The sequence below is a fragment of the Malania oleifera genome, chromosome 1, assembly GCF_029873635.1.
Source record: "Malania oleifera isolate guangnan ecotype guangnan chromosome 1, ASM2987363v1, whole genome shotgun sequence".
NCBI classification, from domain to species: domain Eukaryota; kingdom Viridiplantae; phylum Streptophyta; class Magnoliopsida; order Santalales; family Ximeniaceae; genus Malania; species Malania oleifera.
Genome location: NC_080417.1, coordinates 49,154,014 through 49,226,102, shown reverse-complemented (window position 1 = coordinate 49,226,102; position 72,089 = coordinate 49,154,014). Strand labels below are relative to the sequence as shown.

General features: G+C 35.4%; 1 protein-coding gene and 1 non-coding gene across 2 annotated transcripts in view; both read left to right on the top strand.

Moving 5' to 3' along the window:
- Positions 1-50,799: 50,799 nt before the first annotated feature.
- On the top strand, positions 50,800-50,905 carry LOC131147321 (small nucleolar RNA R71). Its single transcript, XR_009134711.1, has one exon. It is a non-coding gene; the product is annotated as a small nucleolar RNA R71 (small nucleolar RNA).
- A 19,326-nt stretch (positions 50,906-70,231) lies between these two features.
- Positions 70,232-72,089, top strand: part of LOC131155744 (proteasome subunit alpha type-7) — a 20,066-nt gene continuing 18,208 nt past the window's right edge. Inside the window, exon 1 of the mRNA XM_058109124.1 lies at positions 70,232-70,604. Within this exon, the coding sequence (XP_057965107.1) occupies positions 70,432-70,604 (173 nt within the window). The 5' untranslated portion in view covers positions 70,232-70,431. The remainder of the gene's footprint in view (positions 70,605-72,089) is intronic.

Genomic DNA, 72,089 nt, shown 5'->3' with positions numbered 1-72,089 from the left:
TAACCTCTTCAATCACTAAACACACACATAAGTAACTTGTGCTTTGTTAGCAACAAAATAGGGATCAGACTCAAAAAGTCAGCATAGTGTTTAGGATTCAGCATGCAGTTCATAAGACTATGCAGCTAATACCTAATTGTTTCTACAGCATACAATTCAAAAAGTACGCATCAACCATGCAGATGGCGTTTAATTCAATCAGCATGCAACTTTTGACTTTTTGAGTCTTATCTCTTTTTTCATGTTGACGAAACACAGTAAACTTATGTGTGTATTTAGTTTCCGGCTCTATAACAATGGTCTGTAATATTTCCATGTCATGCATGATGGGATGTATATGCTCAAGAGGCCTTAGAATGACCATAGGAATCATCACCCTTATAGCCTAAAATGCCTTATGCTTATTTACACTAGGCTGATGAAGTATAGATACCAAAACAGGACTTAAATGCACATTGTAAGCGGTCTCGGTCGACCGAACCCTAAGTAGTACAAATTGAAGTCAACATATTGACTTCGCTCAGTTGATCATTCTAAAATGAACGTATCTTCCATAGTCAACTGAACTAACACATGTCTAACCCCCAACAACTTAGTAGATCGAACCATTAGTTCAAAATTGCCTTGGTCGACCGAACCTCGAAGGGTTTGTAATCGCCTTGATACGGTCGACTATATCTCCTATTCAAAATGGCCACAGTCGACCGAACTCAGTACTGTGGTCAACCAAACCTTGAATATGGTCGTCCGAACCTCTCAGGTTGGTGAAATTTTTACCGCAGTAAATCAGGGTTAATTTGCATTAAACATAATTAAACAATTTTTAAAATACCTGTATGTCCCCAATGGTTATATTTTTGCCCAACTCTACATATACCCCCTCATTTGTCATAATTAGCATGAGATTAGCATTTTAATTAAGCAAAAATCTCTCTAAATTTTTTATACTCTCATTTTCTTACTCTTCATTTTTCAAGCATATTATACACTCTCTTTGATTTTTTCTTAGAAAAATCTTTTTAGTAGAGAGCATCATTATTTCATATACTCTTCACTCTGTAAATTAATTGCAACTGTGAAGTGTGTTTGATCTTCATATTTGTGGGCTAAACTCATATATCATTTTATTAAGCTTATACTCTCACACATCCATTTTATTTAGAAAATCATTCATGAGAGTTAGCTTTGTGATTTTCCCATATTATTTTTATTTTGATAAATCTTGTTTGGGAAAAGCTAATCTTTGCATCCATATTGCAAGATTCAAAATCTTGCATATTATTCTTTTGATAAAACCTTTGCAAGCTTAAACCCTAATATTCATTGTACTTGATTTTTGATAAAATATTTTTGTTGGATATTTGCTTAGGTTTTTAAAGTCCCTTTGAAAATACTATCTTGAATTAAGGGTATCACTCTCACATATATACATACACACATTATTAAGAGTTGACACATAGATTTACAAGGTCTCACTTGAGCATAAATCTTTATCATATGTGAGTGCATATTTTGGGCTATAATTATTGTACACATCTGCTTGTATTAGAAGCATTTCTTTGTACACAATATTTGATTATTTGTTATTTCGCGATCATAAGAAGGAGACTTGCCCTATGAAGAGTCCCAGACTGGTTCAGATCTGGTTAAGAGAGGTAGGTGCACCATCCTAGTAAGGTGTTGTATTAGGTGTCGCTTCACTCGTTAAGCAAGCCATAGTGGAATCCTCTTACTTGTGAGCTTGAGGCAAGGACGTAGGCAGTATTGGCTGAACCCCGATAACATATCTAGTGCAGCCTTTATTTACGCATTTTCAATTTCAGTACATATATGCTTTATGTTTAATTTATTATATGCAGTACATGTGCTTGATTATTTGAATATCTGATTGGGTTTATGATTATATTAAATGACCCTAGGCTTGTGTAAATTTGTGGAATTTGAATTGACCTAGGAGAAAAATTTTAAATGCCTAATTCACCCCCCCCCCTTTTGGAAATACTCCAATTCCAACAATTGGTATCAGAGCCTCGTGGCATTGACTTAAATGTTTTTGCTAAAGATCGTGATGGCTCACATTGGTGTATCCCTATTCGGAGAGGGAGAGTCGCCTATTAGTCTTCTATTGTTTTGTGGTGTTAACTACACCCACTATAAAATTGGAATAAGCATTTTTGTAAAATTTGTGAATTGGAGGGCCTGACAGGTGATTAATAAGAGAATTTGTATGCAAATAGTTGAAAATGATATTAATTTACTTAATGCAAATTCATATGTCATGGATTTATTATACTGTACTTTAGAAACTAATATTATTCATGAGATTACGGCATGTAAAAGTGCAAAGACATATGGGAAGAGCATGAAAATAGATATGGAGAGCCCCAGGAGAAAGTAACCCCCTCTTCAGATGTTCTGAGCTCAAACGATCAAAAAAGAAATAGGTGCAGTCATGTTGCATTAACAGACAGAGAGGTATATGATCTATCTCAGTATCTATAGATTATTCATCTACTGAATTATGTGATGTATTATATACTAAATCATATTTTGAACAAATGATAGTTCTGTTAATAATTCATGCGATGATTCTAGTGAAAATTTTGGTGATACAACTTGTGATGAATCATCTGCTAAATCTTGTGATATACTGGTTAATGATTATGCATGCATCGATTCTTGTGACAATTCTTGTATTAAATTTTATGATGAATATTGTGCTAAATTGAATAATGAAAGCATGCCTTCATTTGAGAAGTTAGAGAATGGTTTATTGAAATTGAAAAAGTTTTGCTAGATTTTGTGCAACCCCAAGAGGGGGGTGAATTGGGTAAAAAATAATAGCCTAGGTCAACCAGTTTAACAACAGTATTACACAACCTAGGGTTAGTCTATGCAATCAATAAATAAATATACACGTGCAGTAAAATAAAGTGCGAAAAAATAAACAATACACGTGATATGTTATCGAGGTTCGTCCAAATTACCTACATCCCTGCCTTGGCTACACTAACACAAGGATTCCACTACGGCTCACTTAACGGGTGGAGCGATACCGTTTACAATCAGGTCAATTCACGGGGGCTGACCTCAACCTACACTTTACCAGGATGGTGCACCTAACTTTTCTAACCTGGTCTAAGCCAAACTGGGACTATTCCACAAAGCTAGTCTCCCTCTTTAGGTCCACGCCTGGAATACAACAAATTTCAATGAAATTTTGTACATGGAAATACGCTTTCTCACAAGCAGATATGTACACCAGTATAGCTCAAGCAATAATGCAAGCACGAATGATATGTAAATATGCTCAGTGCTCTAATGTGTGCTATAAAACTCAATAAAGTATGGATAAGCAATCATGATCTAGAGTGTATATCAAAACAAGATTTGAAACACAATATTTGAATATCACAATATTATATCAAGGTTTCAGCAAGATGATTCAAACAAACTTACCAAGAAGTTCTCAATGTACTAAGCACAATGGATGTTTGAATGCAAGCTTTGAAAATAATTTTTACACACAAAAATATAGGCTAAGGTAACTTGCAATGACAATGCAAGAACCACAAGCCACTAAGTCTTCCCACACAAGATTTATCAAATAAAATTGATAGGAGAACTTAAAGCTTTACTCTCAACAAAAATCAAACAATCAATATAGCAAATGAGAGTATGAGCTAGTGAGATTAAGCACAAGCACTTTAGAAATACTCACAACACTTGAAAGATCAAGAAGAATGAAGTGTACAAGTGTTTGGGAGCAGTATAGGCTAAAAAGGAACTTTTGAATTTGAGAGAATTTTGGCCTTAATCAATTTGCTAATCCTTTCTAATTATTACAAATTAACATGTATATATAGGCAAGGGCTGATTTATGACCATTAGGGACCCAATGGGAATTATTAGAAAAGTTTAATAAGAGATTAGAAAAATTCACCCAATTTACCCCATTTTATCTCGGTTAAAATTAATTCAACCCGAGAGTTTCGGGTGCTTGGTCCAAGATTCAGGTGCCCAAATAGACTCAATGCAAAATAGGTATTTTTGAGGTTCAATCCCCATAAATATGCTTTGGTTAGCCAAACAGAGGTGATTCCCCAAAAAAACCGCAGTTCGGGTGCCCGGAGTACAATTCGGTTAACCGAACTCACAAGTTCGATCGCCCGAGGCCAAAATGAATGCAAAGGTTCGGGTGCCCAGGTTGGTGAAAAGTACTCTAACACGGTTTTGGGTGACCGAGGAAGATACGTTCAAAAATGGTTTGGTCTACTGAACACAAGTCAACATGTTGACTTGTCCACGGTTCAGTCGCCCGAGGCGTTTTGAACGCCACATGTTCGGTCGCCCGACCTCTCACAATATTTTCATTTAAAGTCCAATTTGGCTTCATTTAACTCCCCTGATATAATAAGTGATGTTGGGGACTATGTGCACTACGTGTACGTACCTAAAGTCCAACTAGGGTCGATTTGAACATACCTACCTATCATGCATGATGCAAATTATTACAAGCCATAGGTGTACAGTCCATAATTAAATTTACATCCCAAATGAAGAAAATGAATAAAAAAATACAAATTACAACGCAGATTTCTTCATTCTGTGGCACGAACACTACACGCCATCACGATATATCGTTTGGTTCGAGTACACGCGTAAGGTGAACCTGCATGCAAGCCTTAGTACAACCATCAGTACCAAGAGTATTTGTCATTATCAAAGCTGGGTGTGACCTATCAGGTTAACAAGTTTCTAGCTAGGATGTCTAAGTAGAAAGTGTTTTTGAAAAATCAAAACAAAAGGGTAGGTAGACAATTAAAGGAACTAACAACTTATCATGCTATCCTTAAGAAGAAAAAGATAAAGAAAGTTTTGAAAATTAGCTGCTTAGAGAAAGAAGTAGATGATTATTCTAGAGTTACACTCAAAGCAAAAAATGAAAAAAATAATAATAATCACAACAAACCCTTAAGAATTAAAAGAAAGAAAATCTTCAAAAAGGGTCCATCTTTTAAATCCCCTAGTAACAAATATTTTCATGTCTCATCGTGAGAAAATAGAACAAATAAGAAAACCCCCTCATATGCATATAAAGCTTGCTTATTTAGTGAAATGAAAAGGTAAATCTGGTTTGCTTGTTTATGTGGAAGTGCCAAAGGTTTAGAAGAGGAAATGATGTGGGTAATTATGGTGGGTAATCCCATAGGACAAGAAGAAGGAAGGGTTCCAATTGAAATCAATTAATTATTCTTCCTTAGAGCATAGGATTAGCCATAAGGGATAGTAAAAACAAGGAATTGGCCAAAATCAGGTCAAAATTGCATTATTGATTGTGTTCGGTCGACTTTATTTGCATGCCTCATTGAAGTAAGTCAACCATACCTTTGAATTTTGACGTTGACCTAGTTCAATCGACTATTCAATTTTATGCTTAAGACATTTAATCAATCGAATTCAATTCAGCCTACTCATAGCCGACCTAATCCAAAACCGAACATTATTTAGTCGATCGTACCCTTCAAGAACAAAAGTCATTAGGTCGACCGAGCTGTGGAAACTAAAAGATCTCCTTAAGATTCAGCCGACCGAACACTTCCTCAGTTGACTGATTAGACTCAGCTCATGTAGCATTTATTGCAGTTCAGTCGACCGAACCTCCATTCAGTCAACCGAACCTCGCTGCTATACATAGATACTTCCTCTGTTTTTCTCTGTTTCCTAGTTCCCTCATAGACTACCTACCAAGAGCCATTAGCCCAAATCCATCTTCACCAGGGCAAGGCCCGACGAGCGTATTGATGCCGAGGAAGTCGGTTACGTGGATGACAACTAGTTTCTCTCAGCGGATGCCAGAACGAGATATGTGAGGGACCTTCGTCCCAAGGAGGTGTTGACATTTTGAGTCTGATCCTTATTTTGATGTTGAAAAAGCACTAGTATCTTATGTGCTTTTAGTGTGTGAACAGGTTTTCATTTGAACACGAACATAAGATACCGAAAAATGGATGCCAACAAGAACATAAAGCTCACACTCTCCTGGCATTTTCCATGAAGTTTTAAGAGTAGAGAAGATAAAGAAGACATTTTTTTTTTAATTTGTATATGCATTTAATTTTTATCTTTGGTCTGTAATAATGCATGCATTTTCATGATATGTTTTAAATGCTCATATGATCATAGAATGACCATAGGGATCGAATGACCTTAGGGCACCCTTCGATCGACGGACGCCAGTTTTTTTAGTGTCCTCAAACTAAAAAGGACCTAGAAATGACCTTAGGACACCCACACATGCATATATATATATATATACCTATTCTCAAAACCATATATATATATATATATATATATATATATATATATATATATATGGTTTTGAGAATAGGGCGATCACATACTTATAAAAAACAGAAATGTATGAAAAATACATGTTCGGTTGACCGTACTTGAAAGTACAAAAACCTCTCGATCAACCAAACCGTGATCGGGTCAACAGATTGACCACAGCTTGATCGACCGAACTTACCTAGTTCATTTATACCCGATCAACTGAACTCCTTAGGAGTCAACATATTGACCATCTGGTCGACCGTGCCAAAATTGCATGCCAACTACTTGGTTGACCGAGTTCCCAGGTGTGGAACTCAACTTTCTGGTCGACCGAACTATTTAGTTCAAATGGTTCCTCATCGACCGAACCACGCAGAAAATCACCCCTGGAACCACAATGTCCTATCGACCAAACTTCTAGTTCAATTTATTCCTGGTCGACCGAGCTGAGCACAACTCGGTCAACCGAACTTCCTTCAGTCGACCGGTGGTCTCGGGTTGGAATTTTTTAAAAGCTTTAAAACGTCATTAAAATTTAATTAATCTTTTCCAAAATACCGAACGTGTACCCAACGGTTAGATTTTCCAAAATTTCTACAAATACCCCCTCATAACTCTAGATTAGTAAACTTTGATTAGCCTAATTTTTCTCTCAAATATTTTTACTAATCAAAGTTTCCCCACATACCCTTTTACTTGAAAAATCATTTTGGGGTCAAATCTTTTCATACTCTCCAAACTCTTTTTCACTCTTTTGTTGAAAACATTTTTTTTAAGAGAGTATTTTTTTATTCGGCTGATTATTTTTAAAGTGTGGTTATTGCAAAAATGTTTTGAGCATAAATCCTATCTTCTCCAAACAATATTATTGCAAATCTTCATTGGAGAAAATATTTGTTTTACATTTTATCTTTGAAGCTTTTATTGCATGTTTCATATAATATCAAAGATCTTACATATTATTTTTTGCAAAAATACTTTTAGAACAAACCCTTGATTCTCCAGTGCATTTGAAATATATTTTTAGGAGAATATTTTATCAGGGTTTAAATCTTTGGAGCATTTTATCATATACATCTTTCCTCAAAGATTAGAATATTTATTCAGAAAAACACCCTTACTTTACTAAGCATAAATCATATCATAAGAGAGTGCATATATTTATAAGCTTAGAGTGTACATCCATGCTTGTGTTTAGAAACTTTTTCGTATGTACAAAAACGTGTTCATTGTAATGGTTGGGTTCATCTCGTTAATTGAACTGGGGAGTCTCAGCCCCACAAATGAGATCGGTTTGGTTCAGCCTAAAATTGAACTAAGGAGTCTCAGTCTCGTAAGTGAGACTAGTTCGGCTCAGCCTAGTAATTGAGCTGGGGTTTTCCTCGCCCTGTGAGGAGAGGATGTAAAAGGCTTCTGCTCCACCCGGTTAAGTGAGCAAGTATAGTGGAATCCTTGGGGGTATGCCCAAGGCGAGGACGTAGGCAGTATTGGCCAAACCTCATTAACAAATATGTGTGTCATTCTCTCTCTATCTTATTTAAATTCCTACACTTAAATTTCAGTATGTGTATGCTTGTACATGTTTTGTTATAACCATCTTGCATGCAAATAGAACTAATTTAAATGAGATATGCAACACACGTGTATGTATGCACACACTGGTAGCCTAATCATTGTACGTACACGTTTTCAATATTAATTGGGATATGAACAGTGGTCAATCTGCCTAATTGTTTAAATAAGCAAAAAATGTTTTAAAACCCAATTCATCCCCCTCTTGGGATCACACCAATTCCAACAATTAGTATCAGAGCCTCGTTGCAAAAGACTTAACCGCTTATGCTAAAGATTGCAACGGTTCAACTTTTCAGTGTATCCCTGTTTTGAGGGTCAAGTCTTTGCAAATCCTCCCCTGGTTTTATTGTGTAGATTTTACGGTTTGAAATTTTGAAAATAATTTTTGTAAAATCAATTAATTGAAGGATTTGGAAAGTATTTGTCAAAGTTATCATATTCCATCCAAAATGTTTTTAAAATGCAAAGTTTCCCAAAACTGAAAATAATTTTGAATTTGCATGACATTATTTTAATACATATCATTTGAGTGTCGTGCATATCTTTATCTTATGCCTTAGCTACTGACATTCTTGCAAAGTTTATGTTGTTTCTTAGTGCTAAGGATTTTGGGAACCATTAGTGGTATTGAAAAATTGAGAGAGAAAATGACACCACTCCAAGCTTAAACGATTAAGGAGTAAAACTTAAAAGGTATATCTATTCTCCTTCTAATATATTGAATGATTCATAGAATGATTCACATGATATATCTTGTGTTTGAATTGTTTGTTGCTGTGAATCATATGATATTTTTATTAATTTCATGTCATGATTTGTATGATATATCTTGTATTAAATATTTGTATAAATCATGATAAATCTTTTATGATAATAGCATGATATCTTATGAGGTGCACTTAAGAAGAATATTTTGTTAATACTCATAAGATTTTAGGATATATAAGGAATCAAAATTCTTTAAATGATTAGAAAGAGTTCCGTGCTTAAAAGATTATATTTTAGTATACTCTATTATTCTATTGAGAACCCTAAGGAAATCTAGCCAATACTGAGTTTTAGAGATCACATCCAATCTTAACTTAATATATACATATAATTATGATTGGTTAATATGTGATAATACTGGCTAGTGCATGCTTATATCAAATTATCAGTTCTTAAATTAACTCTCATAAGCATGTTTAAACAAATCCCCTTCAAATGGACAATGGTGTTCAAATTTGTAAAACGATGCTATATATATAAACTTTAGTATAAATATTTTAAATATAGCATATCATTTTTTCCATAATATTGTGTTGGGTTTTAGGAAATTAAAACTTACATTATATCATATTTTCCTAAGCTTAGCAATAAAATGCCTAAGTTCATCTATTGAAAATCTAATACTTTTGACTAAGAACTTAATGCTCTTGCTGCATAATTGAGGGGGAGCATCATGTTTTCAAAATTCATCCAATATGCATTTTATTGTATTGTGCTTATATTTTTTGGATGATTTGTTGTTAAGCTGAATGCAAATATCTATGTGTGCTAAATGAATATATTTTCTAATGGATGGATATTTTTTTAATCTACTTTGAGCTGAATGTCACTATCCATCACTTGCCTAATGATTATATCTTCATATGGATAGTTTATATTTTATTTGATATATTGATTGAACTACATGATTGCCTGCTTAGTCTAGAATGTCTCCTGCATGGCTGATGCAATTGATGAGAATTGCATGTTGGTAGTGGATATAGGTTCTCGCATGCTTGAGCTGAATTATTAATTATTTGCTTGAACCTATTAGGTACTAGGTACATGGTAAAAATGGGAAAATGTTCAATTTATAGACGAAATGCTGCCGAAATTTCGATAGAATTTTTCCCATAAATAAAACCATGTATTAGGATAGATAATTTAATGCATGCTAAAATATTTTTGAAAGGATGAGTGAATCATAAAAGAATTTTATTTTTCATCCATAGTTATAAGTGCATGCTGAACTTTCCATTGGTGCATGTTGAATGTTTCAAATGTTATATGCTAAACTGAAGAACATGCACAGTCTTAGTGTTTATTTCCTAGGATGCTAGAAAACTAAATAGGTTAGTACATGTAAAATCCAAACCACTATATATTTTAAAGACATGTACACATGTAGTTTGTGTCTTAGGATGAACTTAGTTCATGGACACCATTTGGTCAAATTCTTTGGATTATATACTTTCACTCCGAACCCTAACGGTAGAGCATCATCACTTTTAAATTAAATGCCCCATATTTTGATGATGGTCCATTGATTAAGGAATTTGCATGACTTAGGGGGAGTTTTTCATTTTGAGCACACTCATTGTGTTTTGAGTTGTGCTATCCTTTTTGAACCCCTATTGCAATACCTCCGAGCATAGCCTTGATTGGCTATCGTGTATTAAAACGAGATGCAATATGTCATGCTAGTATGTGCTAAATGCCTATATTTGTAGCATGCTGAAAATCTTTTGAAAGGATGAATTTTTTAGGAATGCTCTTAAATGACTATCATCCTAAACTTAATGCAAGTATGTATGCATGCAAATATACAGGGGGAGTTTAAGCCCCACTTTTAAGAAAAATGAACTTAATGCCTATAATCTCCTGCATGCTAAGTAATGTTTAGAAGGATGAACACGTGTTGAGTGTGCTTAAATGAAATCCATCCTTGAACATTAATTCACTTTTGTATGCTTGAGACTATACCGGGGAGGTTAAGCCCCATCCTTGAAAAAGGATAAGAATCACCTGACCCATGGACTCACATTATTTCTACTGTTTCTACTTTTTGAGTTTGAAGCCTTTCTAAATACCTTGAACATCATATCCTGTCTTTACTAGATATCTTTGAAATGGATTGTTCCGGGTACACAAGAACACCATGCATGACTTAGTACTTGATATTTAACGCATGTGTGTTTAGGGACATTTTACCGATGAAATTTATTCGTCTAACACATATCCAGTAAAATCTGAAATTAATACTTATACTATTTGGACTTTCACAAATTATACCAGTATAAGTAGTTAAAAGAATCTAAACATGTATTCAAATTGATAGGGGGAGCACCTAGAAATTATTTCTCTATCTTGTTATGCTCACCAAATTTTTATTTTTATTTTTTTGCTTAGATTTGTGTTAGATTATTGTGGCATGTGCTTTACTGTAATGCTTTTGTTGAATATCATTAATAAAAATATTTTTGACTTGCTACAGTGTCTTTGGTCTTTCCATATGATCTAGGTCCAATTTGTCTAAATCATTGTGAGATCTATATGGTTGGTTTTTCTGGTCATACTATGGATTGCACTTAAATGAAAAACCAAAAAAATATTGCTTGCTTGATCTTTAAATTAGTTTCTTTTTCTAGCAAGCATCGCCCCAGGTATTTATCAAAAATTTTAAGGGGATATATTTATATACATACATACATATATATATATATATATTTATATTTATATTTATATTTATTTATATATACATTTTCAAAAGCAAGAATTGAACTTATATGGAATACATCTTGTCTCTTGCTTGTGTGCTTAAATGTTTTCATGACTTGTGCCTTTCTATGTTAAAATCTTGTGTCATGAAATTTTTTTTAAAGGGTGTTACATAACACCTTCATTGACTTACATGAAATGCATGTGAACTAGTTAGATCATATTTATGCTCAAACCTACTTTTTATAGGCCGCATGTTCTTAAATTTCAATCTTTGCAGGAACTTACATTGTGCTTAAACTAAAATGGTTTGTGTGTATTTCTAGTTTAGCCATGTTTTACGTGTCATTTTAATCTTTTAAATGACCAGTTAAACTGTTCTTTATGCTTAATGGTTATATCTTTAAAACAGTTTAAATTTGTATGCCCTACTGCTATATCACATATGGGGAGAATTTTTCAAAAAGGGGGAGTTCTCTTTGCTGAGTCTTTTTAAATTCATAAAATTATTTTCTGCTTAACTTAGCCCTTTTTTCTGATGCCAAAAGGGGGAAAATATTTTTTAGCAAAATGTTTATGACCATAGGGGCAAATATCTTGAAGGGGCAAAAACATAGGGGCAATTGAGCAAGTGCTTTAACGCAAAAATTTAAATGCATGATCATTTGTAATGTCTTCTTTCGTGAATATGTTTGAGTTTTAATGTTTAAATTTTACATTATGCATATTCTTAGGGGCAGGCTTTTCAGGTTGTACCCATTTTGCTCTTGGGTGTTTGTCATCATCAAAAAGTGGGAGATTGTTGACTTTTTGAGTTTGATCCCTATTTTGATGCTGACAAAGCACCAATATCTTATGTGTGCTTTTAGTGTGTGAACAGGTTTTCATTTCAGCACGAACATAAGATACCAAAAAATGAATGCCAGCAAGAACATAAAGCTCACACTCTCTTGGTCTTTTCCATGAAGATTTAAGAGTAGAGAAGATAAAGAAGACATTTGTTTTTAATTTGTATATGCATTTAATTTTTATCTTTGGTCTGTAATAATGCATGCATCTGCATGATATGTTTTAAATGCACAAATGACCATAGAATGACCATAGGGACCGAATGACCATAAGGCACCCTTTGGTCGACCGAAGCCAGATTTTTTAAATGTCCTAAAACTAAAAAGGACCTAGAAATGACCCTAGGACACCCACACATGCATATATATATATATATATATATATATATATATATATATATATATATATGGTTTTGAGAATAGGGTGATCACATACTTAAAAAAAAACTAAAATGTATGAAAATACATGTTCATTCGATCGTACTTGAAAGTACAAAAACCTCCCGATCGACTGAACCGAGACCGGGTTAACAAATCGACCACAGCCCGGTCGACCAAACTTACCTAGTTCATTTACACCCGGTCGATCGAACTCCCTAGGAGTCAATATATTGACCATTTGGTCGACCGTGCCAAAATTGCATGCCAACTACCTGGTCGACCGAGTTCCCACATGTGGAACTCAACTGTCTAGTCGACCGAACTATCTACTTCAAATGGTTCTCAGTCGACCAAATCACGCTAAAAAGAAAATCGCCCCTAGAACCTCAATGTCTGATCAACTAAACTTCTAGTTCAATATATTCCCAGTCGACCGAACTAAGCACAACTTGGTCAACCGAACTTCCTTCGGCCGACCGGTGCTCTCGGGTTAGAATTTTTTAAAAGCTTTAAAACGTCATTAAAATTTAATTAATCTTTTCCAAAATACCGAGCGTGTCCCCAACGGTCAGATTTCCAAAACTTCTATAAATACCCCCTCATAACTCCATATTAGTAAACTTCGATTAGCCTAATTTCTCTCAAATATTTTTACTAATCAAAGTTCTCCCACATACTCTTTTACTTGAAAATTCATTTTGGGGTCAAATCTTTTCATACTCTCCAAACTCTCTTTCACTCTTTTGTTGAAACCATTCTTTTTAAGAGAGTATTTTTTTATTAGGCTGCTTATTTTTAAAGTGTGGTTATTGCAAAAACGTTTTGAGCATAAATCCTATCTTCTCCAAATAATATTATTGAAAATCTTCATTGGAGAAAATATTTGTTTTACATTCGATCTTTGAAGTTTTTATTGCATGTTTTGTATCATATCAAAGATCTTACATATTAGTTTTTGCAAAAATACTTTTAGAACAAACCCTTGATTCTCCAATGCATTTGAAATATATTTTTAGAAGAATATTGTTTCAGGGTTCAAATCTTTGGAGCATTTTATCATATACATCTTTCTTCAAAGATTAGAATATTTATTTAGAAAAACACCCTTACTCTACTAAGCATAAATCATATCATACGAGAGTGCATATATTTATGAGCTTAGTGTGTACATCCATGCTTGTATTTAGATGCTTTTTCATATGTACAAAAACGTTTTTATTGTAACAGTTGGGTCCATCCCGTTAATTGAACTGGGGAGTCTCAGCCCCGTAAATGAGAACGGTTTGGTTCAGCCCGAAATTGAACTGGGGAGTCTCAACCCTATAAGTGAGACTAGTTCGGCTCAGGCTAGTAATTGAGTTGGGGTTTTCCTCACCTCATAAGGAGAGGATGTAAAAGGCTTCTGCTCCACCCAATTAAGTGAACAGGTGTAGTGGAATCCTTAGGGGGTATGCCCAAGGTGAGGACATAGGCAGTATTGGCCGAACCTCGTTAACAAATTTGTGTGTCATTCTCTTTCTATCTTATTTAAATTCCTACACTTAAATTTCGGTATGTATGCTTGTACATGTTTTATTATAACTATCTTGCATGCACACAGAACTAATTTAATGAGATATACAGCACACGTGTATGTCTGCACACACTGATAGCTTAATCATTGTGTGTACATGTTTTCAATATTGATTGGGATATAAACAGTGGTAAATTGGCGTAATTGTTTAAATTAGTGAAAAATGTTTTAAAACCCAATTCACCCCCCTCTTGGGATCATGCCAATTCCAACAAGAGGTCATCTTAGGTAAAATTCCTCACCTAACCTTATGGAGCAACACTTTGGGAATAGAATGGATATGTTTAAGCATCAAGGTTAGGACTCATTCATTTCCTACCAGCTCAGGGGGTATTACCCCACATTCGTTAGATTATTTTTATGCTAACCTGGGTCATGATGATAATGGATGCCACTCTCAGGTTCTGAACACTAATATGAGGTTTGACGCCGACTACTTGGTTGAAACCCTTAACATCCAGGGGGAGAAATTGAGTGTCTTGATGTAGTGTCTGCTTGGATAAATGAACAGGATATTATTATTGAGAGTTTTGAAAATTTTGTGATGATTGTTCCAGATGCTAACATTAATTATCATCCAGATTATAGGTCCTTCAACCAAGAGGCTAAGATTGTTCATCATTTGATTACTTATAATATCTTGCCTAGAGCTGGTTCCAAGGTCCATGTGTCCTATCTGGACTATTTGTTTATGTGGTGTCTTTTCACCATAAAGAAATTTGACCTACCGAGCTTGATGATTAAGTGGATGTTCTCTAGGACTATTGGCCGCAGGATTATCATGCCATATGGAGGGATATTGATTAGGGTGTTCAGGAAAATGGAAATGACCATATCAAATGTTGTTGTACCTAAGTGAAGGAGGAATGCAGGCGTGTTCTCCTTGGTCACTTTCAGGCTTATGGGATATGAATTATTTGGAAGTATGTGGTTTCCCATTGCTATTAGACAAGGCTAACCAGCAATAAATTCCACAAGATCAACCACCACAGCCATAGCAGCCTTCGCAACCATCTTATGCTGATTTAATGGCTTCCATCACAGCAATTGCTTCTTCCTTCACCGAGTTCAGAGAGTCCAAATTCCAGATCATGCAGTCTCTTCAAACTGACATCAAGGAGCTGGCCTCGTCATCTAATGCTCAGTATACAAGTCTACAAAAGGAGTTCAGATAGTTTGTTGTCTCCTCAAAGAAGAGACATAGAGAGCTGGAGAGCGTCATGGTTATTCACTTCAACGAGTTGGACGATCGCATTCATGAGTTGAACAATGAAGGCGATAAGGAGACAGACATAGATAGGGATGAGGCAGGATCTTCTGACAATGGAGATGGTGCATAGACCTTGGGAGAACATTGTGAAGAAATTTATTTTTCTTATCTCTTTATTTACTTACTTTTTATCTTGGTCTATATATCTAAACATCATACATTATCCTTTTATCTTTCATTGAATGCACTGCACATTCACCCACTATCCATTTTGCATCGTACTGATAGTTGGGTTATTCACTTTTACTTGCGTTTATCAGTAGCTCCTACCTAAGGGGGAGCATTTATCCTTCATGACTATTAAATTAAAATGCTCTCATGATTTTATCTGATATATATCTATGTGCCTTCATAAAAACTGCACTGAACTCATAACTATTCTCTGTTCCTTACGGTGTATATTCACTGATGGATAGTTTATTTTTATGAATTGTTGATTGCTATCTGATTGCATGTTTTATCTAGAATGTCTCTTACATGTCAGATGTAGTGGATGTGAATTGCATGTTGGTAGTTGATTTTAGGTTGTTACATGACTTATATGAATATTTTGTTAAAATGAACTGGTTATTAGGTATAGGTTTATGGGAAAAATGTTCTATTTATAGACGACATGCTGCCGAAATTTTGGTAGAAATTTCCCAAAATAAAAACGTGTATAAAGATGATTATGATAAAATCAATGATAATTTTTTTTTTTTTTTTTTTGAAAGGATGAGTGAAAACAAAATAAATATCGAATCTCATCCTTACATAATCATCAGATATTTAAGAGAGCAAAGATACTTGCTTATACTGCTTAGTGTGCTTAATGAGATTAATCTTGTTTTGATTCAAATCGATAGGGGAGGCATCAAAAATGAAAATTCCATCTTGCTGTGCTCACCAACCTTTTAAAGCTTAGATCTATATTGAAATTCAATATGGCATATGCTTACTTATAGTATTGTTATTAAATACCTTGAGTAAAAATTTTAATAATTGCCACTTATTCTTTGATTTGACTGAATGATCCACGTTTCCTTAGATCCCTATAGATGTGATTCTGGTTATATTATGAAATTGTGCGTAAGTGTTAAACCAGGATGATGTTGCTTGCATGCGCTTTGTTGTGAAGTTTCTTTTTCAGCAAGCACCCCCCCAGTACTTCTGGAAAATAACATATGGGCGATATATATTTATCTATACTTATATATTTATATACATATATTTTATCTTGCAAGAAATTGTCGAACGTTAAATATATTCTTTGTTACTTGCTTGTGTCTCCCAAATTTCTATACCCAATCTTTTAAACTCAAAGGGGGGGTTATATATTCAAAATATTAAATCAAAAAAGGGGGAGTGTTTTAAAAGGGAAGAACTCATTTAAGAAAAATGAATATTTTTAGAAAAGGTGATTGTCATTCTCAAGCTAAGACTTCTTTTAAAGCCATTACATATTCTTCTTAGCTTAACCCTTTTGCTGATGCCAAAAGGGGGAGAGGTTTTATTGAGCAAAATGCATGAGTGCTTGTATCTTACTGCCAAAACTAAATGCAAATGATTTTGAAATGTCTTATGTCTTCTTTTCTGAATATGTCTAAACTAAATCATTGATCATTGTTCACTTTTTATGATATGCATATTCTTAGGGGGAGTCTTTCAAGCTGGACCCATTTACTCATGCGTGTTTGTCATCATCAAAACGAAGGAGATTGTTGACTTTTTGTGTCCGATCTCTATTTTGATGCTGACGAAACACAGTGAACTTCTCTGTGTATTTAGCATGTGAACTGGTCCATAATTGAGATCACACATAAGGGACGGGGAGAATTGAGGCCAAGACAAATAACACACATACACCTGGTATACTCCACAAAGTGAAGAGCAAGGAGACTGAAGACATTTGTTTTTATTGTAATTGCATTTAGTTTCTGAGTCTGTAATAATGGTCTATAATATTTGCATGTCATGCATGATGGGATGTATATGCTCAAGAGGCCTTAGAATGACCATAGGAATCATCACCCATATAACCTAAAATGCCTTATGCTTATTTACACTGGGTTGAAACAGAGACCAAAACAGGACTTAAATGCACATTGTAAGCGGTCTTGGTCGACTGAACCCTAAGTAGTACAAAAGTCTCAGTCGACCGAACTAACCAGAAGTCAACATATTGACTTCGCTCGGTCGACCGTTCTGAGATGAACGTATCTTCCAAAGTCGACCGAACTGACAAGTGTCTGACCCCCAACAACTTAGTTGACCGAACCATTAGTTCAAAATTAATTTGGTCGACTAAACCTCAAACAGTTCGTAATCGCCTTGATATGGTTGACTATATCTCAAGTTCAAAAAGGCCACGGTCAACCAAACTCAGTAATATAGTCGACTGAACCTTGAATATGGTTGACTGAACCTCTCGGATTGTTGAAATTTTTACCGTAGTAAATCTAGGTTGATTTGCAATAAACATAATTAAACAATTTCCAAAATACCCTATATGTCCCCAACGATTGTATTTTTACCCAACTCTATATATACCCCCTCATTTGTTATAATTAGCATGAGATTAGCATTTTGATTAAGCAAAATTCTCTCTAAATTTTTTATACTCTCATTTTCTTACGCTTCATTTTTCAAGCATATTATACACTCTCTCTTTGATTCTTTCTTGGAAAAATCTTTTTAGTAGAGAGCATCATTATTTCATATACTCTTCACTTTGCAAATCAATTGCAACTGTGAAGTGCGTTTGATCTTCATATTTGTGGGCTAAACTCATATATCATTTTATTAAGCTTATATTCTCACACATCCATTTTATTTAGAAAATCATTCATGAGAGTTACTTTTAAGATTTTCCCATATTGTTTTTATTTTGATAAATCTTGTTTGGGAAAAGCTAATCTTTTTCTTGTGAATCTTTGCATCCATATAGTAAGATTCAAAAGCTTGCATATTATTCTTTTAATAAAACCTTTGCAAGCTTAAACCCTAATATCCATTGTGCTTGATTTTTGATAAAATATTTTTTTTGGATATTTGCTTAGGGTTTTAAAGTCCCTTTGAAAATACTATCTTGAATTAAGGATCTCACTCTCACATATATGCATACACACATTATTAAGAGTTGACAAAGATTTACAAGGTCTCACTTGAGCGTAAATCTTTCTCATTTGTGAGTGCATATTTTGGGCTGTAATTGTTGTACACATCTGCTTGTATTAGAAGCATTTCTTTGTACACAATATTTGATTATCTTTTGTTTCGCGACGTATGGTCGGAAGAGGGAGACTTGCCCTGTGAAAGGTCCCGGACTAGTTCAGACCTAATTAAGAGAACAAGGTGTACCATCCTAGTAAGGTGTTGTATTATGTGTCGCTCGACCCCTTAAGCGAGTCATAGTGGAATCTTCTTACTTGTGTGCTTGAGACGGGGACGTAGGTAGTTTTGGCCGAACCCTGATAACATATCTTGTACTGCCTTTATTTTTCCACACTTTCAATTTTAGCACATGTATGTTTTATATTTGATTTATTATATGCGGTACGTGTGTTTTATTGTTTGAATATTTGATTGTGTTTATAATTATATAGAAAGACCCTAGGCTTGTGTAATACTATTTGTGGAATTTGAAATGACCTAGGAGAAAGTTTTAAATACTCAATTCACTCCCTCTTGAGAATACACCAATTCCAACAGCAACAATCTTAAATCAACAACCAGCATGCATTCTGCATCAACCGTGCAGATGGTATCAACACAATCCATTATATCCTAAAGACAGTTCACGTCAAAATCAATCAGATAAATGTACCATCCATCGCATAAAAAATATATATTCAACAGGTAATGGATAGAAATGTTCAGTAAAGTATAAAAATATAAAACAGGATAATCAAGTTAGTGTTAATAATTGCATACCCATAAAATTTAAATTGTTTATCATCTGAAAATAAACACAAGGAGCTACTCCCCCTTAGATATGCAATCTAGTCCACACCATCACCATGCTCTCCATCAGATGACCCAGCCTCGCTGCTGCTGATATCCATAGGATTTTTCTCTTTCTAATTATCAATGTTGTAAAGTTCCTTGAAGTGGTTATTTATGTTGACTATATGAGTCCAATCTTGTTTTGATAATGACAAATCACTTGGTATTTGACCTGTGCAATTAAGTTTGTGAACGGGATCATGATTTAGAATGCACGAACGGTGAAATTTTATGGAAGCCACGAGGAACCCAAAGTACATATTACTTGGCACAATCAATGGAACTAAAGGAATGAAAGGATGATGAAGCAAGCTTCAAATTCAAGATCTTCAATGGGTATTTAGAATTGAATGTATTTACATATGTCATATGATATAACTCGAAGCTCAAATATACCCTAGACAGACCTTAGGACTCATGCATTTCATGAAAAATACATTTACATTAGTTCTACATTGAAAGAAATTTTTTGAGGCAAATGTTAAAGGCCTCGTCGACGAACCAATGGCCTCGTCAATGAACGTATGAAGGCCACTCTGCGATGAACAGTGTTGTCTCGTCGACGAACAAATATCAAGAGCCCAAAAAGTTTAGATAGTGCTCTCATCAACGAACTCATGGCCTCATTGATGAATGAGTGTTATACACTCGTCGACAAACTTACCCATTTGTCGACAAAGATCAGGACGCTCATTCACGTTTCAGCACAGACACGGACAAAAACTCTTATTTTTAAGTGATCCAATGGCAAGGATTGAATCATATAGTGAGAACACTATCTAAACATTCCCAAAACCCTAGAGACACAAGAAGGAAACAATTTAGAGAGACTAATATTGTTATCTTGTGCTCAGTGTGCCTCCACTCAAAAGATCTTCCCAATACTCTACTGCATTCATACTTCTTGGGCAAATTGTCTCTTTTTCAAAAAGGGATTTCATCTACACATTTGCAAGCAATCCCTGGTGATTGAGGTTTGATTAATAAGTGATTTATTCAAAGTTTTTTTTATCTCTCATACTATTACATCTAAGATTTTTATTGAGAAGAAAAATCCTTGTTTCATTATTTGATAGGCTTATGTGAGAAAGGTTTTTGCTAAAGTCTAAATCTTTGCAGATAATAAAGCTTATGTTTCAATCAAAGATTTCATCCTACAATATAGTTGCAAAAAAATCTTCACAAGCAAAACCTAAGGATTTTAAAATACATAGCCTTAAGAAATAGTTGGGAAAAATACTGATTTGTGTTCAGATCCTTGAAGAAATTTTATCATATATATATATACAAAGATCATACGTTTGTTGATAAAAAAATATCATTGAAAACATCTTACACACTCATTGAGCTTCATGTTTTTTATAATATGAGTATGTATTAGGTTTCTATTGTACTCACTAGCTTTGTGTAGAAGCATTTGAGTTTTTGCAAAAACTGTAATTTTATTTTGTATTCACGGTTCGGGCTGTGTACCGGGGTTGAGGAGGAAGTTACGCCTCTTATAAACAGTAGATTGTAAGGGAAGCTCTGTCCCAGTTAGAGGAGCGGATTTTAGTGGAATCCCTGAGTGGGTTGCTCAAGGCAAGGACGTAGGCTGGGGTAGGCTGAACCTCGTAAAAAACGTGTTTGTCTTCTCTCTTCCCTTAACTCCTTTTAATTTTCACTTATATTTAAATTATTCGTTATTGTGTATGAATTGAGCATTTGATAAGATTGTGAGTAATTGGGTAAAATTGTATGCTTGACAAAGCTACACATTAAATTGATTAATTGTGAAACGTTGAGCTAGTTATTAAGTAGATTGCAAGTTTGTAATTGACAGTTTTCAAAATTGGAACTTAAAGGAATTAAAATTTGAAAATACCCAATTCACCTCCCCTCTTAGGATAACACCGTAATTCACATTTGGTATTAGAGTGGGTTTACATAGACTTAACCGTTATTTTTTGTAAAAGATCAAAATGGCACACACGGGTGTAACCTCATTCGGTAAGGGACACTCGTCCACTAGACCACCAATTTTCTATGGTGTAAATTACACTTACTGGAAATGATTGATGAGTATATATCTTTTAAATGTTTATTGGAAAGTGGGGAGAATAGTTTCTAAGGGAAATCATGTTCCTATGAAAGTAGTTGATAAAGTAAATGTACCTAAGATAGAAGATGAGTATACTGATAATGATTGGAAATATGTTCAAATAAATGCTACTACTATAAATCTTCTATACTGTGCACTAGACATTAATGAATTTAATAAGGTAATGGCCTGTTAAACTGCAAAAGAAATATGGGAAAAATTAGAAGTAACATATGAAGGCGCTAAGGGAGTAAAAGATAGTAGATAGATATGCTAACTAGTGAATATGGAGCATTTAAAATGACTACTAATGAGTCTATTCAATCCATGTACACTAGAATCACACATCACAAATTCATTAAATGCTCTTGGTAAAGCTTACCCTACTTACGAGTTGATCAGAAAAATCCTTAGGGGACTACCACTAGTTTGGGAAGCTAAAGCTACTTCTATAGCCGAAGGAAGGAATCTAAAAGAGATGTCGGTTGATAAATTGATTGGTTCACTCATCACGTATGAGCTAGCAATAAATGAGAGGAAAAATTAGCAGAATAAAGAAAAGAGAGTTACAACTTTTAAGGCATCGTCTAGCCGCCCTAGTGAAGGAAGTGACTCAAAATCAGAAGATGACATGGCCATGCTAACAAAGAAGTTTGGAAAGTTCCTAAAGAAGAATAAGAAGTTTTATAGAAAATTCCAGAACTCAAAATGAGAAAAAGGAGAGTCTAGTAAGAGGAAACAGAAGGAAGAGTCACCAACTTGCTATAACTACTGAGAGGTTTGACACATCAAGCCTGAATGTCCTAAACTAATGAAAGTCTATATGAAAAAGAAGAAGGCTCTAAAAGTCGGTTGGGACACCCATAAAACAAGCATTTCTGATACTAAGTCTAGTGATGATCTGGTAGCCAATCTCTGTCTAATAGAACATGATGATATTGAGGTACAATCGTCTTTCTCAGCATCTTCTTATTATTCCAGCTATTCTGAAAATGAAAATAGTATGCTTTCTTATAATGAATTGCAACAAGAAAACTTGTACATTCTTAAAATGCTTGAGAAGAAAACTAAGAAAATTTTTGATTTGAAATGTAAAGTAAAAGATGTAGTCACCCGAAAAATTTATAGCAATTAAATAATAAAATAAAAGAGAGAAAAGGAATTTAAAAGGTGATTCAGCAGGGTCTCGTCGACGAATGCAAAGCGTTTGTCGACGAATAGCATTACTGGGCACGTCGATGAGCACTCGTGTCTCGTCGATGAAAATAAACCGAGAGGGCTGATTTCAGGGCTTGAAACTCGTCGATGAGGGTTAGGAGTTCATCGACGATATCTCTCCTTGGACTCGTCAACGAGATGACATGGCTCGTCGACGAGGTCACGTGTCTAGCCACCTATTAAATATGAAAAATGATGATTTTTGACAAAATTTCAGTCTTCTTTTCTCCTTCTCTCTCTAAATTTTGATTTCTCCAACTTCTCTCTAAAAATCCGGCTCCGTCTCTCCCCGGTTCGATGATCAGGAGCTACCACGATAATCCTGGGGAGATTCTCTACAACTTAGCCGAAGCAAAAGTTCAATTTGAGAAGTTTACGAACTATCCCAAAATTAGGGTAAGTAGATTATTTGGGCATTTTCAGTTTTATCAGGCTTATTTGAGTTCAGATTTTAAGTTATATGGGAATATACTGGAGTTTTGTGGAATAAAATTAGGATGTTATGATTTCAGGACTAGGGTATTTTTGGGACCCTGCAGGCATGGGTTGAGGACCGAGTGAATATTTTCAGCAGCACGGGTAAATTATAGTTTAGAAAATTACGAGTATATAGGTTTAGGAAAATATAGTTGATTTATTGGAAATATGTATATATATGTATTATTTCAGGATTTTAGGGATAGTACGCCGTGAGCGTGAGGATAAGGCTGGGGGCGAGCATCTCAGCCAGTTAGGTAAAGGAAATATGCTATGCCAGATAAATTAGAATTTTTATCAATAAAGATAGTATAAAATTATGGGTGTTTTTTAGAGTATATATTATATAGTTTTACAAATTATATTTGATGAGTTATCACTGTTGTGTGGCATGAGTAATGTGAACATAGTATTAAATTTATACAAATTTTATAGAATTATGAATAGGTATATAGTTTTATAGAATTATGACATATAGGATATACAGTCATTTACAGAGCAGATTATACAGTATTTATTTCAGAGCTATGGTTATCTAATATTTTACAGATTTATGTATTTACACAGTTTAACTCGGTTTAATAGAAAGCATAATATAAAATTTTATAGTGAGCATGTTATATACATATCTCAGAGTCATAACAAACAGTTATATAGTTTTACAGATCAGTTATTACAGTATATGTTCAAAACAAACAGTGCAGTTTATACAAAACAATTATTACAGTGTTATGGCTATTACAGTGGAAACAGAAACAGGGTAAATAATAAAATACATGTACATACCAGAGTATTATATATAGATATATATATATATATATATATATATATATAGAATCATGGTAAATAGTAAAATACATGTACATACCAGAGTATTTTATATATATATATATATATATATATATAGTATCAGACCCTGATGGACCACTGCAGATCAAATTACAAAGCACGGTACCGTAGCTATACAGTGGAGAGAGTGCAACCACACATCTCAATTAGAGTGTGGTATTTTATGGTCGATTGTGCCATTGCAAAGATTGCAGACTCCTTGGTAATTTGATCCAGGTGGAGGGGAACGATTGCAGTGCTCCCTAGACAGACCCAGGTTGAGGGGCCAATCGTACCTTAGTGGAGGTATAGTTGACTTATCCTGGAGGGCCGATCAAGATTAAGTCCCTTATTTGGACCGCACAACTCTATCATGAGGGGATTTGAATCATGAGATACAGTTATCCATCCAAGGAAGTTTTCACAGCTATTATATATGATAGGAAACAACAGGATTACTTATAGCTATTAAAGGTATATTCAAATAGAAAATTCAGTAACATATGTATTTTAAGAAACACAGGTGTGAGTTACACTATATATTATTATTACATGTTATTTTAGATTTAGTAATTACAGTATATGTATATAATTTGCAGAAACTCATATGCCACACACTGGTAATAACATATTTTGTCTTACTAAGCGTTATCTCATCCCAGCAATTTAATATTTTCAGGTGATCAAACTAGACGGGCAGACCAGGCTCGTAGATAAAGGAGATATCAGTTCTGCCATGTTTATAGGGTAAGTAGTTTTTGGGAGAGATGTATTTTTGTATAGATCCTAGGGGATCTGGACTTTTAAACTAGAGTGATGTACATAAGGTGGTGGAAATTCTGTTATTGTGTTTCTGGTTGTACACTTTATGTTTTCTGCTGCCTATGTATGAATATGTTTTTGGGTATCAGAGAACAGGATATATTTACCAGTCAGTATTATTATTATTATTATTATTATTATTATTATTATTATTATTATTATTATTATTATTATTATTATTATTATAAAAACGACATGAAAAATTAGGTCATTACAAAAGAACTCTCAAAACATATTGAAAAACAAAATTAGTTCCATGCATATATGATAAAAGAAAAGGATTTAGAAATCGAGGAATTGGAAAGAAATTTGAAATACAATTCTAAAATGATTCATAAATTCACAAGGGGCCAGAGTAACTTTGAAAGACTTCTTGGGGCACAAAGAAATTCCCTAGATAAAGAATGACTTGGTTTTAATGGAAAGGAAAATTTGAAAAAAAAACATCTTTACATGGGTTATTTTGTAAGAGAATCAAAAATTTATGCTCCATCAAAAGACTCTTATAAATATATCGCATGCTTTAAATGTAAAAGGATGGGTCATATAAAATTTGATTGTCCTTTTAAGAACAAAGATGTTAAGATGAAAAAGGTATGGAGAGTTAAAGGAGATTCAAGCACTAACCCCCATGGACCCAAGAAAAAATAGGTACCAAAAACAGTTACTTAAATGTTTATTGCAGGTATGCTTGAGATCATCCTCCTTGAAAGATAGATGGTGTATGGACAGCGTATTTTTACATCATATGACTGGGGATAAAGCTAAATTCGCATCCATCACACCAAAGGACGTAGGATTTCTCACTTTTGGGGATAATGCAAAAGGAAGGATCATAGGTGTTGGTAAAGTTGGTAATGATTCATCACTCTTTATAGATGATGTTTTACTAGTTAATGGTTTAAAACATAACTTATTAAGCATAAGTCAACTGTGTGATAAAGGTTATAAAGTATCTTTTAAACATGACAAGTGCATTGTTGGACATAAAAATGATAACAAAATTCTATTCACTGCTGAGCGTCATGAAAATGTATATACCACCATCTTTGATAACTTAACTTCTCAACGTGTGACATGTTTCTCTACTATGAGTGAAATTAGTTGGATTTGGCATAGGAGACTAGGACATGCAAACATGGACTTAATATCTAAACTAGTTAAGGGAGACTTAGTTAAGGGATTTCCTAAGACAAAATTCGTGAAAGACAAAATTTGTGATGCATGTCAATTAGGAAAACAAGCAAGATCTAGTTTTAAGAATAAGAAAGTAATCTCTACTACTAGGCCACTCCAAATGCTTCATTTAGATCTATTTAGTCCAAACCCAATTCAGAGTTTAGGAGGAAAATCATACGCATTCGTTGTTGTTGATGATTATTCTAGATTTACATGGGTACTATTTTTAGGTCACAAAGATGAAGCATGTGAACAATTTATTAAACTATGCAAGAAAATTCAAAATGAAAAGGGATACACTATCACTAAAATCAAAAGTGATAGGGGTAGAGAATTTAAAAATCAAGGTATGGAAGAATATTGTGATCCATTAGAAATATCTCATAATTTTCAACTCCTAACAGAATGGTGTTGTTGAAAGAAAGAATAGGTCTATACAAGAAATGGTCAGAACTATGCTTAATGAACATAAACTACCTAAGTAATTTTGGGCTGACGCAGTAAATACCGCCTGTTATGTTCTAAATAGAGACCTAATCAGACCTTCTATAAATAAGACTCCATATGAATTATGGAATGGCCATAGACCAAACATCTCATATTACTATGTATTTGGTTGCAAATGCTTTTTACTTAGAGACAATGAACATTTAGGAAAGTTTGATGTGAAATTTGATGAAGGTATTTTTCTAGGATATGCCTTAGATAGTAAGGCCTATAGGGTATATAATAAACGAACCTTAAACCGTTGTAGAATCCATTCATGTTGTATTCGATGAATCCAATCCATTTGCTCAAAAGACTGATAAGGATGAACTTTAGATTAATAAGGAATTTGAAAAATTATCTATTTAAGATAATTCAGATAAGAATACTGAAGTTAAGGAAACATCCATTGAATATATTCAAGTAGAAAAAGATATTAGAGAATGGAAGTACATAAAGAATCATCCTATAGATCAAATTATAGGAGAACCATCATGTGGAGTAACTACACGATCCTCGATTAGAAATATGATTAGTCATTTTTCTTTCTTATCACAAGAAGAACCTAAGAATGTGAGTGAAGCAATTGAGGATGAGTCAAAGGTTATATCTATGCAAGAAGATTTAAATTAGTTTGAGAGAAATAAAGTATGGACATTAGTTCATAGACCTGAGGACAAGACAGTCATTGGAACAAAATGGATATATAAGAACAAAAAAGATGATCATGGAACAGTTGTTAGAAATAAGGCAAGACTAGTAGCTCAGGGATATAACCAGGAGGAAGGAATAGATTTTGAGGAAACCTTCGTACCTGTAGCTAGAATGGAAGCCATTCGAATGCTGTTAGCTTATGCTGCTTTTAAGGATTTCAAATTGTATCAAATGGATATCAAAAGCGCTTTTTTAAATGGCTACATAAGTAAAGAAGTATATGTAGAACAACCCCTAGGTTTTGAAAACCATAAACATCCAAATCACATTTATAGATTAACTAAAGTCTTGTATGGTTTAAAGCAAGCTCCTAGAGCTTGGTATGAAAGGCTAAGTGGTTTTCTACTAAAAAATGGATTTACTAGAGGAAAGATTGATACAACACTCTTCATAAAAGCTAAAAATGAAAATTTGCTCCTAGTACAAGTATACGTAGATGATATCATATTTGGAGCAATACATGAAGAGTTGTGCAATGAGTTTTCAAAGTGTATACAAAACTAATTTAAGATGAGCATGATGGGAGAACTTAACTACTTCCTAGGACTTCAGATCGAACAAGAAAAACATGGTATTTTTATAAATCAATTGAAGTATATTAGAGACTTGCTCAAAAGGTTTAATATAAAGGATGGTAAAATTCTAGGAATACCTATGAGTTCTTTTTTGAAATTAGACAAAGACGAACAAGGTATACCAGTAGATGTCAAGCTTTATCGTCGGATGATTGGCAGCTTACTATATTTGATTGCCCATTGGCCTAACATAATGTTTAGCGTATGTTTATGTGCAAGATTTCATGTTGCACCTAAAGTGTCCCATTTATTAGCCATTAAAAGAATACTTAGATATCTGATTGGAACCATTGAAGTTGGATTCTGGTATCCTAAGTATACCTCCTTTGATATTATTAGCTATTCGAATGCTGATTTTTCCGGTAGCAAAGTTGATAGAAAAAGTACAAGTGGCACATGTCATTTCTTAGGACATTCGTTAGTATCTTGATTTTCAAAGAAGAAAAATTCAGTTGCTCTTTCCACAGCCGAGGTAGAATATATAGCGGCTGGAAGTTGTTGTGCTCAAACACTATACATGAAACAACTTATGGATTTTGGATTACACTATGACACAGTTCCCATAAGATGTGACAATACTAGTGCAATAAACATCTCAAAGAATCCTATATCACATTCACGAACTAAACACCTAGAATTTAGACATCATTTTCTTCGGAATCATGTGCAAAAAGGAGATGTGTCACTCACTTGAATTTGTATGCATAGATGAACAATGGGCAGACATATTCACGAAACCACTTACAGAGGATAGGTTTATCCAAATTAGACGTGAACTAGGTCAGATGCATTGATGAGAAGTTGCTTAGAATTACATTAGACTACATAACTAAGGGGGAGCAACTTACATTAATATTAATATTTGGTTAAACATTTCACATTTGGTAAATTTTTCTCACATTTGATGTTAAAATCGAAGCATGGTCATTGCATGTTAAATTTTTTTGTGGATACATGACACATGTTGATGCTCACATAAATCTTTGAACTTTAATGACTGATTTGCTTATCCATGTATATGTAAATTAACACACTGTATATGTTCACAATGAAATTTAATTCAATAATGTAGATATACATTAGCAAGGGGGAAAAGTAAATTGAATAACACAAGGAGATGTAGTTTGCAATACAATTTTGAAATATAAAGGTTGCATTTTTATTTTATTTTTTGCAAAGATAAGATATATTTATGTTAGAACATTTTTTATCTATACCTTTTTGTTGATGTCAAAAAGGGGGGAGAAATTAAAGAAAAAATGATAAAATGATTTTTTGGGAGAAGTTTGTAAACAAAAATAAATTATGATTTTTGCTTTGTCAAAAAGAGGGAGAAGTAAGCAATAATTTTTTTCTTCTTTTTGAAATAAAGGGGGAAAAGAGTATAGTATTGACATATATACTAGCAAAGATATTGCATATTCTACAATGTGTATGAACTTCATTGTGTGTAAACCATTGTGCTATATTGCTTAATTCTAAATTATGCATTATCTTAGGGGGAGTCTTGTTAGGCATAACCCATTTTTGTTTGTGTAATTGTCATCATAAAAAAGGGGGAGATTGTAGACTCTATGAGTCCAATCCTGTTTTGATAATGACAAATCACTTAGAATTAGACCTATGCAATTGAGTTTGTGAATAGGATCATGATTTAGAATGCACGAACGGTGAACTTTTATGGAAGCCACGAGGAACCCAAAGTACATATTACTTGGCGCAATCCATGGAACTAGAGGGATGAAAGGATGATGAAGCAAGCTTGAAATTCAAGATCTACATTGGAATGGGTATTTAGATTTGAATGTATTTACATATGTCATATGATACAACCCGAAGCTCAAATGTACCCTAGACAGACCTTAGGACTCATGCATTTCATGAAAAATACATTTACATTAGTTCTAAGTTAAAAGAAATTTTTCAAGGCAAATGTTAGAGGTCTCATCAATGAACCCAATGGCCTTGTCGACGAAGGTATAAAGGCCACTCAGCAATGAACAATGTTGTCTTGTCGATGAACAAATACTGAGAGCCCAAAAAGTTCAGATAGTGCTCTTGTCGATGAACTTACCCATTCGTCGACGAAGATCGGGACGCTGATTCATGTTATAGCGTGGATACAAATGAAAACTCTTATTTTTAAGTGATCCAACAGCCAAGATTGAATCATATAGCGAGAACACTACTTAAGCATGCCCAAAACCCTAGAGACACAAGAAGGAAACACTTTAGAGAGACTAATCTTGCTATCTTGTGTTAAGTGTGCCTCCACTCAAAAGATCTTGCCAATACTCTAGTGCATTCATACTTCTTGGGCAAATCATATCAGTTTTTCAAAAAGGGATTTCATCTACACATTTGCAAGCAATCCGTGGTGATTGAGGTTTGATCAATAAGTGATTTATTCAAAGTTTTTTTTATCTCTCATACTATTACATCTAAGATTTTTATTGAGAAGAAAAATCCTTGTTTTATTATTTGAAAGGCTTATGTGAGAATGGTTTTTGCTAAAGTCTAAATATTTTTGGATATTCAAGCTTATATTTCAATCAAAGATTTCATCCTACAATATAGTTGCAAAAAAATCTTGACAAGCAAATCCTAAGGATTTTAAAATACATAGCCTTAAGAAATAGTGTGGAAAAATACTGATTTGTGTTCAGATCCTTGAAGAAATTTTATCATATATACATATACAAAGATCATACGTTTGTTGATAAACAAATATCATTGAAAACATCTTGCACACTCATTGAGGTTCATGTTTTTTATAATATGAGTATGCATTAGGTTTCTATTGTACTCACTAGCTTTGTGTAGAAGCATTTGAGTTTTTGCAAAAACTGTAATTTTATTTTGTATTCACGGTTTGAGCTGTGAACTAGGGTTGAGGAGGAAGTTATGCCTCTTGTAAGCAGTAGATTGTAAGGGAAGCTCCGTCTTAGTTAAAGGAGCGGATTTTAGTGGAATCCTTGAGTCGGTTGCTCAAGGCGAGGACGTAGGCCGGGGTAGGCCGAACCTTGTTAAAAATGTGTTTGTCTTTTCTCTTCCCTTAACTCCTTTTAATTTCCACTTATATTTAAATCATCTATTATTGTGTATGAAATGAGCATTTGATAAGACTGTGAGTGATTATGTAAAATTGTATGCTGGACAAAGTCACACATTAAATTGATTAATTGTGAAACATTGATCTAGTTATTAAGTAGATTGCTAGCTTGTAATTGATAGTTTTCAAAATTAGAACATAAAGGACTTAAAATTTGAAAATACCCAATTCACCCCCCTCTTGGGATAACACCGTAATTCAAAATTTATGATCATGGAATTAGACTACACAATATCTGTGAGCGCAATGAAGTTATTCTGAATGTCGCTGAATCAGAAATCAATAGAAGCTACAAACTCTTAAAATCATTGTGGATTAAGGTGAACCGTGATTCAGTAGATTCCCTGAACTTATTGAAAGAATTGGAGAGTCTTTCAATGGCGGATATGATCACATCATTAGAAGGCTGCTCAAGCAACTGGGGCTGGTCCTGTTGGGCAACAAACTGATCTCCTAATCTCCTATGTGCCAGAGCCTGTGCTACCTAGATTTTCTCAACTAATTCATACCTCATTTGTTTAATCGAAGTCGAGGAGAAGATGTCTAAGGTTTTCCGTTAAACAAGCAGTGACTACCACTTGGTGAATCCTAATTTTTCAAGCACTCTATTTAGGATTCCCCTGTAAGGCATGATGATCCTATGCCTAGTGGTTTTCATAAACATCCATCTAATAATCAAACTAGGTAAGTCAACCTTCTTCCTCATTATCAAACACCACATTATAAAATAGTCTAGATAGGAGACATACACCCGTGATCCGCTTTTAGGAAAAATATTATATGAAATCAAATGGTGGATCACCTTAGCCTCTAGGGTAAAGGTCTTATATTCTGGAGGGTGGTTGAGGTTGACTACAGGGTATTCCATTACCTGGTTAACAAAAGCTTTAACAGTGAAGCCTTGTTCATTTATCCAAAAAGACCCGGGGTTATGATAGTTAAAATCACCTCTCGCAATTTCAAAAATTTCGGCAAGGAGTTGGTCATCAAACCTAAAGAGCTCTTCAAGGACCCGAGTGTAGTACCCACAGTCATCATGTCCTAGGTTTGTGTAAAACAAGAGAACTAAATTGGGGTAAACACCTCTAGGTTGGAAGGAAATGAATTTTTCCCAACCCAAAAAACTAAACATTTCCAAAATATTCTAGAAATATAAATTCATAAATGTAAGATCCAGGATTTTACCGATGAGAGGATATATGGAGCAAAAGTGTGTCTCGTATCTCTTCCGCTCATTAAAAGAAATATACCATTTGTCGGAAGTTTCCCCCGCCTCCTGAATTGATTTTCATTTCTCCACTCTAGGCATGGTGAGATGTTGAATCAAACGAGGATATGTGGTGAATTTTTGGTCGAGAGAAGGCAAGGGTTCAAGAGAGAGTATGAAAATATGGAGAGGAGAAGGTTTGGTTGAGATAGAGAGAAAAAAAAATGAGATCCGATAGACTGACCCGAGGTTCGGTCGATTGGGCAAAGGGCAATTTCCCTTTTAGCATGGTTCGGTCGGCCAAGCCAATGATCCGATCTGCTGGCTCATCTTTAGTTAAACACCGGTCGACCAAGCTTATGATTCAATCAACTAACCCCTTTATAAAAATGAATTTTGGCTTTTGATTTGATTTCAAAACCTTTTCAAACCTTTTGTGTAAGTTAAGAATTTTAAATAAAAAGGTTTTTCATGAAAGATTGGAGTTCCTAAGGTCAATCTAAGGTCGGGTAGAGCATCATTTTATATCAAATGAAATGCATGCACAATTAAAACCTAAATACAATACAACTGAAAAATACAGGTCTTCAAGCTTTTCTCTTCAGATTCTCATGGATTCTGCCAAGAAATGAGATCATGTAAATGCTTCATGGCATCCATTTTGCATCGGTCATTTGTGCTTACTCAAATATAAACTTGTTTATACACTTAGCGTACAAATGAGATGCTGTGATTTGTCATTATCAAAATGGGACAAGACTCAAAAAGTCAACGATTGCCATTAGTAAATTCAAGTGTTGTTGCTTGGACTTGGTGTTTGTCTCTAGTTGCTAGATAGGAGGCAGTACCAACCTAATGTCCCAAGTTCAAGGTGGAGAAGCGAACTATGTTTTCAATTTCTCTTAAGAGGCTTGTACTCGCAAAGTGGAGATTGTTGTATTATGTGACTTATACAATTGAGTGGACGGCATGCACAAGGAGAAAACATGGTGAAATCAGTGTGTTGAGGAAACAATCAACGGTTTCTTTAGTTGCCATCGATGGTTTGTCTAAACTTTCAGAGAAGGTTTGCTCTTGGTATCTTTCCATCAATGGTATGCCTAAAATCATCGACAGTTTGGCTCCTTCCGTACATGGTTTGACTGAAGCCGTCAACATACATGCTCGAGAACCCAGCTCAAATTTCAAATTTTGAATAAGAGGACGTTAATATGGTTGGGGTTTTGAGGGAAAACCTCTGGGAACTCTATTTATATATCATTTGTGATGTATTTAGAGTATGGTTGAATGATGGTTGTAATAGTTGAGAGGATTGATGTATTGTTCTCATAATTTGAGCAAGAAGATAGTGAATCCTTGTCGTTTGCTCCCATGGATGTAGGCATTGCCGAACCACAAATTCCTTATGTTATTTGTTGTTCTTGCTTTCATTTTCTTGTTGTGGTTGTGGATTATTCTATATATTCATCATTTACTTCATTGTGTGTTTGATCCTTTACATACACAAATATATTCTACTGTGTAATTTGGATTTTTCACAACAAAGTGATTAGCTAGTGGAGTAATGACTAGTTTGGCATTTCCCATGTTGAACTTTTCAAGCACCCGTTCAATATATTTTTCCTATGAAAACCACAATTTCTTTGCTTTTCTATCATGAACAATCTTTATTCCCAAAATCTGTTGAGTTAGGCCTAAGTCCTTCATGTCAAAGGCCTTGGAGAGTTCTTGTTTTAGCTTGCTAATTATATCTGCATCCTATCCAATAATCAACATATCATCAACATAAAGCAATAGTACAATAAAGTTACAATCTGAGAATTTTCTAATGTAGACACATTGATCTGCTAAAGTCTTCTTATAGCCATGACCCACCATAAATGAGTCAAACTTTGTGTACCATTGTCTCGGCACTTGTTTGAGGTTGTAGGGACTCTTATTCAATTTAAAGACCAGATGCTCTTTCCCTGCAACTTCAAATCCTTCAAGTTGTTCCATGTAAATTTATTTATGTAAATCTCCATGGAGTAAAACTATCTTTACATCCATCTATTCAAGCTCCAAATTCAAACTTGTTGTCAATCCGAATATGACTCGAATTGATGTCATTTTCACCACTGGTGAGAAAATCTTGTCAAAATCGATGCCTTTCTTATGTTGGAAACCTTTGACAACTAATCGAGCTTTGTGTTTAACTAGTTTTCCGATGTCATATTTCTTTAACTTGAACATCCATTTATTTCTCAGTGCTTTCTTTCATTTAGGGAGTCTCACCAACTCGTATGTTTGGTTCTAATGTAAGGAACTCATTTCTTTCTACATGGCTTGCATCCATTTAGCTTTATCAGTGTGAATCTGAGCTTCTTGAAAACTTTCTGAAATTGGAATAGCTTCCCAAGATGGGGGTGAATTGGGATTTAAAAATTTAATTCCCCTTTGTCTTAGTTCTTTTGAGTTATAACAATAATCAAAACTTAAACACAATCACAAAATTTATTTAGAGTAATCACAATTAAATCAATATAATCAATCACTCAATCCTTGTAACAATAGTCTTGTATTAATATGAAAATTTGCTGAACTTGTATAAGCCCTGTATCACAATTATACTTCTTCCCAATGTTCAGTTTTTAAATAAACTTTCAGACTAATGAGTCAAGGATGATCAATCAATGTAGTCTCTTTCGGTTTCCGCAATCAATGTTGATCAATCCAAAACAAATTACCTTCTGGTCAATTTAACAACCAAACACTCAGAATTTATTAATTTAAAAAAACCACATGGATTGTAACTTTTGCTGAAAAATAAAGAGTAGGGAAGAGAAAGAAGAACACAAGGTTTTACGAGATTCGGCTTCAACACAACCTACGTCCTCGCCCTTGGCAAAACCACCAAAGGATTCACTATCACCATTCCTTTACCAGACGGAACAATACCAATTACAACACTCCTTGGGTAAGGCTAAAGCCCACCTTCTCCAAAAAATATCCCCTTGTTTGGTCCAACGATTCAGCACTCAAACCGTCAATCAATCTGTTACAAAGATATAAAACAAGGCGTACAAGAACTTCCTCCTCAAAGAGCTGATTAGTACAAATTGAAAAACTATGTTAGTACAAATTGAAAAACTATGTACTTGAGTAAATTCAGAATATGAATTTCAGAATAAAGCTCTAAAAATTTATCACCGTAGGTATCTTTCAATGGATGAAAGAATAAAAAATCAATGCACAAACACAGTGAGAAACTCAGCAAGACTTTATAGATTTTCGTGAGTGATGAGAGCAATAGAGAGCTTTCAGAATTTCAGTAAGCTTTAAGAGAGTATGAGAGCTGAATTGATTTCTTAGTGTCTAAAACAATGAACCTTGAGGGTATTTATAGATGTAGAAAGGCTTCTTGCTTGTTCCCCAAGTTTACTTGGATTAGGATCCAAGTTGTAAATTTGTTTGGGCTTCAAATAATTTAAATTTCAAAAATATGTCCGTTAGAAATTTTAAAATCTGCCGCGAGCCAGATGACTGTGAAGTCACTGGTAGTCATCCGTCCATGTATATCAACTACAAAATTTACAAACAAAGAGGTGGCAGTCGCCTGTCACTAGAATAACTCAGTTTTAAAACAACTCAGAAGGGTGGCAGTCGGTTGTCCTCATGGTGGCAGTCGTCTGTCACTAAACAAATTTATTTTTTAAAAACACACAGAAGGTTGGCAAGGCTGGCAGAACACACACAGATGACTCACTGGTCACTAGGAGTCGTCTGTCAAGCTTTTGACTTGTGTTTAAAATGCTTTAAAAACATGCCAGTCATCTGTCACTTAGACAGGCAGTCGTCTGTCAGCTGGTTGTAAGTCATTTTTTATTTCTCTCTCTTTTAATTAACCTTGGAATTTTAGCTTGTTTTAACTTTTGAAAACCATGTTCCTAGGCTTTAAGACTTCAGATTTCTAAGTGTGTCTTTGCCTAATGAGCTTCAATATGAAAATTCATATTTGAATAAACTTAGTGTACTTACAAAGCTTTGTTCTAAAAATAAATTTAAAACTTCTTTGCTTTGAGTCCTTTTGATGCTGCTCTTTAATCTTCCAGACTTCTATGAGCTTTCATTATGGATCTCTGGTATTCATGTGTGACTTTCCTTGTTCCTTTGATCCTTGTAAGCTTTTATGTCAGGGTATGTGAAATTTGAGCAAATCATCTTTGCATGAAATAATATCACTTGGAAACCCATTAGATAACTTTACTTTATTATCATCAAAATCAAGAGTTTGTAAGCTTAACTAGGCCAACACTTTCTAGCTCTCCCTCATCAGTAAGCAGAATATAGTCGAACTCTAGATATCTTCTTAATGGAATCAATGGTCGACTTCTTTCAAATCTTCTAAGTTGAGGCTTTTAAACTGGAGGACCTACTTCAACATCTGTAGCTTCTGGTGGAAGGGATTGTTGCTCCCCCTACTCAACATCCTCGGCCCCGTCTTCCTTTTCTACTTCTAGGATTCCAGTGTGCATTTCTTCATTGTTTGCATCTAACTATATGGGTGCAAAATCTGGAATAAAATCTGAAGCACTGGAACAGGAATTGTTGGACTTTGTGGTTTTTTCAAAGTCCTTATATATCTGGTTTTCTTGGAACGCAACGTCCCTACTTCGGATGAGCTCCTATGCTATTGGATCCCATAACTTGTATCCTCATTCTTCATCTCCATACCCGATGAAGATACATGGAGTTGACTTTATGTTAAGTTTTTGTCTTTGTTCCTTTGATACATGTGTAAATGCCTTGCATCCATACACTCGCAGATGAGAGTAGGAAGGGTTTTTTCTAGACCACACCCTTTCTAGAACTTCAAACTATAATGGAACTAACGGTGACATGTTGATAAGCTAGCAGGCGGCATGAATTGCCTCACCCCGGAATGGCTTAGGCATCTTAGCCATGCTGAGCATACTTCTGACTCATTCCATGATAATTTAATTCATCTTCTCGGCTATGCCATTGTGTTGTGGTGTACGTGGGACCGTTTTCTTATGTCAGATACCGCATTCAGTGCAATATGCATCACACTCCTTGGAAGTGTGCTCACCCCCATTGTCTAATCGAAGACACTTTAGCTTCTAGCTTGTTTCCCGCTCCACTATGGCATGGAATACCTTGAAATTTTTGAGTACCTGATCCTTAGTTCTCAAAAAATACACCCACACTTTTCATGGAGCATCATCAATAAATGTTAAAAAATATTTGTTACCGCCTAAGGATTTTGCTTCCATGGGTCTGCAGACATCAGAGTTCAACAACTATGATCTTCTTTTGGTATACGAATGAAATAAGACTCTATGTTGTTTTCCAAATAAACAATGATCACAAAGGTTTAATGGAATACCTTTGGATATGGTAATTATTGCCTTATTTACAAGTGTATTTAGCCGTTTCTCTCCCATGTGTCTAAGTCTCTTGTGCCATAGATTTGGTGATGCCTCGTCTTCAGCTGAACTGAGGCTATTAGAAATAACCCTCACATGGGTTTTATACAATGTGTCGCAGATGTGTCCTCAGATGACAACCATAGATCCTTTTGCTAACTTCCAAGTACCATTGCTAAAGTGGCTATCATAGCCTTGTCAGTCGAGGGCTATCCTAGAAATGATATAATGACATAGATAAGGCTCATGTCGAACATCTTTTAACACAATAGTGCAGCCAAAATTTGTCTTGATTTGTACATCGCTGATTCCCATGATATTTGAAAAACTAGTGTTGCCCATCTTCACTATACCAAAGTCTCCTTCTTTGTACAAAGTGAATAATTTGTTAAGGGAAGTCACATGGTATGAAGCTATTGTGTCAATCACCCACTCGGCATCGTGGTTTGCTACATAGAGGCACGTCTGTTTATCAGTTGAGAATAGTGCTACGTCCCCCCTATGGATAGCCAGTGTTTCATTTTCTTCGTTCTTTAGCTAGTTACTACTTTGACCTTACTCTATTTGAAACTTATGGCAGTTCTTCTTTATATGTTCTACAATGCCACAATAATAACATATATTGTTGGTTTCTTCCATCGGTGGACTTACCGCGAGTCAAAGACCTTCCTCTACTCCTGCCTCTACTTCTGCCTTTACTTTTTCCTCTGTCTCTAGCAATTCCTTGTGGTCTTTCTCTATTTTCAGTGATGAGGGCATGAGACTGGTCTAACCCTACTTCTCTTCTTCTGGATTCCTTGTTGAATAGCGCATCTTTGACCATTGACATAGTAAGCTTGCCATTTGGAGCTGAGTTGCCAAGGGAGACCACCAGCATCTCTCAGTTGTTTGGCAATGAACTGAGCAGTAGTAGAGCTTTCATTTCATCACCAACATTAAATTCGGTGGAATCAAGATGATTACCCAGGTTTTGAAACTTGCAAGTGTGCTCGGCTACAGAGGTTTCGCTTTTTAACTTCATATTCACTAGTCGCTTTATCATAAGGGCTTTGTTTCGAGCGTTCTTGGCATGATACGTGTTTTCTAACTCTTTCCAGAGGGCGTAGGCGTTGGTCTCTAGTGCAACATGGTGAAATACATTATGGTCTATCCATCGTCTAATTTGACCAATGGTCTTATTGTTCATTTTGGTCTAGTCTCTCTCTGAAATTGACTCAAGTTTTACGCCTTCATTTTCCAATGTGTCAGCCAAGTCTTTACAATTTAGGAGATCCTTCATCTGGGGTCTCCAAGTAGAATAGTTAGAGGCCGTCAACTTGATCATGGCTCTAGATCTTGAATTTTCCATGGATTGGGCTTGTTTTTATGTTCCAATTGCCTATAACAATATGCTATGAGCCGAATTACAAAAAACTAAGGGTACGGTTGCGTCCAGGAATAGTGAAAGACCTTAGGGATAGGTTTGGCTTGATCAGAAATGGGCCTGAAATGGGCTAACTTAGTCCAAAAACTATTCTGCACTGAGTTGACTCAATAATGAAATATTACGTAGCTAACGAAATATTCTCTGACTATTATGATGGCATTAATGCTGACATGGCACTGATGATGTGCTAGAGTGGGGCCCACTGTTGACGTGGTACTAGTAAAGCCCATTAATGATGTGACACAGCTGATGTGGCACAACCTTCTTTTATGTGAGCGAATTAGATAGCACCACGTGGTAAAGTGTCCACTTAAATTGAACTTTCTTGCTAGACCAATAACAAGTTGCCACTTATTATCTTCGTCTTCTTCAACCTTGAAAAAAAAAAGGTTTACTTTGCGTTAAAACGCACACGAAACTGTAAAACAGGAGAATCACAATGGGATATTGTGGCGGCGTGTGTGGCTTTGTTTGGGGTCGGTTTTTGACATCATTTTCATCACTGTGACCATCTTGACACGATCTACACAATGGTGTAATCGAATTGAAGTTTTGAGCAACTTGAAAAAATTAGACCGAGAGCCACAAGCTCCTTTTTTCCCTTTTTCTTTTTGATTTGAAAAACTTGCTTGAAACCCCCAACAATGCTCTGATACCACTTTGTTGGGTTTATCATTGGCAACCACCACACAGTCGGTAGCTAGCCCCACCCTCTCTCTTGCCCATCATGCCATCATCCCCCTATCTCCCTTTGCCTTGACAACATGGCCAAACGTAGCCATAGATTGCTCCACAGCCAACAACAACTAAAATACTATATCTAATTAAAAATATCAAAATCAAATACACTAAAATTACATATCAAATATATTTACATTAACAAAAAGAAGCATTAAAAATAAAAGCATCACAATTACTTATCAATTGCATCCTAATTTAAAAATAGAAATTATTTCCAAAAGAAAAAAAAATGTTACAATTAAAAAAATAAAAATTACAAATCAATTTCATTTCAAATTTGAAAATAAAGATCAATTGTAAATAAATAATAAAATAAAAATAAAAAAAAATAAAAAACAACAAGATATTTGATTCTACCTAAAAAAATAGTAGCATTGATCCACTTGAATCCTTAATTTTGGGAGGCGGTGTGAAGTAGTAAAAGGAGAATGATTGTGTGTCGAGAGAGATGGTTGCTGGCGGTGTGGTGGCTGTTGTGCTGGTAGGCATTGCTACTGCCACTAGAGGCGAGAGAGGAAAGAGAGAGATGATAGGGTTCAGCTATAACCTCATGGCACAAACCATGACTAGGCTCAGACATGTCCTCATAGTGTAGGAGATATAAGAATGATGACATGATGGGCGGGAGAGAGGGACAGATTGGTTACTAGAGTGTGGTGGCTGCCAATGGTGTATGGTGCTGATAGACACTGCTGCTGTTGTTATGGATGAGAGAGGAAAGAGGGAGGGAAGGTAGAAAAGTGAAATAGCGTTTTCAAAAATTAAAAAATTTAAATGTAAAAATAAGCTTATGTGGCAATTTTAATGTGTTGATAAACTTTGATTGGTTTAGTTCATAGCTTATATGGTAGATCCAATCCATATTAATAATTTCTCTTGTAGTTAGGGGACTTTTATCTTAATTTAACAATTCAATTGTAAAGCAACAAAGTGATGGGTCTATATCCCTTTCGAGAATTAAGGTAAAAAAATATGGAAGGTGAGGAGACATCCAGGTCTTCTCCATCTCCTATGGATTTTTCTCCACTAAATCAGGAGTGCTTTTCAGGTATTATTTTTGGTAGATTTCTTGAGTGATTATTTCCTCCTCCATGTAAATATATGTGTGTGTTGTGAATGTAAATACACACCAGCAAAGAGTGAAATGAGGGAAGTGAGTTTAATTGCAAGAGTGTAGGCAAAGAGAGCTGCGAGAGTTGAAAGAGTTTGAGCGAAAATTGTCTCCTTCTCCTTCTCTATATTTTACCAAATACATACAGTAGTTATCTCTCTCGTAGACGTAGGTTGTAATTGACCGAACCAGGCATATCTTAGTGTTGATCTTTGTTTCTATATGTGGTTTTATCTTTGATTTCTAACCCGGTTATCCCAATAAGTGGTATGGGGGTCTCTGGCAAGTTTTTTTGAGTTGCTCAAAACTTCAATTCAGTCAAACCATCATATAGTTCATGTCAAGATGATCACAATGGTGAAAACAACGTCAAAAACCAACTTCGAACGAAGCCACATGGGCTGACGCAACATTCCAATTTCTTCCCTTGTTTTTTCATATTGAACATACTACAAATTTTATTTCCTGAAGGTTGAAGAAGGCTACCATGTCTTTATGCCACATCAGTCGTGGCTCCTCTTGCCACATCATTGTGGGTCCCACTACCTCGTCATCGTGCCATATCAGCGCCACGTTAGCATAGACAACGTCATAATGTTAAGGGAATATCCCATCAATTAGGTAATATTCTATTATTGAGTCAACTCACTCCAGAACGGGTTTTGGGACAAGTCAGCCCATTTCAGGCCTATTTTTTACTAGGTCAAACTTGTTCCTAAGGTTTTGGGCCATTTCAGACACAATCGTGTAGTCAATTTTGTGTGAGTTCACTCTGATAATATTTTTTACGCAAGTAGGAACCAAAAACTCAAGTCCATTCCATGGAGGATTCAAGATCTGTAGCCATGGTCAAATTGATGGCATCAAATTATACTCTATGAAGACAGAAGGATGGAGTATTTCTTGAATTACAAGGATCAAGGAGATCCATTGGAAGATGAAGGTAAGAGACTCAAGTCAATTTCTAAGAAAAATTGGGATAAAATGAATAAGAAAACTGTTGGTTATATTAGACAATGGATAGACCATAGTGTATTTCATCATGTTGGCAAGAAGACCAAAGCCTATGCCCTCTAGAAAAAGTTGGAGGACATGTATCAAACCAAGACAGCTAGAAATAAAGCCCTCCTTATGAGACGACTAAAAAGTATGAAACTAAAAAGCAGAACCTCTGTAGCCGAGCACACCAATGAGTTTCAAAACCTAGTGAACCAACTTGTCAATGTAGAGTTGGAGCTTGATGATGAAGTTCAATCCTTATTACTACTTAGTTCTCTGCAAGACAGCTAGGAGAAACTGGTGGTATCCCTAGGAAATTTAGCTCCTAAAGGCAAACTTACCATGTCATTGATCAAGGATGCTTTACTCAGCAAAGAATCTAGACAAAAGGAAGCTAGCATGGATCAGGTTCATGCCTTTGTCACCAAAAACAGAGGAACACCTCAAGAAAATGTGAGAGGTAAGAGTAGAGGAAGGAGCATAGGAAAAAGTAAAGGACGGTCTCAGACATGTGATGGCAAAAATCAAGAAGGTAAATATACTTGTTATTATTATGGCATTGTGGGAAATTTTAAGAGAAATTGCCACAAATTTTAAAGAGATCAAGGTCAAAGCAGCAGCCAGCTGAAAAATGAAGGGGGTGGAACTCAGGTCACCCATACGGGGAATGTATCACTTCTCTCAGCTGATGAAGATATGTGTCTTCACATAGCAAGTCAAGATACCGATTGGGTGGTAGACACAACAGCTTCAAACCACTCCACTCCCCATGGTAATTTCTTCACTTCATACAAAGTGGGAAACTTTGGTACTGTGAGGATGGGAAATACTAGTTTTTCGAAGATCGTAGGTATTGTAGATATTCAAATCAAGACAAATGTTTGTTGTATGATGACTTTAAAGGATGTTCAGAAAGTCCCTGACCTTTGACTCAGTCTTATTTCTGAAGCAGCTCTCCATTGATAGGGCTACGACAACCATTTCGAAAATGGCAATTGGAAGCTAGAAAAGGGAGTCATGGTTGTCCCCAGGGACACATCTTTGGTACCCTGTATAAGACTCATATAAAAGTAATAATAGACAATCTCCATGCAACTGAAGATGGGACATCACCGAATCTGTGGCATAAGAGACTCAGATGCATAAGAGAGAAAGGGTTGTTCACGTTGGCAAATAAGGCACTCATCACTATGTCTAAAGGTACACCATTAAACCCTTGTGATCATTATTTATTTGGAAAATAGCATAGAGTCTCATTTAATTAATATACAAAGAGAAGATCAAAGTTGTTGAGTTTGGTACACTCTGATGTTTGTGGTTCCGTGGAGGTAGAAACTTTAGGCGGTAACAAATATTTTTTTGACATTTATTGATGATGCTTTGTGAAAGGTGTGGGTATATTTTTGGAGAACAAAAAACCACGTACTTGAAAACTTCAAGATGTTTCATGTCATGGTGGAAAGAAAAACAAGAAATAAGTTGAAGTGCCTCCGATTAGAGAAAAAGTGTGGTATGGCAAGGAACCTTCCTACTCTCATCTGGGAGTGTTTGGGTGCAAAGCATTTGCACATGTATCCAAGGAGCAAAGATTGAAACTTGATGTGAAGTCAACTTCATGCATCTTTATTGGCTATGGAGATGAAGAGTTTGGATACGGGCTATGGGATCCAGTAGCAAAGAAGCTAATAAGAAGTAGAGATGTCATTTTTCAAGAAAACCATATTGTTGGCCCTAGAGTCGAGTCTAAAAGGGGGGTGAATCAACTTTTTGCGTATTTTTGCTTTTCTCTACAAAATATAAAACTTAGCAAGATACAAATGATTATATCACAATATAAATAATATAAATCATGCACAAGACGTAAATTTAAAGAGTAGGAAAGAAAAGCTAAACAAACAATATTAACGTTGTTCAGCCTCTTGCCTACTTCCACACCTTGAGACATACTCAAGGATTCCACAATCCGCTATCAACCTCCTTCATCGGTGGAGAAGCCTTTACACAAGGGAACAACTCCCTTTGATACTTGGTTCACAAAGAACCCTTACAAGATGAATATGAATTACAAACAAAGCACCTTGAATGAATCACACCAATATTATAAAGCAAGAGAGAGATTGAGCACAAAAATGATGAACTAAAATGTAGTGTGCTTGGGAATGATAATCACTAAGATCAATCTTTAAACAAGTCATTAGACTTGTATTTATAGGGAAATTGGGCTACTAGCCATTATATGGTCATTGGGCTAATAAAATAATTTAGTACTTTGGAAACTAGTCGTTTTATGGTCGTTGGGGTTCAAAACTCGATGCAAACCGTCGACGGTTTTACCCAAACCGTTGATGGTTTCCTCAGACAAAGAACCATTCAGCTTTTTGCCTGAAATTGTTGATGCACCTGGCCAAACCATAGACGGTTGCCCTGTTTCTTCAATATCTTGATTTTAAGGTGCATAAAAGAGGTTTAAACCCAATCGAGACCAGCTCTTTAAAAGAATATAATACTAATATGATTTAAAACTTGTCTCATATAAAAATACATTTGAGTATAGGATATTTTTGTTTAAACTCTTTGTTTTGTCTTTGAAAACCATGAGTATAAAACTTATGACTTAGTGAAATCCTATATACTCTTATGTCCTAGTATGCACATGCAATTTGCTCAACTCTCACTCAATAGATATGTGCGAAACAGAATTATAAGAGTTACAGCAAATACAACCTCAACCACTCTCCCATTACATATTTTTCTACATTAGCTTCCATTGGTATGTGCTTGAGCTCTTCCAATTGAGTGTCCTCTTGATATTTGCCTATTTGAATGTCCACTCGATCTTTGCCTATGAGAATGTTTGCTTGATCTTTGCACTAGAACCCGTATTTGTGTGATTTTTTGCCACTTATACCTACCACTACTTAGCGTGCAAAGATTAGTTAAACTTAGAACCATTAATGGGTTGTTATCATCAAAATACGACAATTAGGATCATGTAACCACTTTAACTAACAATCTCCCCCTTTTTTATGATGGCAAACTATTGGTGTTCTCATAGGATATAATTGTTAGCTCCCCCTAAATTTATGTATATTGTTAAATAATATGAAACCTTTCTCCCCCGTACTATATGCATATAAGGCATAATTAAAACATTCAGCATACAATTAATACAAACTAGAAAGATCATTTTATATTAAGACAAATCAACAAATAAACTGAACTTTAATTAAAATAGATTAGGTAACAAATATGAACTTTCATTAAAATCATTTTAAGCAACACTACAGATTTTTACTTAATACACCCCCCTTATAGCACCCAACCTACAACACCGACCTACTTCTCCCCCTTTGATCATCGTCAAAAAAGAGAGGATCTATTCTTTTAGCTTAAAAGATGCCCCAAGATGAGTTAAGGGTTGGATGGTATGTAGCACTCATGTTGTTATGATTAATTTTCTCTAAGATTCAATTTTATGCAAGAAATATGCTAATTATGCATATTTAAGAGTTTTATCATCATATGTTCATTATGACTAAGGAAGACATCTCTTATCTAAAAAAGGTGGGTTTCTTAGGCATGCTTATGAGATTTTAATCAAAAGTGGATAACCTAAGTTGTTCATCTCAGAAATACAAGATTTTTGTATTATCACCCATAAATTTATTCCTAACGAACAAACTTGAACAAAGAGCTTGTGAGGGTGTGCGTGCTACTTCATTCCATAAACTATAACCGAAACTTTTAAAAAAGAACAAACCAATTATCAAGGATATATACAGTTTAAAAGATCATATTGGTTTTAACACTTGAATTCTTTAATGTTGGCTTGATTCTCTAAAGTCCTCGGCATGGTAATCGAGCAATTATTATGAATAAAATGGGATTTTATACCTTGAGGGATATTTGCATAAATTGTGGCAAATGTTTCTAATTTTGTACAATATAAACTTACTTAGTCATCACAATCCCTCTTTTACCTATGTATGGTTGACCTAATATCTACTAATCCTAGGTTCTAAGGAAGCAAAATCTAAAAAGATTAGGTAATTCGTTTTGGTACCCTTTGGTAGGCTCGCCAAGGCTTGGGTCCTTAACTATCAAAAATAATATTTATAAAACCTAACTTAATCCCAAATTCAGTAGAAAGTGGGGGAAGTCAGGTATCGATCTACGAGGATTAGAGTGCAGTTATTGACTACTTCTAGATTAGTTTATTAACGCTTTGTATAAAAAGAAGTGAAAAGGTGGGATTTTTGTAGTGTAAAGGTGGAGTTTTTCTAGCAGTACTAATGAAAGAATGTAAAATCTAAAGTACCCTACTCTTGCAAAGTGATGCTTAGATAAGAATCAGACGCTGGACATAGTGCCTCTGACTACATTCAACCAGATATACATAACAGTGCTAACCCAAGATTCTCAGGCCAAAGCGGGAGAGGATCATTCGAGGGCACAGGGTAGCAAGGGTGCACCAACCATCCGAAGCACAAAAAATATGAGAGCGCGTGCCGGTTGTCACAGGTAGTCGAACACCTCTTACACAATCCAGAACTGGTATTAAAATCCAATCTAACTAATGTACATTGGCTTTCAATGGTGTTCTAGGTCTGTCACTAACCTAAAGTTGGCAAAAAAGGAACCCCTAGAACATATTCATAGATAATATTTGTGCCCATTAGGGTTTGCAAGGTTTGAATTTCGAAATAGGAAAGTTTATCACAAAATCTCAAGCAGAAGATCGTCGTTAGAGACCAGGTCACACCCCTGTTTTTGTTGATCAAGTTGTTGGTCGAGATCTAGACCTAGACACCCCTCAAGATATTCCTGGTTGAGCACTTGGTTGAGACTCTCAGTATTTCAATCTTCAATTCAGCTCAAGAACTCGACCTGGTCGCCCTTTAAGGTCTTCGTGGTCAAGCACTTGGTCAAGACTCTTGGTATTTCTGGGCTCAATAAGCTTCAGTATCTCGACTTGGTCGCCCTTGAGGGTCACATGGTCAAACACTTGGTCGAACTTTGCAGCATCTCCTCTTCAATCTAAACCTTGGAGTTTGCAGCTTTTGACCTAGTCACCCCTTGTGTTAGCTGGTAGCATCACATGGTCGAACAAAGTATTTTTTTTTTTCTATTTTATGTATATTGAGGCACTAGAAGTTTGGTTGGATAGCTGATTTGAGCTTTAAGTATCCCATATACTCCTTTGGCTTCTCGTATTGCTTAACTTCTCTGTTTTAACCTATTTTTCCTGAAACACGAACAAACCTTACATAACTTCGAAATATGATAACAAAGGGCATATACATGGTAAAAAAAAAAAGACAAAACAAAGGTAAATGAGGGCCTAAAATCATGCATTTTAAGGACTTATCACAACTCCCAACTTACACTTTGCTAGTCCTCGAGCAAAGCAAAAACTAGAAAACTAAGAAAACTAAGAAAAATCCTATCTACCTCTTATTTCGCGAGAAACACAGTTGCATTTACCGTAGGCAACAAGACTTTAAACCCCTAGGTAGATCCTAGTGGATGAGTTGTAGTCTCCTGAGGGTTTTCAGGGCAGTGCCCACAAACACTAACTCAGTGAACATCAAATAAGATTGCATGCAACATAGTCATACCATTTTACATACAAGAATATAACCTAGTTACATACAATCCTTTTCATACATGACTCCATTATACACACACTCCGCAACAATTTACTCATGCAAGTCTCTACAGTGCCTAGCCATAAAAAAACAATACACTCATAAAGAATCACCCAGAAATTGCAATTCAGAGCTAATATTATCATGTAAATTCAAGCATAGATAGGTTACATCACTAGGCATGTGTAAAGTGCATGATTTGCCACACTCAGGATACCCTTAGGCACCTACAAAACGGTCATCTTGACTTAGCCTCACTGGTATACCCTCAAAAACACTCAATTAAGATTGGTTCATTCTCATATGTAAGGAAGAATGTCATGATCAAACATCCCATATATTTTGAAGAACTGACTTTAAGCATGGAATGAACTAGTCTCATCAAAATGGGATCCAGCCTATTTTGAGGTGTCAGGTCCTTCACCCTTGCGTCTTCTCACCTACTCTTCACATCCAATCAAGACCACCCTAGATTGACCTATTCATAGATCAAGCGTGAATACAACTCATGCATCCGATAGCTAAAGAGTCTTGTAGAATCATGTGTTGTCTCCCTAGCTTGACCTTTTCATATATAGAGCAGGTATTCTACGAATTTTTCATTTTTTTTCTTTTTTTCTTTTTCTTTTGCTCATTCTTTTTATCATTTTTCTTTCATTGCTAGCTAGGACATTTTTCACAACTTTTTATGTCTTCATATCACCAATAGAACTTTAAGCTCGAAAAGTGGTCCATGAACTAAGTCTTTTTCTAGGGGTAGCTCAATTTTTACATCTTGGGTAGGCTACAAGACCTACATTTATATCTCTCCACTAGACATCACCACTAGGCTAGCAAATGCAAGAACAAAGACTGGTGTACAAGGAAAATCCAGAAAAAGGGAAAGTTGAGTTCCAAAAATTTCGAGTTTGACGTCAACAACTCAAGAAATGAACTAATGGCTCAACAGTACCTCACAATGTGTCATAGTCGCCATGGTTGTTCTCTCAGTGCTCTCAAGGAACCCCCTAAGTGCTAAAAATCATGTGCAAGTGCGTTTTTAGCCTCATAACGTACCATGTGAATACAAGAGTCTACATAACCACATTAACACAAATGCATCACTAGTCAACCCACATAGAGTGTTATATCCGTACATAGGCTATGTTATGTGAAACTACACACAAATAGCTGACTACTTCGTTAGTGAGCATAATAAGGTCATATAGCTTATAAGCCTATGCATGTAACATCTAGGTAATATAAGAGTACATAAAGAGTATAATAGATGTTAACATGGCATAAATACATAGTGTTCATGAAAATATTTTAAAATGTTGTCATTTGTGTGCTTTCAAATGTGTCATGTAGTGTTTTTCTACCCCTCACCCCCAACTTAAAACTTTAGTGTCCTCACTGAAGTTTGGAAAGAAAGAACCTGTGAATCATAGGAGAGGAAACACAACATGGTACAATAAAAATCAACTAGTGTACCTGCATTGGTAAGAAACATAAAATCCAGACATCATATGCAATAATTGAAGCACAAAAGACATGGAGATTCCAAATACACCATGTATTTTCATTTATATTCATAGGCAGTACAATGTATATGGATCATCAAGAGAACAGAAACATCCCTTCCAAAAGCATGGTGATGTGCAAGAAAAAATAAAATACAAATAATAGAAAAGAAACGAAAAAAAAAAAAAAAAAAAGATAGTACATACACAGAGAGCACATCAAAAGAAAATCCCAAGAACTAGCCTTGGCCTAATTTGAGCCAGTAGCACCCCCAACTTACCTATGACCTACTCTAAGGACCCTAAACGCTATATACTCTACAATGTACAACCTATAGACTCAAAGAAGAAAGAAAAATAAGAAACACAATTAAGTTGCCTCCCACAAGTGCTAAGTTTACCGTCTTCAGCCAGACGTTGTGAATGCTCATTTCAGATTCAACCAGGATCAATACTAAGAACCTTCTCCACTAATCCCTCACTAGCCCACTTCACACATGTCCAGGGCCTTCTCTCTAGACTAGAGCCTGAGTCACAAATAGCATAAATGTTCTCATAAGGGTCCTCTAGTCCTGAGATGGAAAGGCTATTAAGCTGAAGTTTGATTACATCTATGAGAGGGCTATCGATCTTAAATTGGTTAAATGTGTCAATCATGGATTCAACATTAGCTTTCTTCTTAAACTTGGGATTCGAGTGAAGAGTTGCATGATATGACACTGTAGGGATAAAGTGGGACAATGCTCCATCATTGGAGAGGGTCGGTGTCTCGGTATCAGCTACCATACTAGGAAAAGGAGGATTACATGATTCATCTTTTGGTTCTTTCCTCATCTTTTTCCTACCCTTTTCTTGGTTTAATTTCTCCTCGACTCTCTTGTTTATCTCTCTACCACTCCAAAAGGTGGTTTCAGCCTAGGCTTGTGCATTATACAATGAAGTTCTAGCAACCGGCTCGCATCCTACCCCATGCTGGCCTTTAAGGTTGACAAAAGGCTGGTGTGACAACTTACCCTCATCTCTCCTACTCAAAGATGTAGCTAGTTGCCCCATAGTGGCTTCTAGCTTGGCAATAGATTTGGAATGAGAGTGGAATAGTTGCCCATCTACATGGTGATCAGCCTCTATGCCCTTGAGGGTTTTCAACACCATCTCCTGGAAGGGATCATACATAGGATGAGGAGGGGATGGTTGTTGAAAATATTATGGTCTCGGGGCAGTAATAGAAGGATTTTGAAAGTTTTGATATGGGCGAGGATATAGAGCATTGGGTGATATTTGAGGTCTTTGAGCTTGGAAACCTGGAGCTTGTGGCCTCCAGGAGAAGTTGAGATGTTGTCTCCACCCAGAATTGTACATATTGGAGTAAAGGTCATTTGACACCCAATCGTACCAATTATGGGTAGAATCTTCTTCCTACACAAGCTCGGGCTGGGAAGGTGCATGTGGGCAATTGTAGCATATATGTGCGGGGTCTAAGCAGATGACACACACCTTTGCACACGCCACAGGTTGCAGTTGTTGTCCTAAGGACAAGAACCAATCTAACTTTTGAATGATGGTGTGCAGGGTGGGTGTAAGGTCGTGGCCTGTCGCCGCCAACTCGTAGACTCCCTTATATTTGGAAGTGGATGGTTTGGAGGGTCTACGAGTAGCAACATTATGCTGCCGAGAATTTTTGGTGAGTTTCTCAAAGAGAACTGAGGCCTCATTCTCGTGTTTGACGAGGAAAGTACCTCCACACAATGCATCTACCATCGACTTATCACATTCAACTAACCCTTCATAGAAGGTCTGAACCAACTGCCACATAAGGATCTGATGGTGTGGGCATTGATGTAGCAGGTCCCTAAAGCGCTCCTAAGTCTCGAAAAATAGTTCCCCACCCATCTGTGAGAAACTAGTGATGGCTCTCCTCAGCTGGTTAGTCTTCCCAATTGGGAAGTACTTTTTCAAGAACTCGTGCTGCATGGTCACCCAATTGGTCACCGAGTTCGGCTCTAAGGACATCAACCAATATTTAGCCCTATCCTTCAGAGAGAATAGAAAAAGCTTAAGGTGGAGAGCATCATTACCAAAATTGTGGATGCGGATGGTGGAACAAATCTCAAGGAACTCATCTAGATGCTTATAAGGCTTTTCATTTGAATTCTTACAAAAATTGGGAAGCATCGAGATGAAAAAAGTTTTGATCTTGAATTGAGCCGCCTCAACATTTGGGTATCAAATGCAAGACGGTAAGTTGTATGCATTAGGTGCAAAGTAGTCCCTAAGAGGCCTAAGTGGTTACTCCACCACCACTGGTTGGCGGGGAGCTAGGGTTATGATATTTGAACAGTGGGAATCAGTGGACATTTGGCCATTACTTTAAGTTTAGACAACTCTACAAACTCATGATTTGAAGTGGGTTTCCTAATGGACCTACGGGATCTCTCAATCTCAATGTCTATGGGAACTAATTCGGGATCCAGAGAATGCAAACCCAACATACACACTTGAAGCACAGAGAATCAATACTTCAGAGTATCAAAACAAGGAAAACAAAAATTAATAAAGACAAGAGAAAAGGAGAGCAAAGAGAAAAACAAAGTTATAACACGCTAAAATAGAAATTGACAAATAACCGTGACTTAATCCCCGGCAATGACGTCAAAATTTGGTAGGCTCGCCAAGGCATGGGTCCATAACTACCAAAAATAATATTTATAAAACCTAACTTAATCCCAAATTCAGTATAAAGTGGGTGAAGTCGGGTAATGATCCACGAGGACTAGAGTGCAGTTATCAACCACTTCTAGATTAGTTTATTAAAGCTTTGTATAAAAAGAAGTGAAAAGGTGGGATTTTTTTAGTGTAAAGGTGGAGTTTTTCTAACAGTCCTAATGAAAGTATGTAAAATCTAAAGTACCCTACTCCTACAAAGTGATGCTTAGATAAGAATCAGATGTTGGATGTCGTGCCTCTAACTACGTTCAACCAGATATACATAAAAGTACTAACCCGAGATTCTTAGGCCAAAGCGGGAGAGGGTCATTCGAGGGCATAGAGTAGTAAGGGTGTACCAACTGTCCGGAGCATGGTCGGGAACCAGTGTATACCCTGTCTTAACAATCACACGAACATATCCTCGGATCTGTAGCCAACTACTTCTACCTAATTGAAACTGTAGTAGTGCTTATCCTTATATGCAGCCTTTCATCATAATCAAAGCAATAAAGAATTTAAGTAAAAGGAAGCATATAAATGAAAGCAATAAATTGAAAGCATGTAAAAATCATCCCTTGGTATTCCAGTTATCTCTTACAAACAACTGTCCCTACAACGAAATGACCATCTAATCTACTCAAAAAATACGAGAGTGCCACCAGTTGTCATAGGCTGTCAAACACCTCTTGCACAATCTAGAACTGGTATTGAAATCTAATCTAACTAATGTGCATTGGCTCTCAATGGTGTTCTAGGTCTGTCACTAACCTAGAATCAGCCAAAGAGAAACCCCTAAAACATATTTGTAGATAATATTTATACCCATTAGGGTTTATAAGGTTTGAATTTTAAAATAGGAAAGTTTAGTACAAAATCTCGCGCAGAAGATCATCAAGATCTAGCCCTAGTCACCCCTCAAGATCTTCTTGGTCAAGCACTTGGTCGAGACTTTCAATATTTCAATCTTCAGTTCAGCTCAGGAACTCGACCTGATCGCCCTTCAAGGTCTTCCTGGTTGAGCACTTGGTCGAGACTCTTGGTATTTCTGGGCTCAATAAGCTTCAGTATCTAAACTTGGTCGCCCCTAAGGGTCATATGGTCGAACACTTGGTCGAACCTTGCAACATCTCTTCTTGAGTCTGAACCTTTCTGCAGCTTTTGACTTGGTCGCCCCTTGTGTTAGCTGGTCGCACCACATGGTCGAACAGAGTCATTTTTCTCTTTTATGTATATTGAGGCACTAGGAGTTTGGATGGACAGCTGATTTGAGCTTTAAGTATGCCACATACTCCCTTGGCTTCTCGTATTACTTAACTCCTCGATTTTAACCTGTTTGTCCTGAAATACGAACAAACCTTATATATATCCAAAGTATGATAACAAAGGGCATATACATGATAAAAGAAGACAAAACAAAAGTAAATGAGGGCCTAAAATCATGCATTTTAAGGACTCATCACCCATTCTTCATTGGGTCCCAATGGGTTTTTGTTCTTTATTACCCATTCTAGCTTGCTTTCTTTGCTTCTGGCACCTCTAAAGGGGCAAGAGTAATAGATGTGACCCTTTCTCTCATAATATAAACAAATTTTGTTAGTGTGCAAGGGATTTGACTTATTTGCCCTATTTGATGATGCATAAAAATTAATAGGACCATGAGAATTATAAGAGGGGCCATAGTTCAAACCTTTTTTGTGGAATCTATTTCTTTGGGTTCCTATGGGCTGATTAATGTTTTCTTTACCATTGGTGATTTTACAAATAATCTTACTATCATCATCAATCTTCCTTTTCAATTGTGCATTTTATTTTAAACAATTTTTAATTTTTTTTTTCATATCTTCAACTTTTGCAATAAGCTCTTCATTTTGCCTTTTAAAGAAACTATTTTCTTCTTTCAAGATGGAATAAAGACAAGGTTCCTTTTGTTTTCATTTTGACAATTTATCTTCTAAATTTTTGTTCCTTCTTTTGATCACAACTAATTCTTCGTACAATTTAGTACATGTGATCTCTAATTCATCATAGGTAAGTTCATCGTCATCTGAACTTACCTCCTCTTGTTTTTTAGTCATGAAGCACAAGCGTGCTTCTTCCTCTACTTCATCATCGGTGGAAAGTTCATTGATTTCATCCCAAGTAGTTGCATTCATGGCATTATAATTTTCTTTTAGAAATTTCCCTTTGTTTTTGTTTAAGGGACAATTCGTTATTATAGGCCCAACCTTCTTGCAATTGTAGCCCCTATTGTTTCCTATCTTCCAATTTGCTTACCAAATTGTTGTCTTGTTACTAGGAATTTCTTAAATTTTCTCGTGAGTGATTCTATATCATCCTCACTATCTTCATCTTCTTCAAGCATTTCTTTGTATTTTGAACTAGATGATTTTAATGCAATACTTATATCCTTCCTAGGCTTCTCACGATTCAAACTCGTGTTTTTCTTTATTTCATAGGTCATGTGACCCAATTAACTCATCAAGTGTGACTTTGGTTAGATCCTTTGCTTCCTCAATGGCGGTTAATTTAGTATGCCATGACTCGAGTAAAGATCAAAGAACTTTTTGTACATTATGTAATGCCTCGGCCCATTATACGGCCCCAGAGTGCTACTACACCTGTATAATATGTCTGTCCCTAATAACTTGCATATACAACCCGCCCTGTTAAGGACGTACAAGTGATTCATACTAATCTGTAATCTCATGCACAGCGGAAAATATAAACATTCATATGGAATCTAAAAGACATACCAAAGTTTTCTAATTGTATCCTAAAATACAAAAATCCATACTTAAAACATAATTAGTTCTTACAATCCAAAAAAAAAAAAAAGGATCTAAACTAAGTGTATTACACACATAAAACACTTACGTAAGCTAAAATCAAAATAACCCTCCAAGTCCTCCTATCAACTAGGACCGACGCCCTACAGGACTTGAAAGATAGGTTGTATGTTGGGGTGACACAATTCTCAGTAAGGTGGAAGATATTACATTAGTGTGTGACCAAATGCGTTTATTTCAATTGAAAGTAGATACAGATAAGGAATATTCTCAATACTGTAATATACAAGATATATAGACATAAATCCTATGATATATGGTTTAGCATCATAACAAGTGAGAGTTCCCAAGGTTAGAGTAGGGTACAGGCCCATACACTATACGATCTCTTCACTCGATACTCAAACCTGTGACTTTACCCATTTTAGTTTTCAAATCATAAATATGCATATTTAAAACACTGTCCAGGTAAGAAACAATAATTACAACTACCAACACATTACCCCTTGGCTTACGGGTTGTGCAATTTACTATAGTCCGACTGGTACCACCGGGTCCATTAATCCACTAGTGGCCACTCCAATATCTAGCGAACTATCTCGATACCCACACTAAAAATCATATGTGTGGTTGCACTGTATCCAATATATATATATAGCAATAGAACCACGCTTGACATTGAGCTTTTTAAGGCTCTCTTATAATGGTGAGCTTTTTAGGGCTCTCATATAATAGTGAGCTTTTTAAGGCTCTGATATAATAATAGTAACAAGTTGCGGTTTCAAATATCATATATACAATTTATGTTAAAACGAATTAACTTGTTTCACATTCACAAATCACCTATACAGTTCCAATATTTTCACAAACTCATACAATCGCACTATAGTATAAATCGGCACACACCCTCTCGGTCTAAACCTTTCTACATATATAGCTCGGTATATAACCGACACCTGTTTTCCACATTTTTCACATAGCAAAATGGAACTTCAATTCCCATAGTTCATATAAGTATTAAAATAGATTCACATATTCCATTTAATAACATATGTCACACTCGTTTGATCAAAAATCCGCTATATAGTATACAACTCGATAAATATCATTTAAATGGAAAATAAGGGATTCAAGCATCTCCTACATTAATATTAATGCAAATAAAGAAGTTTTGAAAAGTTTGGAGATCATATGCCAAAACCCTCATTTTTACTAAAACCGTAAAATCGTAAAACCGACATTTTTACCCCGGTGAAACTTCGCAAATAAGCAATCGTATCATACATATAAACATAAGCTAACTTTTTAGTGGCTTATTTTTATAAAAATACTAATGTAAACAATCCCCTTACCTATTTCCAAAATAGAAACACGAATGGGTTGGTCCAAAACAACGACCCGGGATCCCCGAAACCTAAAAACCACAGAACATTACTTCATTATAATCTTGACTACTATATAACTACCTAATCGAAAACGAAATCAGATCCTTACCTCAATTTTAGGGACAATCCCCAAAATATTCAAAATGATGATCTGATCCACTATAACTATAAAGTTTCCTCCCCTGATCCACGCAGAAACTTCTGATCGTAGAAACAAGTGAAGAACGGCGAAGGATTGTAGAGAGAGAGAGAGAGAAAGAGCTTTTGGGTTTTCTTAACCCTTAAGCAACCAAAAATGATATTTTTAGAGTCTTTGACTGAGTCAAATTCGTTGACGAGGCGACGCCTTCGCCGACGAGCCCCATCCGGATATTTTCTTTGGCTCGCTCGTTATTTCTTCGTCGACGACACTCTAAATTTTGACGGCGAAGAACTGTAGGGACTTCATACTGCTTTCGCCGACGAACCCTGCTGAATTACCCTTTTTACCCTTTTTTATATATTTTCCTTATTTACAGGTTCGGGTATCTACACATTATTCTCCATAAAATAAGTTATATTGAGTTCTTTTAATCCATTTGTGATGTGTGTGAACTGAGTGAACATGGATGTGTTTGATTCTCCCTCATCCATTTTAAACATTTCATACTCATTAACTAGTATGTATATTTTGGACTTCTTAACTTGGGATGTACCTTCATATGTGACTTCAAGCTTATCCCATATTTATTTTGCGGTTTCACATCCGCAAATATGATTATATTCATCATCACTCAAAGCACAGTAAAGAAAATTTTTAATTTTAAAATTAAGTTGTACTAACCTTTTTCTGTGGTTGACAACTCTTCTATTGATTTTAGTATCTTTTCATCTTTATCATTATTTTTGGTAAAGATGAAGTCCCCCTTTTGTAATGACTTGCCACATCTCAAGATCATGTGACTGAATGAAGATGACCATTCAATTCTTCCATGCTAGATAGTTGTTGCCATTGAACCTTGGTGGTCTGTCTACGATTTTTCCTTGGGAAAATGTATTCACCATATACTCCATTGATATTTTCGTTCTAGAAGTTACTCCAAAAAAAATTAAGCGCCTTGCTCTAATACCAATTGTTGGCCCTAGAGTTGAGTTTTGAGGGGGGTGAATAGACTCATGAAAGCATGAGCCCATGTGCATGTCCCGCCTTTCTTACTCCAAAGAAAGATGGAACTTGGAGAATGTACATTGACAGCAGAGCCATTAATAAAATCCCAGTCAAGTATAGATTTTCCATACTTAGGCTAGATGATGTGCTGGATCAATTAGTTGGTTCCAAGATCTTTTCAAAAATTGATCTTAAGAGTGGATGCCATCAGATTAGAATAAGACTTGGAGATGAATGGAAGACTACATTCAAAACTAAAGATGACTTGTATGAATGGTTGGTGATGCCATTTGGTCTCACTAATGCACCTACCACCTTTATGAGAGTGATGACTCAAATTTTGAAATCTTTCATTGGGCATTTCCTTGTTGTCTATTTTGACGACATCTTGGTTTATAGTCAAACAAGGAAAGAGCATCTAGATCACCTAAGAAGAGTGTTTGAAGTGCTAAGAGAGCAAAAATTATATGCAAATTTAAAAAAAGTGTACCTTCATGGCTCCTCAGATAATCTTTTTAAGATATGTTGTATCTAATAGTGGAGTTTTTTTTTACCCTGAGAAGGTCAAGGCTATCCAAAATTGTCCTACTCGTGGAAATATTCATGAAGCCAAAAGCTTCCATGGGTTAACCACATTCTATAGGATATTCATTAAGAATTTCAGTACCGTCATGGCACCCATTACAAATTGTCTTAAAAAAGGAGAGTTTGTGTGACCCAAAGCTACAACCAAAGCCTTTTTACACATTAAGGACCGGATGAGAAAAGCGCCTATGCTACACCTCCCTGATTTTCAAAAACTATTTGAAGTAGCTTGTGATGCTTCAGGTGTTGGCATAGGAGGAGTGCTTAGTCAATAAAGCCATCCTGCTGCCTTCTTCAGTGAAAAGTTGAATGATGCCAAGCAGCATTACTCCACCTATAATAAAGAGTTCTATGTTGTGGTTTGGTCCAATTTTTGAGGCACTGGAGACATTACTTACTCCCACAGGAGTTTGTACTCTTTTCAAACCACCAGACCCTTAGATACCTAAGCACCGAAAAGAAACTAAATCATAGACATGTAAAGTGGACTGAGTACATTCAGAAGTTAAGAGCAATAGGCTTCAAGAGTATCAAGAAAGAATATTCTCAAATAACCTGATTGTTGTGACATCTTTTTTGATCTGTTACAAGGACTTCTCGGATCTCATCTTGACTTTGTGATCCATGGTGGATTCCTATTTAGAGGAACTAGATTGTGTATACCCTCTACGTCTCTACGTGACCAATTGATATGGGAATTACATGTGTGTGGTGCAGCAAGTCACCTTGGTAGAGATAAAACCATTGCTATGGTAGAGGATAGGTTCTTTTGGCCTAGTCTAAAAAGGGATGTCGCTAGAGTTGTATCTCATTGTGGTACATGTCAAACTGCAAAAAGTAGGAAGTGACTCACTCTAAAAATGAGAAGCATAAAGGTTATCCTAAGTATAAGAGTTATGTCATGTAATATTTAGCCCAAAGGCCAGATCGTCTCCTCAGGGAATGTAGATCAGTTTTAAACTCGCGTAAAACAAAAAAAGAAAATAAGAAAACAAATTTTACTGAACACAATTCAGATTCAGTTCCTGGGGTTTTTAAGATTTTTGTAGTAGAATTTAAAACAATATGAACCCTAACTAAAGATTTAACACGCGCAAAAATAACCAATCAACTCATTAATTAAGCAAAGACAAACTAAATTAAACCCAACCTTAACATAAGGATAAATACCCAACTCAACACATGAATAACGAAATAAATAAACCCTACAATAACTCAACTAAATAAAAACAAACTAAACTAAATAATAAATAAAGCTCAACTAAATAAATAAACTAAGTTCAATAACAAGATCAAACAAGATTAAACTCTAACAAGAATACTGAATAAAAACACTGACTTTAATAATAAAGATACCCAAAGAAAATATTTAATTCCTTCAAAGATTTTTAAATAAGAAAAAGCCAAACTACTGAATAATCCAAACCAAAATTAAAGTTCAACAATTAATTTAAAGTAAGAAACAAAAACAATTTGAAATTAATAATGTTCCCAAAAAAAATAAATTTTAAAACAGTATTTAGAAAGCCAGAGAGAGAGAGAGAGAGAGAGAGAGAGAGTTGGGAGGGTGAGAGAGAGCAATGGAGCCATCAGATTGCACACTGCAGCAACTGCTATTCGGGTTCCTCCTTAAAAGAGAACCACATAAAAGTTGCCCTACTCCCCCACACAAAAACCTTTACGGTTGCCCCCCTTTGCTTCAAATAAAAGCAAAACATTTAGAACCCTAAAAAGCTACCCTAGAACACCCTATTTTCTTTTCTTTAAATGCCCCTCAAAACCAATTGCACAAGGACCCCCAGCTCACAATTCGGCCAGCTCAAAAAGATCCAACGCCTGGCCTTCAATTCAAGCACAGACATGGGCCTCCCACGTCTTCACGTGGTCACATCATGCATGGGCCTCTCCTCTTTTGAAGCCCATCTGCACGACTTCTCTTCACGTATGTTCACAGCCACTTCATGAATGGGCTTATCTTCATTTTCAAAGCCCAGGTCGGTTGCCCTCTCCTCTTGGGTCTTCTAAACCAACTGCATGGCCTAAGTTCATGGGCTCCCAAAAAAAGCACCATTCACATAGTCAAATCACAGTAGCTCAACGCCCATGCGCATGCTTGACTCCACGAGCTGCCTTCAATTCCCATGCACGCCCAACGTAGAGCCTTCTTTGAATTCGGTTGCCGCATGGGCTTCAAAGCCCTTCTCCACGTGGTCTTGTCATGAGCACGACCTCCTTCACACATGGCTTCAATTTTCTTGCATTCATGTGCATGGATTCTTCACGACTCCAACGTCCTTTATTTCTTCACGCGTGGCAACTCCACAAGAAGTGCATGACCTCTTCGAACCTCTCATACTCCACGGCCTTTATATCTCAAGCACTACCCGCGTACATGTAAATTTTAGCTTTAATATCCAAAAATTATCATGCAATAATAAAACACGAGTATTCGTAAATTTTTTACAAAAATAAGATAATTATCTTAAAATTATCAAATGAGCTCAATGTTAAAATACAAGATATAATCAAGCATTTAAGTGAAATTGTAATATTTAATTAACAATTTTAAATACCTAATTATGCAACTTTGACACATAATCAGGAAGCAAAATATTAGTCTGTACACTCCTTTACCTGTACCTCATACCCCTTGGCAGGACATTAGCATAGATTTTGTTTTAGGACTCCCTAGAACTACTAGAAAGAATGATGAATGATTCTGTGTTTGTTTTCATGGATAGATTCTCTAAGATGTGCCATTTTATTCCATGCAACAAGACACATGATGCATAAAATATTGCATCTATCTTTTTCCGAGAAGTTATAAGACTATATGGTCTTCCCAAGACCATTGTTTCTTATTGGGATGTAAAGTTTGTAAGTTACTTTTGGAAAACCTTGTGGGCAATGTTAGGTACCAAACTCTAGTTTTATAGTGCTTATCATCCCCAAATTGATGGGCAAACTGAGGTAGTTAATAGGAGCTTAGGTGACCTATTGAGATGCCTAGTAGGTGAGAACATAGGTTTGTGGGATTTGTGTCTTCCGATGGTTGAATTTGCATTTAATCGTTCAGTGAATGGAACCATAGGATTGAGTCCTTTTCAGGTTGTCACTAGTTACCAACCTAGGAAGCCCATAAATTGAAGCCCATAAATCTTATCCCATTACCTCCACATGTTAGAGTGAGTGAACAAGATGATGCTTTTACTAAGCATATACATGACCTGCACTCTGAAATAAGAATGAAAATTAACTTGAATAATAAACATTATAAATCTATTGCTGACATACCTCGCAGGTTTCAAGAATTTTTAGAGGGTGATATGGTTATGGTCTATATTCGTCCTGAGCGGATTCCTATAGGAAAGGTAAGAAAGTTGCATGCTAAAAAGATGGGTCCTTTCAAAATTTTAAAGAAAATTAGTTCTAATGCTTATGTGCTTGATATTCCTATTGACTTTGGCGTAAGTAATGTGTTTAATGTTAAGGATCTAACACCATTTCTTGAAGCATCTTATTTTGTGGAGCAATACAATACTGACCTTGCAAGTGATTCTACTCCATTCCCCACTCCTCATGAACTTGAAAACTCAAAATTGCCTTTGCCTCCACCATTACCCATACCAAAGAACATTGATGAAATTGAAGAAATCTTGGATGATAAGATAACATTCATATGAGCAAGATCATACCAAAAGTTCTTGGTCAAGTGGAGAGGCAAACCACTTTCCAAGCGGAGCTGGATACTTAAAGAGGACCTCCTTCATCTCAACCCGGAGTTGTACTCATAGTACATCACTTCTCATTCTTCGGAAAAGAATTCTTTTGGGCTCGGGAGAGATGATGGTGATCAACCAGTCTTAACCATTTCATTTGCAGATATGATGACATGTGGATGACCTCCAAATGTCCATTTTTTATCATAACTATTTTTGTAGGTACACATGGATTACGTGAAGACCTTCGGTGCATGAAGAATCCAGTTGATATGCCGAAGCATGTTCGAGTTTGAGATCCATGTGGACCCCACACATTCATATGGGCTCCACATAGCTCCAATGGGCCCCGCACGATTTTGGCCTTCCTTTTGGAATATGATTGAATTTCAAATTTGAATTGCAATAATGCAAGACAACTAAGCCTGAGTTGTGTGCCTATGAGTTAGAGTTCCTTGTTTTTTAGTAAGTAATAATTGTGTTAGGTTAAGAGTTTTTAAGAGTGTTTAATGCGTTGTCTCCCAGGCTATACCTATAAATAGTCTTCTCATTGTAAGAATAAGGACATGAAGTTGAAGTTGAATATAGAAGAAACATTTCTTTGCTTAAGCTTGTTAAGCTTGTTCCTCTCCTTACGAGTGAGTAGTGTGAAGCTACAACGATCTCTCTGGAGATCAAGTGGCGAGAGACCACTAATCTATCCAGTGGCTCCATCATCCCCTCCTCTATGTAATACTCTCACGGCCTCCATCAACACCACACGACCACCACCAACATACACCCACACGGTCACTTCCCCGACACTCCATAGTTGCGTTCGTCTTGTTGTTTTAAAGCTTGTACGAAGGATTTACGAAATGATCTAACTATGTGTGGAACAACGTTAAGTCATCCAAACAATTCTTTTGGTAATTTCAGCACTTGTGTTTGAATCCTTGTTATAGTTTGTGAACACTTGCTAGTAAATTAAATCACATCTTTGAAAAACCCTTTTGAATCCATAGATTGCAACATTGGTACTTGCCAGTTTAAATCACTTGAATGAATATCAATTTGTTAGCATAAAACTTATATTCTTGAATCTTTAATATAGTAACTTTTCAGCATATAGCTTGATTCCTTTGTGAAAGAACCAATTGGGACTTAATTACTAGACAAGTCATACACCTTATCAAAATCCTTGAACATGTGAACTAAGCATGATTTATGGTGTTTATGTTTAGTTGATTTAATTCTTAAGTTAAAGTATTTTGAGTGTATGTTCTTGTGTGAGGGTTGAACCGTAGGACATAGGTCGACCATTCCCATTCTACATCACTCGATTAGTCATCGAAGGTTTTTAGCAGAAGAAAGGTATCAACTTTCAATTTAAGTGATACTCCAATTGACAACAAGTATGAACTTGGAGTTCGAACAATTGGATGCTAAGATAGCCTTTCTCCACGGAGATTTACAGGAAGAAATCTACATGGAACAACCTGAAGATTTTAAAGTTTCAAGGAAGAAGCATATGATCTGCAAGTTGAGAAAGAGTTTATACGGCCTCAAGAAAACACCGAGACGGTGGTATAAAAATATTGACAAATTCATGGTGGGTCATGTTTACAAGAGAACTGCAAAGGATCAATGCATCTACATTCAAAAATTCCCTGAAGGTAACTTCATTGTATTGTTGCTTTATGTTGATGACACGTTAATTGTTGGACAGGATGTAGGTATGATTACCAAACTAAAGCAAGAACTGTCCAAGTCCTTTGACATGAAGGACCTAGCCACAGCTCAGCAGATATTGGGCATGAAAATTGTTCGTGATGGGAAAGCCAAGAAATTGTGGTTGTTAGAGGAAAATTATGTTGAACGGGTGCTTGAAAGGTTCAACATGAAGAATGCAAAGCCAGTTACTACTCCATTGGCAAATCATTTCAAGTTGAGTAAAAGATCGTGTCCCTCTTCAAGGAAAGAAGGAAGCAGTTCCATATTCGTCAGCAATTGGTAGTCTAATGTATGTAATGATTAATGATTTGCACAAGGTCGGATATTGCTCACATGATAGGTGTTGTGTAATGACCCGGAAAATAATGGTATTTAAATAATGAAGAGAAAGAGAAATGGAATCAGTAACAGAAAGAGGCAGTAGACTTCATCGACGAACATGAACATTGCATTTTGGAGAATATAATTTTAAGAATTTCCAGGATTCGTCGACGAATATAGGGATTCGTTGACGAATGTCTTCAGGATCTTGTCTGAGATTATAAATAGCTTCCTAAGAGGGGGTGAATTGGCTTTTAAAAATTTCTTTTAATTCCTTTTGAGATACCTTAAACTTCCTTTATTTCTTTTAACCAATTCTTGACTTGTTTGTTTAATTCTTTAATCAATCGAGAACTTAGTTCCTTTATCTAATCAATAACACAATTAAACAACCAATCAATTAAACAATATCTTCAAGCCAAACAATCAATTTATTTGCCAAGTACAAGTTAAACAACAAACAACCAAACCAAGATATAAAGTATTCAGCACTTTGGTAATATAACAACTCAAGATGGTTGTTTGTTTATATTTTCCAAATTTGGACCAAGCCCTGTAGTGAATGAGAATTTATGCTTACTGATGTAAAGCCCGGTATAGATGAATCAAATCACTCTTTCCAAATATTTAGAACTCAAATAAACTCTTGGTAAATTTATCTTTGGGATGTTAACCAAGTAACGTACTCCCATAAGGTTTCCGCAAGAGTGTAACCAACGTACTGCCTTTCGGTTTCCGCAACCCAAATCAAAATTAAACCTTAAGTTTGTTTGATTTCCAAATATATGTAGTTTATATGATTTTCAAATTTAAACCATTCACGCAATTTAAATATGTTGAAAATAAATAGTAAGGGAAAGAGAGAATGAGACGGAGATTTTTACGAGATTCGGCTTATACCCAGCCTACGTCCTCGCCTTTGGCAAACCACCAAAGGATTCACTAGTTCAGTTTCGTTGATGGGTGGAACAATACCGATTACAACACTCCTTGGTTAAGGCTAGAGCCCGCCTTCTCCAAACGATATCCCCTCGTTCAGTCACTCCTTACATAGGCTAGAGCCCACCTCTCTAAGCAATATTTCCTTGCTTAGCCAATGATCCAAACAACCCTTGGAATCGTCAAAGAACTATAAGAAACACAAGATAAGATCTGCGTACAAATATACTCTTTCAAAGAGTAAGTTAGTACAATTTCAGCACTATATACTTTGAATGTAAAATATCAATATGAAATACAATGAAACTCAAGTGTAGAATTCACCAATATCCTTCTTAGAAGAGGATTAGCAGTAGGAACTCAGAGAAAGAAGGATCAGCACTTCAGAATTCTCAGCAAAAGAATTTTTCAATGAGTGAACAAGAGAGCTTTGGAAGAACAAGAGTGCTTTCAGCTTTACAAGCAGATTTTTCAATTCTTGGACAAGTTTTGATTTGCAAAACCATGTATTTATAGGCTTTCAAACTTGTTTCCATGTTGTAAAAGTTTCCTTTGAGAATTTCCCAAATTTTTAGAAAGTTTGGAGCTCAAACGGCTATATTTTAAAATATTAGAATTTAAAATTTTTTCCCATTGAACAGTGTTCAGTCGTCTGAAGTGTCGTGGTCAGTCAACTGAAGTTCCTTAAACCCTTAAAAAAGTTGAACTGGATACAGGTTCAATCGTCTGAAGTTAGAGTTCAGATGACTGATGTCGCAGGTTCAGCTGACTGAAGTTACAAGTTCAGTCGTCTGAAGTTTCTTACACCCTTAAAAAATAGAACTAGATGCAGGGTCAGTCATCTGAAGTCAGGGTTCAGATGTTTGATGTTGTAGGTTCAGATGACTGAAGTCGCAAGTTCAGTTATCTGAACTCATTGCTGTAACTCTCTGCTTGTTCTGGAAATTCTTTAGTCGTTTGAACTTATTCTTTAGACGTTTGAAGTAATTCTTTAGATGTCTAAACTTAATGTTCAGTCATCTGAAGTCTCTCCCGTGAATAGTGTTCAGATGTTTGATAACAGTGATACTATTTCAGTGTTTGGCCATAACTTTTTCTATGTAACTCCAAATTAGGTGTTTTTAGTGTTAAAATAAAGCTAAGAGAAAATACTACAACTTTCATGTTGAACACATTTTAAAATAATGAGATATTGATAGAGAAAAATTCACCTCAATGCGGTTATATAAAAACTGACAACGTTTGGAAGAACTTTTTTTTGTGCTTTTCATTCCAAAAATGATTCTAACCCTTTTAAAATAATTTTTGACCTTATAAAAATATTTTCAAGTATTTTAAAAGGTATCTAGGTCCAAGAAGTTAACCTAAGAGTTTCAAAATATTTCAAACGATATTTAAACATTAAAGTACTTACATGAAAACTTCTAAGACTTTAACATTTTAGATTCTTGAGTCTTCATGCTTTGTCCTTGGATTGAGTCCATCTTTTCTTCAAGCTTTCTTTGAGCTTCCTCACTTTGCTTTTCTTTGGCTCTTTTGACTTTAACATTCCTTGGCATGCATGACCTCATATTCTTCAAGGTTTAATATATCATCTTTAAATCCATGCTTTCCCCCTTTTAAGCTTCATTTGATCCTTGTAAGCACTTTGACCTTGTTTTCTCATATGTGAGCCTTGAAATAACATTACTCACACAAATACATTAAATTTCACTTGTTTGTTAGCATCAAAACAGGATAACAAGATTTTAAGCCTTGTAAGGCCAACATCGTCGAAGAGGTCCCGTTTCGTCGACGAGAAAATACCGAGCGAGGATTTTGGGCTACTCTGAATTTCATCAACGAATGATAAGGTTCATCGATGAATTTACTAAAGAACTCGTCGACGAGGTGACGTGTCTCGTCGACGAATATGACCCTATAAATAGTGCAAACTCAGATTTTTATTCAATTTTAATGCTTCTCTCTCTCTGCTTTCTCTCTTCTACGGTCTCTCTCCCTTCTCTCCTCGATTTTGGCCCTGCCAGTCGCCGGATCGACGATCCGAAGCCACCACGACGCTCCAAGCAAAGTTCTCTACAAGTCTGCTGGAGCGGATCGTTGGTGAAACGAAGTTGGATTTCATCCCAAATTCAAGGTAAGACCTTTTAGTCCATTTTTGGCCTTCTGACAGTTATAGGAAAGGATGTAGGCGAAGAAATACTGATATTTTGTTCTGGAAAACGTTGTTTTCATGGTGTTGAGTGGAGAACCCTGCGGGTGTTGGACCCGTTATAGTAGGAGATTTTTAGTAGGAAATAGGTAAGGGAAATATGCTATGATAGGTTATTTGAATATGTTTTCAGTATAAAATTATAAATGTTCCACCAGAGTATTGTTTACAGCAGCGATTTATACAGTTTATCAAATATGATTAATATGTTTTAAAATTACTGTGTGGCTTGAAAATATAAACATAGTATAGAAACATGCTTTACGGTATTTTTTTTCATATATGTGTTTTATAGAATATACAGATAGTGAATGTATTTTACAGCAATTATAGAAATACCATGATTATACATTTTTATAGTACCATGACATACAGATTTACAGTTCATTACAAAAACACAATTGATATAGATACAGTTTTCTACAGCATCATGGTTTATACAGTTATTACAGAATCATGGTAAAACATATAGCTGTATATATAGAGATGTATTATATAGTATCAGACCCTGTTGGACCATACTGTTTATAGAGTACGGTACCGTAGCTACATACAGTTTATAAAGTGCAACCACCTATTCAGATAATACGTAGTATAAAGGTCGATCGCATAGAGCCCACGAGTGGACAGACTCCCCATCAAATATGAGTTGAGGAGGGGCTGAACAGACTATGGAGTATAGTGATTTATTCCTAGTTGGCCAACCAGGATAAATCCTACCTACGGGCCGCACAACCCTGTCATGAGGGGTTAAATCATGACACACAATTATTCACAGGGAAGTTTACATTTATTCTTATGTTTATACAACTTTATAGAAATAGAAAATATATACATATATTAGAAGTATTTTGAATAGAAACCTACTAGTAATAACATATTTCGTCTTACTGAGTTTTGGCTCATCCTAGTGTTGAATTATTTTTCAAGTGAACTAGTTGGACGAGCAGACTAGGCTCGCAGATAGAGAGGTCACAGTACTACCCTGTCAGAGAGAGGGGGTATATTTTTTAGAGTATTTTTGTATAGCCCTCACCAGTTGAGGATATTGGGGGAACAGTTAAATATGTGTATTTTGGGAAACCTCTTAGCACTCTGGTATTGTATATAATTATATATGGATATGTTTATTTGACTTCCGCTTCTTGCTACTTAGGTTAATGATTGGGTTCAATCCAGTATGGTATCAGAGCATGTTAAATATCATAGTAAAAAAAAAATAAAAAATAAAAAAAAAACAGTTAAATAGCTGGTTGTTACATGTTGTGAGTAGGTTTCTTTCAAATCCAAGCAAAGGCCATTGGGAAGCAGTTAAGTGAATTTTTAGGTACTTAAAGAATACATCAAATATGTGCTTGTGTTTCAAGGGACCTGAACTAGTCTTGGAAGGATATACTGATTTCAATATGGCAGGTGATCTTGATAGTAGGAAATCTACATCAGGATTTCTTTTCACTTTTGTAGGGGGTGCAGTCTCATGACAATCCAAGTTGTAGAAGTATGTTGCTTTATCTACAACAAAGGCAGAGTACATTGCCGTAGCAAAAGGCTAATAAAAAAATATTGTGGTTGAAGCAGTTTATCCAAGAACTGGGTGTCACACAGAAAGAGTATAAAGTACATTGTGATAGTCAGAGTGCTCTAGGCTTGAGTAAGAATTCAATTGACAATTTCCAAACGAAGCATATCAACATTCGCTATCATTGGATATGCGAAGTGATAGAATAATAGTTGTTGAAGCTAGTGAAGATCCACACAGACAAGAACCCTGTAGACATGTTGACAAAAATAGTGACTCGTGAGAAGTTTGAGTTATGCAAAGACATGACCAAGATGGATACCTATTGAAGAATGATTGAATGCATTCTTCTCTGATGGGTATGGAGGGGGAGAATTGATGGATCCATACCCTTTTCGAGAATTAAGATAGAAAATATGGAAGGTAAGCAGACATCTAGGTCTTCTCCATCTCTTGTGGATTTTTCTCCACTAAATCAAGAGTGATTTTCGGCAGATTTCTCAAGTGATTGTTCCCTTCTCCATGTATATATGTGTGTGTGTGTGTGTGTGTGTGTTGTGAATGTAAAGACACACCAGTGAAGAGTGAAATGAGGGCAGTGAGTTTAATTGCAAGAGCGTAGGCAAAGAGAGCTATGAGAGTTAAGAGAGTTTGAGTGAAAATTGTCTCCTCCTCCTCTTTTGTAGTTTCCCAAATACATACAGTAGCTATCTCTCTCGTGGGACGTAGGTTGGAATGGTCGAACCACATATATCTTGGTGTTGATCTTTGTTTCTGTGTGTGGTTTTATCTTTGATTTCTGACCTGGTTATCCCAACACAAAGAATGGATCATTTTAGTGCCCACTCAATTCTGGCTAGAACAAAGCTCATTTCTAGTTTTTGTATGAGTAAACATGGTAACTCACAAAGTATAGTCATGCATTAATTATTTGGCTTTCACAGAAGTTAAGAAAATTAAGTCATTTTGTGCGTAAAGGTCATTTTTTTTAACGAGTTTAGAAGGTTATATATCACACTTGAAATTTTACAATATTTGTAACTTAGTAAAATTTCATGAATTAAGAAAAATATTTTTTGTTTTGGGTCCGTGACATCACATGTTCATGTGACAAAAATAATTTAGAGACCATATAGTTTTTCATCTTCTTCCTTATGTAAAATTGGATAATGATGGAACCATAATTAATAGAATGATTTTCCAAATTAATTATGCAATTTAATCTCGGAATCATATTTGGTTTGTGAATGAAAGAAAAACAAAAATAAAAATTTAATAAAAATTAAATTAAAATATAATAAAATTAATTGATAAGTTTAATTTCTTTTCCTCCAATTCCATTCCACTCATATGGATCAAACATAGTTAGCTTGCTTAAACATTTTTTTCCAAATAAAAGGTGAATTAAGTTCTACACTTGAGGGATTGTTTGGAACCACTTATATAAAAGTGTTACTCATAAAAGTGCTGAAATTAATAAGAGTTGAATTGGAGAAGTGCTGAAAGTTATATGTTGTGTTTGATTATGTTTAAAATAAGTGTATTTGGATGCCTATTTTTATTATATGGTATTATATGATTATTTTTAAATATATTTTAAATTACAATATTCATATTTTTTAAAATTGACAATTTCATTAATAATTATTTTAATTATTTATAATTAAAAGTTAATATTTTATATTAATTAAAATAATATAATATTATTTATTAATTAATAATAATCTTGTTATTAATATGTATTTATAACATATGATTATCACATTAAGTTATGTTAAAAATACTATTAATAATTAAACTAAACTTTTTAGTTTATTTAATGTTAATTCAAATTGACAAATGGTCTTTTATTCATTCCAAAATTTAATTATATTTTATTAATAATTAATAGGTTATAATGTATAATAAAACAATAAATGATTAACAACTTAATCAATACTTATGTTAGATATTATTTTAAATTAATATTTTAATATTTTAATTAAAAATAATATAATATTATTTTTTTTGATAAAAAAAAATCTTATTCTTAATTTATATTTATAATATATGATTATCATATTAATTTATGTTAAAATGATATTATTAATTAAATTAAATTATTTAATTTTTTAATATTAATTTAAATTCTCATTCATTTCAAAATTGAATTATATTTCATCAAAATATAATTTAAATACTTATTTTAATTTTAATAGTATTTGATACATCTAATTTTTCTTTTATTTTTTTCCCTACTAAAATTTTTAATTCAAACAAATTCTTAAAGGACTACTTATTTCGAATAATAAGTGGTACAAATAAATTTTTTTTCAAGGGCTCCCAAACTGAGTGAATCTCAAAATTTTAAGGTGCATTCTCCCCTACTCTTCGTAGGCTTCGTGGGGAGGGAGGGAGAGAGAGAGGGAGGCAGAAGATGGCGAGATATGACAGAGCAATAACGGTGTTCTCACCGGATGGGCATCTCTTTCAGGTCGAATATGCGCTCGAAGCCGTCCGGAAGGGAAATGCCGCCGTCGGCGTCCGAGGCACCGACACCATCGTTCTCGGCGTCGAAAAGAAGTCCACCGCCAAGCTCCAAGACTCGAGGTTTCTCTCTCTCTCTCTCTCTCTCTCAAATTAAGTTTTTAGGGCTTTATCTAGACTTCTATTGTTTCTTTGAATGTTTTTTCTTCTGATTCTTATAATGGGCATAGACTTGTTCACACAACCATTCAGGTCCCAAAGTGTGATTCAACATTTTTAGCATTAGATTTCTTGTAGTAGATTACTGTAGAGTAATGTTGTCCCTTCTCTAATTTGATGGTCTTTGATCGATCAGGATGCTTGATTTCAGGAACTTTATTTACACCGCTTTTGGCGGCATGATGTTCCACCTTTAGATTTGGATTTGTATGGGATTTATCAATATTTAATAAAATTTCATGTTGTGTTTTCCTAAATTCACAGAGATCCAAATCCCGAACTGGAACTCTGTGCTCCCAAAGCAGTCTACGTTTTCCCCAAAATGCGTTTTTACCTCTTCCAGTAAACCAAGCCCATATCAGGTTTGCTATCAAACCCTATCAATCCAAGAATAAAAGTGGCCAGTCAAGCTGGAGATCCATAATTGATTAAGAATGAAATCTCTCTATTATGTGCGTGAAATGAAATTGAACTTCATACGTGAATCTGGAAGGTCTTGCTGAGTTTCTCGAGCACATAAAATAATTTGATGTTGACTGCCTCTCGAGTCTAGATTCTCATCTCTATGATATTATGTAAATATTTAGTGGAAATCTTCCATACTTGGTAGAATTGGCATAATCACTATAACATTTAAACAAAAAGCAAAAATGATGTCATTCTTTGAAACTATTAATTTCCTCCAAATAAATGTTAAGGCAAGCTTGAGGAGGTGAACATGAAATGATGAGTTAGAGGTGGAGGCAAAAGACTAAATTTAAATGGGGGAAGAAGGGGTTTAATTCTAAGTCTTCTTTCATAGGATGGATATATATGATAGTGATTTGACAAATTTTATGCTGACTTTTAGGTACCTAAAATGAAAGTTTTATAGGATGACTATAAGACCAATTATATTATATGGATCAGAATGTTGGGACATGAAGAAACATAATATCTCAAAAGTAAAAGTTATTAAGATGAAAATGCTTAGATGGATGAGTGGTATAATACTAAAAAATAAATTAAGGAATGAACACATTAGTAATAAGTTAGGTGTAGCTCCTATAAAAGATAAGATAAAGGAGAGACGACTCAGATAATTTGGGCATCTGCAATGTAGGCCACATAGTGCGCTAGTGAGGAAGAGTGAGTTAGTTTCTGTGTGGGGCAGTAGAAGCAGTAGGAGTAGACCTATAATAACTTGAAATGATATAGTGAGTAAGGATTTAATAACCTTGAATTTGTCAAAAGAAATGGTTCATGATCGCATAAATTGGCGAAAAAGGATTCATATAGCTAACCCCACCTAGTGAGACTTAAGGTTTGGTTTTTTTTGTTGTTGTTGTTGTTAGCTATCTAATGCAATCCTCCTCCTTTACTCGGGTTTGGGACCGACTGTGTGTTAAA